A 72,089-nucleotide genomic window follows, 5' to 3' on the forward strand; every position below is an offset into this window, starting at 1 on the left:
TTTAGAAATGCTGGCATTCAGGGCCAGGGATCGAGGGTGGCTAGGTGGGAATTTACGCTTTCTATCAAATGTTTGTGAGATGGAGAGCTGAACGCTGGCGTGTGACATGGTTGAGACGCTTGGTGACGGAGGTGGTGGTGGTGGTGTTGGTGGTACATCCCCTGTTTGCTGGGCGGCAGGTGCCAACGTTCCTCCAGAGGCGGAGGAAGAGGCCGAGGCGGCAGCAGCAGAATAGGCCGAGGCGGCAGCAGCAGAAGAGGTAGCAGGGGGAGCCTGAGTGACTTCCTTGGTTTTAAGGTGTTTACTCCACTGCAGTTCATGCTTTGCATGCAGGTGCCTGGTCATGCAGGTTGTGCTCAGGTTCAGAACGTTAATGCCTCGCTTCAGGCTCTGATGGCACAGCGTGCAAACCACTCGGGTCTTGTCGTCAGCACATTGTTTGAAGAAGTGCCATGCCAGGGAACTCCTTGAAGCTGCCTTTGGGGTGCTCGGTCCCAGATGGCGGCGGTCAGTAGCAGGCGGAGTCTCTTGGCGGCGGGTGTTCTGCTTTTGCCCACTGCTCCCTCTTTTGCTACGCTGTTGGCTCGGTCTCACCACTGCCTCTTCCTCCGAACTGTGAAAGTCAGTGGCACGACCTTCATTCCATGTGGGGTCTAGGACCTCATCGTCCCCTGCATCGTCTTCCACCCAGTCTTGATCCCTGACCTCCTGTTCAGTCTGCACACTGCAGAAAGACGCAGCAGTTGGCACCTGTGTTTCGTCATCATCAGAGACATGCTGAGGTGGTATTCCCATGTCCTCATCATCAGGAAACATAAGTGGTTGTGCGTCAGTGCATTCTATGTCTTTCACCGCTGGGGAAGGGCTAGGTGGATGCCCTTGGGAAACCCTGCCAGCGGAGTCTTCAAACAGCATAAGAGACTGCTGCATAACTTGAGGCTGAGACAGTTTCCCTGGTATGCATGGGGGTGATGTGACAGACTGATGGGGTTGGTTTTCAGGCGCCATCTGTGCGCTTTCTGCAGAAGACTGGGTGGGAGATAATGTGAACGTGCTGGATCCACTGTCGGCCACCCAATTGACTAATGCCTGTACCTGCTCAGGCCTTACCATCCTTAGAACGGCATTGGGCCCCACCATATATCGCTGTAAATTCTGGCGGCTACTGGGACCTGAGGTAGTTGGTACACTAGGACGTGTGGATGTGGCAGAACGGCCACGTCCTCTCCCAGCACCAGAGGGTCCACTAACACCACCACGACCATGTCCACGTCCGCGTCCCTTACTAGATGTTTTTCTCATTGTTATGGTTCACCACAACAACAAATATATTATTTGGCCCAATGTATTGTATTCAAATTCAGCGGGATATAAATTTGAGGCCTAGTATTTAGGCGCTGGGTGACCGGTATGGATTTAGTGACAGAATTAGACTTGGAAATGCACAGAAGCGTGTGTGTGAAGTTATTCTGAATGACCCTATGTGCACCTTCAATATGATCTACCCTTTTAGGGATAGATTTCAAATAGCTCTGATATAGCAGAAACGACTAAATTATGAAATTGCTAAATTGGGAATTGTATTTCAACCCAGAACAAAAAATGTGCTTTGACGGACACTAAATAACTTTCCCAGCCACAACAGGACAGCGGTAACGAGAGATTTAGCGGGATATAAATTTGAGGCCTAGTATTTAGGCGCTGGGTGACAGGTATGGGTTTAGTGACAGAATTAGATTTGGAAATGCACAGTAGCGGGTGTGTGAAGTTATTCTGAATGACCCTATGTGCACCTTGAATATTATATACCCTTTTAGGGATAGATTTCAAATAGCTCTGATATAGCAGAAACCACTAAATTATGAAATTGCTAAATTGGGAATTGTATTTCAACCCAGAACAAGAAATGTGCTTGAACGGACACTAAATAACTCGCCCAGCTACAGCACTAAGGACAGATTTAGCGGGATATAAATTTGAGGCCTAGTATTTAGGCGCTGGGTGACAGGTATGGGTTTAGTGACAGAATTAGACTTGAAAATACACAGTAGCGGGTGTGTGTGAAGTTATTCTGAATGACCCAATGTGCACCTTGAATATTATATACCCTTTTAGGGATAGATTTCAAATAGCTCTGATATAGCAGAAACCACTAAATTATGAAATTGCTAAATTGGGAATTGTACTTCAACCCAGAACAAAAAATGTGCTTTGACGGACACTAAATATCTTTCCAAGCAACAACAGTACAGCGGTAACGAGAGATTTAGCAGGATATAAATTTGAGGCCTAGTATTTAGGCGCTGGGTGACAGGTATGGGTTTAGTGACAGAATTAGACTTGGAAATACACAGTAGCGGGTGTGTGTGAAGTTATTCTGAATGACCCAATGTGCACCTTGAATATTATATACCCTTTTAGGGATAGATTTCAAATAGCTCTGATATAGCAGAAACCACTAAATTATGAAATTGCTAAATTGGGAATTGTACTTCAACCCAGAACAAAAAATGTGCTTTGACGGACACTAAATAACTTTCCCAGCTACAACAGGACAGCGGTAACGAGAGATTTAGCGGGATATAAATTTGAGGCCTAGTATTTAGGCGCTGGGTGACAGGTATGGGTTTAGTGACAGAATTAGACTTGGAAATACACAGTAGCGGGTGTGTGTGAAGTTATTCTGAATGACCCTATGTGCACCTTCAATATGATCTACCCTTTTAGGGATAGATTTCAAATAGCTCTGATATAGCAGAAACCACTAAATTATGAAATTGCTAAATTGGGAATTGTATTTCAACCCAGAACAAAAAATGTGCTTTGACGGACACTAAATAACTTTCCCAGCTACAACAGGACAGCGGTAACGAGAGATTTAGCAGGATATAAATTTGAGGCCTAGTATTTAGGCGCTGGGTGACAGGTATGGGTTTAGTGACAGAATTAGACTTGGAAAAACACAGTAGCGGGTGTGTGTGAAGTTATTCTGAATGACCCAATGTGCACCTTGAATATTATATACCCTTTTAGGGATAGATTTCAAATAGCTCTGATATAGCAGAAACCACTAAATTATGAAATTGCTAAATTGGGAATTGTACTTCAACCCAGAACAAAAAATGTGCTTTGACGGACACTAAATAACTTTCCCAGCTACAACAGGACAGCGGTAACGAGAGATTTAGCGGGATATAAATTTGAGGCCTAGTATTTAGGCGCTGGGTGACAGGTATGGGTTTAGTGACAGAATTAGACTTGGAAATACACAGTAGCGGGTGTGTGTGAAGTTATTCTGAATGACCCTATGTGCACCTTCAATATGATCTACCCTTTTAGGGATAGATTTCAAATAGCTCTGATATAGCAGAAACCACTAAATTATGAAATTGCTAAATTGGGAATTGTATTTCAACCCAGAAGAAAAAATGTGCTTTGACGGACACTAAATAACTTTCCCAGCTACAACAGGACAGCGGTAACGAGAGATTTAGCAGGATATAAATTTGAGGCCTAGTATTTAGGCGCTGGGTGACAGGTATGGGTTTAGTGACAGAATTAGACTTGAAAATACACAGTAGCGGGTGTGTGTGAAGTTATTCTGAATGACCCAATGTGCACCTTGAATATTATATACCCTTTTAGGGATAGATTTCAAATAGCTCTGATATAGCAGAAACCACTAAATTATGAAATTGCTAAATTGGGAATTGTACTTCAACCCAGAACAAAAAATGTGCTTTGACGGACACTAAATAACTTTCCCAGCTACAACAGGACAGCGGTAACGAGAGATTTAGCGGGATATAAATTTGAGGCCTAGTATTTAGGCGCTGGGTGACAGGTATGGGTTTAGTGACAGAATTAGACTTGGAAATACACAGTAGCGGGTGTGTGTGAAGTTATTCTGAATGACCCTATGTGCACCTTCAATATGATCTACCCTTTTAGGGATAGATTTCAAATAGCTCTGATATAGCAGAAACCACTAAATTATGAAATTGCTAAATTGGGAATTGTATTTCAACCCAGAACAAAAAATGTGCTTTGACGGACACTAAATAACTTTCCCAGCTACAACAGGACAGCGGTAACGAGAGATTTAGCAGGATATAAATTTGAGGCCTAGTATTTAGGCGCTGGGTGACAGGTATGGGTTTAGTGACAGAATTAGACTTGAAATACACAGTAGCGGGTGTGTGTGAAGTTATTCTGAATGACCCAATGTGCACCTTGAATATTATATACCCTTTTAGGGATAGATTTCAAATAGCTCTGATATAGCAGAAACCACTAAATTATGAAATTGCTAAATTGGGAATTGTACTTCAACCCAGAATAAAAAATGTGCTTTGACGGACACTAAATATCTTTCCAAGCAACAACAGTACAGCGGTAACGAGAGATTTAGCAGGATATAAATTTGAGGCCTAGTATTTAGGCGCTGGGTGACAGGTATGGGTTTAGTGACAGAATTAGACTTGGAAATACACAGTAGCGGGTGTGTGTGAAGTTATTCTGAATGACCCAATGTGCACCTTGAATATTATATACCCTTTTAGGGATAGATTTCAAATAGCTCTGATATAGCAGAAACCACTAAATTATGAAATTGCTAAATTGGGAATTGTACTTCAACCCAGAACAAAAAATGTGCTTTGACGGACACTAAATAACTTTCCCAGCTACAACAGGACAGCGGTAACGAGAGATTTAGCGGGATATAAATTTGAGGCCTAGTATTTAGGCGCTGGGTGACAGGTATGGGTTTAGTGACAGAATTAGACTTGGAAATACACAGTAGCGGGTGTGTGTGAAGTTATTCTGAATGACCCTATGTGCACCTTCAATATGATCTACCCTTTTAGGGATAGATTTCAAATAGCTCTGATATAGCAGAAACCACTAAATTATGAAATTGCTAAATTGGGAATTGTATTTCAACCCAGAACAAAAAATGTGCTTTGACGGACACTAAATAACTTTCCCAGCTACAACAGGACAGCGGTAACGAGAGATTTAGCAGGATATAAATTTGAGGCCTAGTATTTAGGCGCTGGGTGACAGGTATGGGTTTAGTGACAGAATTAGACTTGAAAATACACAGTAGCGGGTGTGTGTGAAGTTATTCTGAATGACCCAATGTGCACCTTGAATATTATATACCCTTTTAGGGATAGATTTCAAATAGCTCTGATATAGCAGAAACCACTAAATTATGAAATTGCTAAATTGGGAATTGTACTTCAACCCAGAACAAAAAATGTGCTTTGACGGACACTAAATAACTTTCCCAGCTACAACAGGACAGCGGTAACGAGAGATTTAGCGGGATATAAATTTGAGGCCTAGTATTTAGGCGCTGGGTGACAGGTATGGGTTTAGTGACAGAATTAGACTTGGAAATACACAGTAGCGGGTGTGTGTGAAGTTATTCTGAATGACCCTATGTGCACCTTCAATATGATCTACCCTTTTAGGGATAGATTTCAAATAGCTCTGATATAGCAGAAACCACTAAATTATGAAATTGCTAAATTGGGAATTGTATTTCAACCCAGAAGAAAAAATGTGCTTTGACGGACACTAAATAACTTTCCCAGCTACAACAGGACAGCGGTAACGAGAGATTTAGCAGGATATAAATTTGAGGCCTAGTATTTAGGCGCTGGGTGACAGGTATGGGTTTAGTGACAGAATTAGACTTGAAAATACACAGTAGCGGGTGTGTGTGAAGTTATTCTGAATGACCCAATGTGCACCTTGAATATTATATACCCTTTTAGGGATAGATTTCAAATAGCTCTGATATAGCAGAAACCACTAAATTATGAAATTGCTAAATTGGGAATTGTACTTCAACCCAGAACAAAAAATGTGCTTTGACGGACACTAAATATCTTTCCAAGCAACAACAGTACAGCGGTAACGAGAGATTTAGCAGGATATAAATTTGAGGCCTAGTATTTAGGCGCTGGGTGACAGGTATGGGTTTAGTGACAGAATTAGACTTGGAAATACACAGTAGCGGGTGTGTGTGAAGTTATTCTGAATGACCCAATGTGCACCTTGAATATTATATACCCTTTTAGGGATAGATTTCAAATAGCTCTGATATAGCAGAAACCACTAAATTATGAAATTGCTAAATTGGGAATTGTACTTCAACCCAGAACAAAAAATGTGCTTTGACGGACACTAAATAACTTTCCCAGCTACAACAGGACAGCGGTAACGAGAGATTTAGCGGGATATAAATTTGAGGCCTAGTATTTAGGCGCTGGGTGACAGGTATGGGTTTAGTGACAGAATTAGACTTGGAAATACACAGTAGCGGGTGTGTGTGAAGTTATTCTGAATGACCCTATGTGCACCTTCAATATGATCTACCCTTTTAGGGATAGATTTCAAATAGCTCTGATATAGCAGAAACCACTAAATTATGAAATTGCTAAATTGGGAATTGTATTTCAACCCAGAACAAAAAATGTGCTTTGACGGACACTAAATAACTTTCCCAGCTACAACAGGACAGCGGTAACGAGAGATTTAGCAGGATATAAATTTGAGGCCTAGTATTTAGGCGCTGGGTGACAGGTATGGGTTTAGTGACAGAATTAGACTTGAAAATACACAGTAGCGGGTGTGTGTGAAGTTATTCTGAATGACCCAATGTGCACCTTGAATATTATATACCCTTTTAGGGATAGATTTCAAATAGCTCTGATATAGCAGAAACCACTAAATTATGAAATTGCTAAATTGGGAATTGTACTTCAACCCAGAACAAAAAATGTGCTTTGACGGACACTAAATAACTTTCCCAGCTACAACAGGACAGCGGTAACGAGAGATTTAGCAGGATATAAATTTGAGGCCTAGTATTTAGGCGCTGGGTGACAGGTATGGGTTTAGTGACAGAATTATACTTGAAAATACACAGTAGCGGGTGTGTGTGAAGTTATTCTGAATGACCCAATGTGCACCTTGAATATTATATACCCTTTTAGGGATAGATTTCAAATAGCTCTGATATAGCAGAAACCACTAAATTATGAAATTGCTAAATTGGGAATTGTACTTCAACCCAGAACAAAAAATGTGCTTTGACGGACACTAAATAACTTTCCCAGCTACAACAGGACAGCGGTAACGAGAGATTTAGCGGGATATAAATTTGAGGCCTAGTATTTAGGCGCTGGGTGACCGGTATGGATTTAGTGACAGAATTAGACTGGGATATGGCCAAAAAATAACCACACTATTGCTGGTTAAATGCACTTGGTGACGGGCGCAGCTTGCCCCTGATGTAGTATATGGCCAAAAAATGAACAGACTATTGCTGGTTAAATGCACTTGGTGTCACAGCTTGACCAACCACACTACTGAGGGTTAAATGCACTTGGTGACGGGCGCAGCTTGCCCCTGATGTAGTATATGGCCAAAAAATAAACAGACTATTGCTGGTTAAATGCACTTGGTGTGACAGCTTCACCCTGATGTAGGCTTTAGCCAGAAAACAACCACACCATTGAGGGTTAAATGCACTTGGTGACAGGCGCAGCTTGCCCCTGATTTTGTATATGGCCAAAAAATGAACAGACTATTGCTGGTTAAATGCACTTGGTGTGACAGCTTCACCCTGATGTAGGCTTTAGCCAAAAAACAACCACACCATTGAGGGTTAAATGCACTTGGTGACAGGCGCAGCTTGCCCCTGATTTTGTATATGGCCAAAAAATGAACAGACTATTGCTGGTTAAATGCACTTGGTGTGACAGCTTCACCCTGATGTAGGCTTTAGCCAAAAAACAACCACACCATTGAGGGTTAAATGCACTTGGTGACAGGCGCAGCTTGCCCCTGATTTTGTATATGGCCAAAAAATGAACAGACTATTGCTGGTTAAATGCACTTGGTGTGACAGCTTCACCCTGATGTAGGCTTTAGCCAAAAAACAACCACACCATTGAGGGTTAAATGCACTTGGTGACAGGCGCAGCTTGCCCCTGATTTTGTATATGGCCAAAAAATGAACAGACTATTGCTGGTTAAATGCACTTGGTGTGACAGCTTCACCCTGATGTAGGCTTTAGCCAAAAAACAACCACACCATTGAGGGTTAAATGCACTTGGTCGCAGCTTGTGCTGGCGCACCACAAGACACAAAATGGCCGCCGATCACCCCAGAAAAATGTGACTGACAAACGGTCTGGGCAGCCTAAAAACAGTGAGCAATTGAGGATCAGCAGCTCAATGATCCACAGCTGCAGATCGATCAGTTAATCAAGTCCTTTGGAGGAGTTAATCTGCCTAATCTCGCCCTACTGTCGCAGCCGCAACCTCTCCCTACGCTAATCAGAGCAGAGTGACGGGCGGCGCTATGTGACTCCAGCTTAAATAGAGGCTGGGTCACATGGTGCTCTGGCCAATCACAGCCATGCCAATAGTAGGCATGGCTGTGATGGCCTCTTGGGGCAAGTAGTATGACGCTTGTTGATTGGCTGCTTTGCAGCCTTTCAAAAAGCGCCAAGAAAGCGTCACAAAAGCGCCAAGAAAGCGACGAACACCGAACCCGAACCCGGACTTTTACGAAAATGTCCGGGTTCGGGTCCGTGTCACGGACACCCCAAAATTCGGTACGAACCCGAACTATACAGTTCGAGTTCGCTCATCCCTAATAATGACCGGTCCTGGTGTTAAACGCGGTCTTCCACTCATCGCCCGCCTTGATCCTTACCAGGTTATATGCCGCCCTCAGGTCGAGTTTGGTAAAGACCGTGGCCCCTTTGAGGCGATCGAACAGCTCGGAAATCAAGGGTATCGGGTAAGCGTTCTTGATCGTGATGCGATTGAGACCCCTGTAATCGATGCAAGGCCTCAACTCACCGCCCTTCTTTTTCACAAAGAAAAATCCAGCCCCTGCCGGGGACGAGGATTTGCGGATGTGTCCGCTTGAAAGCGCCTCCCTCACGTACTCCTCCATGGCCTCATTCTCCGCTACCGACAGTGGATAGACCTTGCCACGAGGAGGAACGGCACCAGATTGTAACTCTATGGCACAATCGTATGGGCGGTGCGGAGGTAGGGCAACCGCGCGCACCTTATCGAATACATCCCGGTACTCTTCGTATTCAGGAGGCAACAGAGAGTCCGAGGAAGTACACAGCAACTTGACAGGCCCATGGATGCAACTAGCCCCACACTGCGGTGACCACGAGAGGATCTCGGCCGATCTCCAATCGAAAGTCGAATTATGCTTCTGGAGCCAGGGGTACCCCAAGACCACCGAGTAGTGTGGAGACGAAATAACCTGGAGACAGACCGACTCTCTGTGAACGGCACCAATGGCTATCCCCACTGGAAGGGTCTCATGAGTCACGTGTGGCGGCAGAAGGGGTCTGCCGTCTATCGCCTCAAGAGCCAGTGGGGAACCTCGAGGCTGCAGAGGAATGGAATTGGCGGCAGCGAACACACTATCAATGAACAAACCACCAGCACCAGAGTCCACCAACGCCTGGGACGTCACCGAGCCCCCGACCCAGGAGAGGACAACAGTGATCAGTGGTTTGTCAACACGGGAAACCGGGGACGAGGAGACTCCACCCAAGATCTGCCCCCGACAGGATCTCAGGTGCGAGCGTTTCCCGGACGGTTCGGACATACCAACCGAAAATGCCCACCGAGACCACAGTACATGCATCGGCCCTCGCGTCTCCGGAGTACCCTCTCCCCCTCGGACAGGCGAGCAAACCCCAGCTGCATGGGTTCACCCCCAGACAAGTCATCCCCAGGAGGCGTGGGAGGAGAGGGAGGCACGGGTGGGACAGCAAACGTAGGCGCCAATCTGTTAGAAGACCTCCGCAGGCTCTCCTTAAAGGAAGGTCTCTCCCTGAGTCTGGTGTCAATCAAAATCAGGAAAGAAATAAGAGACTCGAGCTCCACTGGTAGGTCCTTAGCTGCAACCTCATCCTTCAAGGCATCCGAGAGACCATGAGAGAAAGCAGCGACCAGAGCCTCATTATTCCAGCCCACCTCTGCTGCCAGGGTACGAAACTCAATGGCGTATTCAACTACGGATCGTGAACCCTGTCTGATGGACATAAGGAGCTTCGCAGCAGAGGCAGCACGAGCCGGCACATCGAATACCTTCCGAAGAGAAGCAACAAAACCGGAAAACTCGGCAACCACCGGATTGTTGTTCTCCCATAAAGGGCTGGCCCAGGCCAAGGCCTTGTCCGAGAGCAGCGAGATCAAGAAGCCCACCTTTGATCTCTCAGTAGGAAAGGCATGTGGCAGCAACCTCGGCACTGAGTTGGCTCTCCCCCAAAGCGCTGTGGAAGGGGGGCAGAACCGATCATACCCCGAGACACCGCAGGCGCAGCAACAGGTGTCGGGGTAGACTCTGGCGCAACAACCGGAGCGGCAGTAGGAGCGGGCCCAGGAGCAACAACCGACCCATCGGCAACGGAAGCGAAATGAGCCGTGCGTTCAAGCAGGGTTTGCAACGCCACAGCGAACCGACCCAACAGGTGATCCTGCTGATCAAGTCTGGCAACCAGCGTAGGTAGCGAGGATGGCCCTGTACCGTCAGAATTCATGGCTTGGTCCTAATGTCAAGGAACCATGAACCAGACGTACAACAAGAGATACGTGGAAATAAGAAGGCTTTATTGCAAATCAAGCTGTAAGCAAAAGTCCAAACGGATGGCTAAACCGGAGCAGGGTCTTGCGAAGCCAGAGGTCAGGAACCAGAAGGGTAGTCAGACGAAGCCAGGATCAGGAACCAGAAGGGTAGTCAGACGAAGCCAGGATCAGGAACCAGAAGGGTAGTCAGACGAAGCCAGGATCAGGAACCAGCGGGGTAGTCAGACGAGGCCAGGATCAGGAACCAAAAGCAGCAGCAGTCTTAGAAGCATGTGCACACAGGAGGACCAAGCAAGGAACTGAAGCCACAGACCTCCTATATATATGAGCTAGGCATCCAGCTCCTCCCAGTGGGAAGGAGAAGCCGCAGGGTGGGAGGCTACAAGAAACCCAGAAACCAAGATGGCCGCCAGCACATGTCAAACGAAGGAGAACAGCAAGAAGGTAAGACCATGACAGTTCTTTTGTTTTGCTTTTGTTTTGTCTCCTCGTTAGCCTCTCTCAGCTGTCATGTAGTTGCACTGATTGCATCCCTTTAAATCCCTTCCCATACTGCATCACTTTGTGGTTTATATAACTTCCTGGAGTGTGTACATGCTGGATGCTACAACTGATCCTTCTACAGATAAGTATTTTCATTGATTTGTGTTTTCCTGCTTGCTTGATCCTAGGTGACGCTGACTCCCTCCGTATTAAGTGTAGGGAGCCGGTGGTCGTGTAGCCTCACTATTATAGGGTGTTCAGGTGTCATACAGTCGAGGCACGAGAGCATGCAATTTTCTATCATAGAGATCTTTGCATGGGCTGAGAAGACAGGGAGAGTTTCAGGGCTTAAATAGGGGTCACCCTTTGTTCCTTAGTTTCGGATCAAGCCAGTCAGATCCTTATTTGTAACTTCTTGTTTTCTGTTACACCATCTGTGACATTATAAACCGCCAAAACCGTCTCAAGCATGGATCCGGTTTCACTTTTGACTGAACACATGCAGGGTCTTTCATTGGAGGTAGCAGATCTCTGTAAAACTGTATCTCAGTTTCAGGTGACCGGTTCAGCTTGCGTTCATGGAGTTTGCTCTGAGCCTAAGATCTCGCTCCCGGATACGTTCTCCAGGGGTAGTGAGAATTTAGTTAGTTTTAGAGATGCTTGCAAACTCAATTTTAAAACATGACAGGAGGCTTCCTATTTTGCATTAACTCTCTTTACTAACTCCACAGCAGTAAAGAAAAATGTAAAGAGTAACAAGTAGATCACTGCGCCACATAGTATATAAGGGTCATGCTGCCTGTGCACTTCCTCTTTCTTTACTGCTCCATCACAGACAGGTCAGACTTTTTGCTCCCCTGGAACTATATTACTTCTTGTACATTTATTCTTACTATATTGTATTATTATCATTTACCTCGGGTTCCTCAGGTCCCCCTCTAGCCTGGAGTGCCTCCTGGCTTCCTCCTTTTAGCGCTATTTCGCGGCCGTTTTTCCCGCCATTTTCGCGGCCGTTTTCCTGCCATTTTCGCGGCCGTTTTCCCGCCATTTTCGCGGCCGTTTTTCGTGCCAGCCCACTTCCAAATCACGGCTGGCCTCAAAAAATTTAGTCTCCGGCTTACGGCCATCTTAATTTTACCTCATACCATCTCACTGGGGATTCAGTGTGACTGTACTAATTAGCTGTTACTCCCTCATTACTGGTTTTCACCCCTGGGCCTATCTCAGACTACTATTCAGTTCTCTCTGTGCCTCATGTGGCTGGGTCAGTCAGGTCAGTGCTGCTGCCTGTTTATTATTGTGACCTGCATTTAAGGGTTTCAACCCTGTGCGAACCGGGGTGAGCCCCCACTATTAATACGCTGCTTATTGGGAGACTAGCTGTTGCAGTTCTCTCTAACTGGGTGAGCCCCAGTTTTTAAGGTCACTACTTTACCCTGCTGGGGTTTATACTGGGCTTTGTTCCCATACTATTAAAACTGACCATACGCCTGTTCTCAAGACCTGGGTGCCCGTTTATTACTGTACCTTTCAGTGACATACCAGCCGACCCTTATTATGGAGAATTCCCAGAATGTCCCTGTAGACTTCCAGGCTATGATTAACGCAGCTGTCGCTGCCTCTGTGGAGAAGGCACTCTCCAAGGCCCGAGCTTCGGCTCCTGACGTACCTAAAACTCGCAGGCGTCCACGGCACGAGTCGGAAGCCGACCTGTCCGACTATCAGACAGGGGATGAATGCCGCCCTACGAAACGCCATGACAAAGGCGAGGACTATACACCCAAACCACCCAAGGGTAAGACACCTGCCAAGCGTAAACCTGCCAAACTTCACACTCCGGCCCCGCGTCAGGAGTACTCTTCAGAAGAAGAACAGGACCCTACCCACTCCATGTCAGTGCTAGATGAGTGGCAAGCTGACGCTTCAGAGTCGGATTACGACGCATGGGGCTCGGACGAGAAGTCTGTTTCTGCTTTCATGCAGGAGACCCTCCTGGGTGCGGTCCAGGCAAGAGGTATCGAAGACACTGCTGACGCAGAACCTCCTCTTGACTCAGACACCATTATGGACCCCTCAGGTCAGGCGATGTTCGATCCTCGCAACATACGACACCCCAGATCGGGTGAATGGTCGCCTCCAGAACACCTTTCCAGGTTCATGCACCTGTGGCTCCGCAAACCTCTGGAGAAAGAGGTCCGCAACCGACTCAGGTCTGAATGCCCACGCCCTTCCCTGCCGGATAAGGTCGCTCAGACCCCAGAATTTGACAAAGTTATGACAAACTTTATGATGCGCAGTGGCAGAGACCCTCGACGGGGCTTAGAGAAAGGCCTATGGGGCGCCCAAGATAACCTACTGGATTCCGTAGGCCCCCTGGCTCGCATTATGTATCTGGCGGATGATGCCTACGCCAAAGCCGATTCCTTCTCCACCGAGGACTTCAGGGAATGGGCACATGACATTCGTGAGTGGGCACAACGTTGTTTTTGTTTCATCGGAAACGCCAATGTTACGCTCTCTTCGGAGAGACGAAAAGCAGCGTTATTCCGTATTAACGGTAAATTAGCAGACCTTGGCACAAAAGAGATTGGGCCCCAGGCGCAAGGAAAACTTTTCGGTGAACCATTCCTCAAGGAATTAAACAAACATGTCAACGTGTTCACCTCCCTTAATAAGGCGCAATCCTCAATGCGCAGTGTCTTCAGGAGCAACCCTACCAGAGGGGCCCCCGTACTCAACCAACACCATTTTATCCGACAAGGGACTATCAACAACGACCCTTTTCCAGAGGCTCGGATAGAGGCCGTGGAATCCGCGGACGCGGACGTTCCCGCTTTACTGCAGGTAAGGACCCATATTCCTCCGTTGTTACCATGTACCCGCATTGCGGGCCGTATTTCCCTTTCTTTCCACAATTGGGCATCCCTTTGCTCAGACGCATGGATTCTACAAACAGTGCAGGGATATATCATAGACCTAGTGGGAACCCCCTTTCAGGTTCAGCCCCCTCACCCCATCCACATGTCGTCTTTCGACCACAACCTCGTCAACGCGGAGCTACGCGAGCTTCGGGACAAAGGGGCTATTCAACCAGTCCACGAACAGGGAGGTTACTTCAGCAACATCTTCCTCGTGCGGAAGAAGTCGGGAGAATACCGCCCAGTTATCAATCTTCGCGCCCTCAACGCGTACGTGGTCTACCGCCACTTCAAGATGGAGGGCATCCACCTCCTGCGGGACCTTCTTCGGAGCAACGACTGGTTCGCCAGGCTCGATCTAAAAGATGCATACCTGTCAGTCCCGGTGCACCCGGACTGTCGAGCACTCCTACGTTTCCTCTGGCATGGTCGCCCTTGGCAATTCACTTGCCTCCCTTTCGGGCTCAGCTCAGCCCCATGGTGTTTCACCAAACTCCTAAAACCGGTGGTGGCCCACCTGAGGTCCAGCGGCATTCGATGCATCATCTACTTGGACGACCTCCTCCTGTTCTGCTCCGACAAACGCAGACTACGCCAACACACTCACCTGGCAGTATCCCTACTGGAATCTCTGGGCTTCGTGGTGAACCAACAGAAATCGGAGCTGACCCCTACCCAGACGATACAATTCCTCGGTTTCGAGATCGACTCGACGACGTGCACTCTGAGGCTACCAACCTCAAAGATCGCAACCATTCGCAAGGAGATTCGCAGAGTTCTCCGACTCGATTCCATCCCTCTACGCAACCTGGCCAGGATTCTAGGTCTCCTCTCAGCTTCCATTCAAGCCATATTTCCGGGTCCTCTCCACTACAGGGCCATGCAACGACTCAAGGCAAAATACCTTCGCCACAGACCTACCTACGATCAACCCATCCCGGTGACGACAGAAGTTCGCGAAGAGCTGTCATGGTGGCTGGACAGCATGCAAGCCTGGAACGGCAAGGCCATTTTCGGAGACACTCCAGATTTCGTTTTAGAGTCAGACGCCAGCTTGTGGGGATGGGGTGCCACCAATGGAACCATCTCCACGGGAGGAGCATGGATGACGCAGGAGCTCTCCATGCACATCAATTGCCTCGAACTCCTAGCAGGATCCTTTGCGATTCGCAGCCTGGCTCGGGAGAGCTCCAATTGTTGCATCCTCCTTCGCATGGACAACATCTCTGCAGTCCAGTACATCAACCGCCTAGGAGGCGCTCGCTCACGCCTACTGTCGGATATCACGAGGGACATCTTCGACTACTGCCTCCCTCGCAACATCACGTTACAAGCGGAATACTTGCCGGGAGAAATCAACCTCACAACCGACTGGTTCTCTCGCCACTGGAGAGACGTCAGCGACTGGAAGCTGAACACGAGAATCTTCAGGGCCCTGGCAGCCCGGAGGGGTCCCTTTCACCTGGATCTGTTCGCCTCTCGCAACAATCACCAGACCCCGGAGTTCTTCAGCTGGCTCCCGGACCCGGAGAGCAAGGCGACAGACGCATTTCTCCAACAATGGCCGGCGACAGGAGCCTACGCTTTTCCCCCATTCTCCATGATTGCGAGAACACTACACCAGATGCGGACGCAGCAAATCAAACTGGTTCTCATAACGCCCTTGTGGCAGAGTCAACCATGGTTCCCGGACCTCCTGGCCTCCTCCTACATGGATCCTCTCCTCCTTCCATCCTTCCAGGACCTGCTCACGGATCCCAAAGGATGTCTCCACCCGCTCATCCTGGAAGATCGACTACCCCTGGTGGCTTGGTCTCTTTCCGGGGTTCCTGGCGAGTCAGCGGACTATCGCAGACTGCTAGGGACCTCCTATGGGACTCATGGGCCCCGGGAACTAGACGCTGCTACCTTTCAGCTTGGGCCTCCTGGTCTACTTGGTGCATGGAACGGGACTCCGATCCATTTACGGCACCTGTTCCCATGATTCTCAATTTTCTTTCCTCCTTGTTTTCTTCTGGCCGCTCTTATCGCTCTATCAACGTCGTTCGCTCCGCGATTTCGGCAGCCCATACTCCCGTCGGGGACCTCCCGGTCGGCAAAGATCCTCTGGTCTGTCGCCTACTCCGCGGCATGCGGCTCCGCCGCCCCCCAGCCCCCAAATACCATCACCTATGGGACGTGGGACTGGTTCTCCGTTTTTTCAGGGATTGGCCTCCGAATGACCGCCTCTCCCTTCGCCAACTATCCGCTAAGTGCGCTTTTCTCCTTTGTCTTGTGTCTTTCCGACGGGTGTCGGACGTTCGGGCCTTCGATGTCGATGCCTTTGAGGTGACCCCTGAAGGGGTCACATTCCATATCTCTCGTCGCACTAAATCAGGTTCGACGTCGGTCTCTTATCCCTTTTTTCCAGACGACCCGCAGCTCTGTGTTGTTTCCACCCTTCGCAGTTATGTTTCGGTTACCTCCTCACTCCGTTCCTCTACGTCGGGTCAACTCCTAGTTTCCTACGTGCGCCCTTACGCCCCAGTCTCTGTCACCACGCTGGCCCGTTGGATCCGCTGGACCCTTTCCCTCACAGGTATAGACCCCGCTTTCGGCGCCCACTCCGTTCGCGGAGCGGCGGCTTCATCAGCCCTAATGGCAGGGGCGTCCCTTCCGGATATTCTCCGAACGGCGGACTGGTCTAGGGAATCTACTTTCCGTACCTTTTATTTTCGCGCTCCCCCTTCTGCTGGGACATCTCTTCTTCAGCGTTAAAATTGCAAAATAGGAAGCCTCCTGTCATGTTTTAAAATTGAAGATTATGCTAGCTTTAGTGTACTAATAATCTTAATTTTAATAAAGACAGGAGGCGAGTATTTTCCCTCCCTTCTATTCCCTACCCTGACTCTTTGGGGGAGTGAATCTCAAGGTGTCGGATATGGGGCTTGATTTTAATAATTTCTCTGTTTTGGGACATATTTGGAATTTCTCACCCTAAGTATTGCCACCTTGACGGACAGTTCTTAGTTGTATTACATACTTACACCTACCATACATTTAGCCACTAGATAATTTGCACCCTATTTGTAATGATTTAACTTTACACTATTCCGTTAAAGCCCATAAGCGTGAATAGTTAAGATTCTATACCTAACCTATTTTATACTCTCCTTTCAGCGTAACCCTCTTCAGGTCCTCCACTGGCCGCTGGTTTGTTAATCTTACGACCCGATAGGATGAGATGAGAACTTTGTTCGGTCTTACCTCCAACCTCGTTTACCAGAAGTCTCCTCCAGTTCTACTCGCCAGAAACCGCTGTTACAGTTTTCGTTGAATTTCTGGATGTTCGAGCTCAACCTGGACTTTGATGTCGCTTTTAGAAAGAGGAAGTGCACAGGCAGCATGACCCTTATATACTATGTGGCGCAGTGATCTACTTGTTACTCTTTACATTTTTCTTTACTGCTGTGGAGTTAGTAAAGAGAGTTAATGCAAAATACTCGCCTCCTGTCTTTATTAAAATTAAGATTATTAGTACACTAAAGCTAGCATAATCTTCAATTTTCACCTATTTCCCCATTCCTCTCGTGATGAGGAGCAGAGGGTGGGGATCATCATCTCGCTGCTCAGGAATAACGCTCAGTCTTGGGCCTTTTTCGCTGCCGGTGGGGGCACGTTCTCTCCGTTCAGTGGATTAACTTTTTTTTAGCCCTGGGTCAGATATATGATGATCCGTATCGTATTGCTCTGGCTGAGTTTAGACTACGTCTTTTATGCCAGGGTAAACAGTCCGCAGAGATATACTGTTCAGAATTTCGGAGATGGGCAGCTGATACTGGTTGGAATGATGCTGCACGCCAAAGTCAATTTTGCCATGGTCTTTCAGAGGGATTGAAAGATGCATTTGCCTTTCACAAGAGACCTACCTCCTTGGATACTGCCATGTCTCGGGCCGTTTGTATTGACAGGCGTCTTAGAGAGAGAGGAGAGATCACTCCTTCCTGTCATACTCAGTCCAAGGACAGTGCGGCGGTCTCATTCAGAGCGCAGGGGTCTCAGTCTCTCTCAATCCCCTCTGAGCAGGAGCCCATGCAGCTGGGTTTGCTTGCCTCTGACAATAGAAGATTCAGCTCTCAGAGGAGGGTTTGTTTCTGTTATGGAGGTATAAATCATTTGGCAAATGTTTGTCCATCTAGGAGACTCAGGAAGTTTTTTGAGAGTAATAAAGAAACAAAAAGAAAAAAAATCCTCTAAAAACGTTCTGTGACTATTGGCAAGGTTGATGCGGAAATTAAAGGTTTTCCGTTTGCTTGCAGTTCCCGTCTTGTCCTACCTGCCAGGGTGGCGCAAGAGAGCAAGAACATTTTTTATGAGATTTTTGTAGATAGTGGAGCAGCTGTCAATCTCATTGCTAATCAATTTGCTATAACACACGGTTTCCAGGTATGCACTTTGTTTTTGCTATTGATTCCATTCCACTTTCTCAGAAATCCTTAAAGGCCATAGTTCACAATATCCGTTTGAGGATGTGTCATGTTTCGTCTTAAGCGGGTTGCCTACTCCTCTAGTGTTGGGGGTACAATGGCTCACTAAACATAACCCCATCATTGATTCGCAAATAAATGGTTGGAGTGACTTTTGCAGAGAGAATTGCCTCACAACATCTGTTTCAGAGGTTTCTACTAAGACTGTACCATCTTTTCTCTCTGAATTTTCGGATGTGTTTTCTAAGAGTGGTGTTCAGGAGTTGCCCCCTCACAGGGAGTACGATTGCCCTATTAATCTCATCCCAGGCACCAAGCTGCTTAAATCTTGTTTATACAATCTCTCCCAACCTGAAAGGGTCGCTATGCATGCTTATATCTCTGAGAGCCTGAGAAAGGGACACATACGACCCTCGAAGTCACCTGTTGCCGCTGGTTTTTTCTTTGTTAAGAAAAAAGATGGTTCTTTAAGACCATGTTTGGATTTCAGGGAGCTAAACAGCATCACAATTCGTGACCCTTATCCGCTTCCTCTAATCCCGGACCTGTTTAACCAAATTGTTGGGGCTAAAGTTTTTTCTAAGTTGGATCTAAGAAGGGCATACAACCTGGTCAGGGTCAGAGAAGGAGACGAATGGAAGACGGCCTTCAATACCCCTGAGGGCCATTTTGAGAACTTGGTTATGCCTTTTGGTTTGATGAATGCTCCAGCCGTCTTTCAGCATTTTGTGAACAGCATTTTTTATCATTTAATGGGGAAATTTGTATTAGTGTGTCTAGATGACATTTTGATTTTTTTCTCCTGATTTCAAAACTCATAAGGACCACCTACGTCAGGTCTTGCTCATCCTGCGGGAGAATAAATTGTACGCTAAACTGGAAAAATGTGTTTGCGGTTCCAGAAATTCAATTTCAGGGGTTTCTTCTCTCCACTTCTGGTTTTTGCATGGACCCCGAGAAGGTCCGCGCTGTGCTTGAGTGGGAGCTTCCTGAGAATTAGAAGGCGCTGATTCGTTTTTTGGGATTTGCCAATTATTACAGGAAGCTTATTTTGAATTATTCCTCTGTTGTTAAACCACTCACTGATATGACTAGAAAGGGGGTAGATTTTTCCTCCTGGTCAGTAGAGGCGCGTAAGGCCTTTTCTAGTATCAAGGAGAGTTTTGCTTCCGCTCCCATCTTGGTACAACCTGATATCTCTCTGCCCTTCATAGTTGAGGTGGACGCTTCTGAGGTGGGTGTGGGTGCGGTCTTGTCTCCTGCCAAATGGCGACCGTGTGCCTTTTTCTCGAAGAAACTCTCCTCAGCAGAGAGAAATTACGATGTGGGAGATAGGGAGTTGTTGGCCATCAAGTTTGCTTTTGAGGAAGGGCGCCATTGGCTAGAGGGAGCCAGACACCCTATTACTTTGTTTACCGACCATAAGAATCTGGCCTACTTGGAGTCAGCCAAGTGTCTGAACCCGAGACAGGCCAGATGGTCTTTGTTCTTTTCAAGGTTTAATTTTGTTGTCACGTTCCGCCCTGGGGTTAAGAATGTGAAGGCGGATGCCCTGTCACGTTGTTTTCCGGGAGGTGGGAATTTTGAAGACCCGGGTCCCATTTTGGCTGAAGGTGTGGTGGTCTCTGCTCTTTATCCTGAATTGGAGGCAGAGGTTCAGGCAGCCCAGGCAGAGGCTCCTGATCTTTGTCCTCCTGGAAGGTTGTTTGTGCCTCTCGCTTTAAGACACAAGGTTTTTAAGTAGCACCACAATACTGTCCTTGCTGGGCACCCGGGGGGTAGAGCCACAGTGGATCTCATCGTTCGGAGATTCTGGTGGCCGGCGCTTCGTAAGTCGGTTGAGGGTTTTGTGGTAGCCCGCGAGACCTGCGCTCGTGCCAAAGTCCCTCATTCACGGCCATCAGGTCCTCTCCTTCCCTTACCTATTCCTTCCCGTCCTTGGACACATCTGTCCATGGACTTCATTACGGACCTGCCTCGTTCCTCGGGGAAGACTGTGATTCTGGTGGTGGTGGACCGTTTTAGCAAAATCGTGCATTTCATTCCTTTTCCTGGCTTGCCCAATGCTAAGACGCTTGCGCAGGCGTTTATTGATCACATTGTCAAATTGCATGGTATTCCTTCAGACATAGTCTCTGATAGGGGCACGCAGTTTGTTTCCAGATTCTGGAAGGCTTTCTGTTCTTGCTTGGGGGTTCGGTTGTCATTCTCTTCTGCTTTCCACCCGCAGTCGAATGGCCAGACCAAGCGCGTCAATCATAATCTGGAGACATATCTGCGCTTTTTTGTGGCGGAGAATCAGGAGGATTGGTGCTCTTTTTTGTCCCTTGCTGAGTTTGCTTTAAGTAACCGTCGTCGGGAGTCCTCTGATAAGTCACAATTTTTTGGTGCATATTGGTTTCATCCGCAGTTTGGGACATTTTCTGGAGAGGGGTCTTCTGGTTTAACTGATGAGGACAGATTCTCCTCGTCTTTGTCATCTATTTGGCAAAAGATTCAGAATAATCTAAAGAGCTTGAGTGAGAGATATAAGCGTGTGGCAGATAAGAGACGTGGTGTGGTTGTCCACTAAGAATATCAAATTGAAGGTTTCCTCCTGGAAGTTGGGTCCTAAGTTTATTGGGCCTTACAAAATCTTGTCCATCATCAATCCTGTTGCCTACCGTCTTGATCTTCATCAGACTTGGAAGATCCATAATGTTTTTCATAAGTCCTTATTAAAACCTTATGTCCAACCCATTGTACCCTCGTCTTTGCCTCCTCCTCCGATTGTGGTTGATGGTAATCTTGAATTTCAGGTCTCTAGGATTGTGGATTCTCGTGTTGTCCGCGGTTCTCTCCAGTACCTCGTTCATTGGGAGGGTTATGGTCCTGAGGAGAGGATGTGGGTCCCAGTGATGGACATTAAGGCCACTCGTCTCATCAGGGCTTTCCATAGATCCCATCCTGAGAAGGTGGGCTCTGAGTGTCCGGAGTCCACTCGTAGAAGGAGAGGTACTGTCACCGCCAGACATCTGAGAAGCTCTGACAGACGTTATTAAGAACCTCCTACTTGAGGTTCTTTTGTTTTGCTTTCATTTTGTCATCTCGTTAGCCTCTCTCAGCTGTCATGTAGTTGCCTTTGAATCCCTTCCCATACTGCATCACTTTGCGGTTTATACAACTTCCTGGAGTGTGTACATGCTGGATGCTACAACTGAACCTTCTACAGATAAGTCTTTTCATTGATTAGTGTTTTCCTGTTTGCTTACATGTAGGGAGCCGGTGGTCGTGTCCCCTCACTATTATAGGGTGTTCAGGTGTCATACAGTCGAAGCACAAGGGCATGCAATTTTCTATCATAGAGATCTTTGCATGGGGTGAGAAGACAGGGAGCGTTTCAGGGCTTAAATAGGGGTCACCCTTTTGTTCCTTAGTTTCGGATGAAGCCAGTCGGATCCTTATTTGTAACTTCTTGTTTTCTGTTACACCATCCGTGACAATCAGACCCTGGAGCCGGTCGGTTGCCCTGACTACCTGGGGAGCAGTGGGAAGACAGTCTGTGACTTGGTGTCACCCTTATTTGGCAAGGGGTACCATCTTTATGTGGACAATTTCTACACAAGTGTGCCCCTCTTCAGGCATTTGTTCTTAGAACAGATTGGCTGCTGTGGCACCCCGCGACCTAGTCGCCGGGGCTTCCCCCAACGGCTCGTTACCACCCTCCTTGCAAGGGGGGAGAGGGCTGCCTTGTGTAACCAAGAACTGCTCGCAGTAAAATGGAGAGACAAGCGTGACGTTTACATGCTCTCCTCCATTCACGCAGACAAGTCAATACAAATAGAACGAGCAACCAGTGTCATTGAAAAGCCCCTCTGTGTCCACGACTATAATTCGCTCATGGGACGGGTGGACTTCAATGACCAGATGTTGGCTCCTTATTTAGTTTCCCGACACACCAGACGCTGGTATAAGAAGTTGTCTGTATATTTGATTCAATTGGCTGTATATAATAGTTTTGTTCTCTACAGTAAGGCTGGGAGAACAGGATCCGTCCTCAAATTTCAGGAAGAGATCATCGAGAACCTCCTGTATCCAGGAGGTTCCGTGGCCCCAGCCACCAGTGTAGTGAGCCGTCTACACGAGCGACATTTCCCCAATGTCGTTGCTGGTACCTCAACCCAACCGTCACCCCGAAAAATATGTTGTGTCTGTAGCAGGAGTGGAATAAGGCGTAACACCCGCTATTTCTGTCCTGACTGCCCTGACCACCCTGCCCTATGCTTAGGGGAGTGTTTCCGGAAGTACCACACACAGGTACACTTAGCAATTGCATCTCACAGGACAGGCACACAGGGCTATTAGGGCCAATTCACACAGAGCTGCTGCAAACCTCTCCTTTCAACTGGGACAAAGTGCATAATGTACCTCGCCACATCTCTGGGCGATTTGCGCTTTGCACATTGTCCCATGGGGAAGGAGAGGTTTGTCCTATAAAGGTAAAAAAAAAAAAGAAATCACTGGTAAGCAAAAAAGGTAACGTTCTGTTCAAAAAGTTAAATAAAGTTTATATGTTCCGTTCAAATGTTATTATAAAGTTAATAAATTTATTGCGTTGCGGCCTGGTTTTTTCTTTTTTTTTTTTTTTTTTTTTTACCTTCCAGGCGGACCAACCGATCGACTAGCTGCAGCAATGATGTGCATTCTGACAGAAGAATTGCGCTGCTGTCAGATTACACAAAAGTTGGTGTATGCGGCGCTGCAAGACAAGATTTCTCCTCTGCAGTAAAAGATACGTTTGCCGAGGCATATGAGCTGATGAGGCGGTGGTGTTCATATGCTTTGGCAAACACTTTGTATATAAAAAAAAATAAAAAATCCCGGCAATGATTTATTCATCCACATCGATTGATGTCAATGGAGAAATTGGGTTTGCCAGGGCATACGAGCTAAGTGGGTATGAATGAATTTTTCGATGCGAATGAAGAAATCTGTGCCTTTCATTTTTTCTTACAGCCCAGAGGCTGAACGGAAAAAAGAAAACTCATTACCTGTATGCTCAATATAAGGAGAATAGCAGAAACTCCTTATGCTGGCCATACATGTAATGATTGCGGAGACCCTCAAATGCCAGGACAGTACAAACACCCCATAAATGACCCCATTTTGGAAAGAAGACACCCTAAGGTATTCTCTGAGGGGCATATTGAGTCCATGAAATATTGAAATTTTTGTCCCAAGTTAGCGGAAAGGGAGACTTTGTGAGAAAAAACTTTTAAAAAATCAATTTCCGCTAACTTGTGACAAAATAAATAAATAATGAACTCACCATGCCCCTCATTGAATACCTTTGTCTTCTTTCCAAAATGGGGTCACATGTGGGGTATTTATACTGCCCTGGCATTTTAGGGGCCCGAAAGCGTGAGAAGTCTGGGATCCAAATGTCTAAAAATGCCTTTCTAAAAGGAATTTGGGCCCCTCTGCAAAAAAGTGTCACACATGTGGTATCGCCGTACTCAGGAGAAGTTGGGCAATGTGTTTTGCGGTGTCATTTTACATATACCCATGCTGGGTGAGATAAATATCTTAGTCAAATGCCAACTTTGTATAAAAAAATGGGAAAAGTTGTCTTTTGCCGAGATATTTCTCTCATCTAGCATGGGTCTATGTAAAAAGACACCCCAAAACACATTGTGACACTTTTTTGCAGCCTAGGTGGGCAAAGGGGCCCACATTCCAAAGAGCACCTTTAGGATTTCACAGGGCATTTTTTACACATTTTGATTTCAAACTACTTCTCAAGCATTAGGGCCCCTAAATTGCCAGGGCAGTATAACTACCCCACAAGGGACCCCATTTTGGAAAGAAGACACCCCAAGGTATTCCGTGAGGGGCATGCCGAGTTTCTCAAATTTTTTATTTTTTGTCACAAGTTAGCGGAAAATGATGATTTTTTTTTTCTTACAAAGTCTTATTTTCCACTAACTTGTGACAAAAAATAAAAACTTCCATGAACTCACTATGCCCATAACAAAATACCTTGGGGTGTCTTCTTTCCAAAATGGGGTCACTTGTGGGTTAGTTATACTGCCCTGGCATTTTAGGGGCCCTAAAGCGTGAGAAGTAGTTTGAAATAAGAATGTGTACAAAATGCCCTGTGAAATGCTAAAGGTGCTCTTTGGAATGTGGGCCCCTTTGCCCACCTAGGCTGCAAAAAAGTGTCACACATGTGGTATCGCCGTACTCAGGAGAAGTTGGGCAATGTGTTTTGGGGTGTCATTTTACATATACCCATGCTGGGTGCGATAAATATCTTGGTCAAATGCCAACTTTGCATAAAAAAATGGGAAAAGTTGTCTTTTGCCGAGATATTTCTCTCACCTAGCATGGGTCTATGTAAAAAGACACCCCAAAACACATTGCCCTACTTCTTCTGAGTGCGGCGATACTACATTGTGACACTTTTTAATAGCCTAGGTGGGCAAAGGGGCCCACATTCCAAAGAGCACCTTTAGGATTTCACAGGGCATTTTTTATACATTTTAATTTCAAACTACTTCTCACGCATTAGGGCCCCTAAAATTCCAGAGCAGTATAACTACCCCACAAGTGACCCCATTTTGGAAAGAAGACACCCCAAGGTATTCCGTGAGGGGCATTGCGAGTTCCTAGAGTTTTTTTTTTTTTTGCCCCCATCACCAGACGTCACAGTTGTGATGAGGTTTTGATGTTGGTATGCTGTGCCTCTTTTTCTCCACATAGTGTTGTGTGTTTCTTCCAAACAACTCAACTTTGGTTTCATCTGTCCACAGAATATTTTGCCAGTACTGTTGTGGAACATCCAGGTGCTCTTATGCAAACTGTAAACGTGCATCAATGGTTTTTTTTGGACAGCATTGGCTTCCTCTATGGTATCCTCCCATGAAATTCATTCTTGTTTAGCGTTTTACGTAAAGTAGATTCGCTAACAGGGATGTTAGCATATGCCAGAGATTTTTGTAAGTCTTTAGCTGACACTCTAGGATTCAGCGCTGTGCTCTTGCAGTCATCTTTACAGGACGGCCACTCCTATGGAGAGTAGCAGCAGTGCTGAACTTTCTCCATTTATAGACAATTTTTCTTTCCATGGACTGATGAACAGCAAGGCTTTTGGAGATACTTGTATAACCCTTTCCAGCTTTATGCAAGTCAACAATTCTTAATCGTAGGTCTTCTGAGAGCTCTTTTGTGCGAGGCATTATTCACATCAGGCAATGCTTCTTGTGAAAAGTAAACCCAGAACTGGTGTGTGTTTTTTATAGGGCAGGGCAGCGGTAACCAACACTTCCAATCTCATCTCATTGATTGGACTCCAGTTGGCTGACACCTCACTCCTATTAGCTCTTGGAGATGTAATTAGTCTAGGGGTTCACATACTTTTTCCACCTACACTGTGAATGTTTACATGGTGTGTTCAATAAAAACATGGTAGCATAATTTTTTTTGCGTGTTATTAGTTTAAGCAGACTGTGATTGTCTATTGTTGTGACTTAGATGAAGCTCTACAGTGGTGGCCAAAAGTTTTGAGTATGACACAAATATTCGTTTTCACAACGTTTGCTGCTAAACTTCTTTTAGATCTTTGTTTCAGTTGTTTCTGTGATGTAGTGAAATATAATTACACGCACTTCATATGTTTCCAAGGCTTATATCGACAATTACATGACATTTATGCAAAGAGTCAGTATTTGGAGTGTTGGCCCTTTTTTTTCAGGACCTCTGCAATTCGACTGGGCTTGCTCTTAATCAACTTCTGGGCCAATTCCTGACTGATAGCAACCCATTCTTTCATAATCACTTCTTGGAGTTTGTCATAAATAGTGGGTTTTTGTTTGTCCATCCACCACAAGTTCTCAATGGAATCAAGATCTGGGGAGTTTCCAGACCATGGACCCAAAATGTCAACGTTTTGGTCCCTGAGCCACATGGCACGGTGCTCCATCGTGCTGGAAAATGCATTGTTCTTCACCAAACTGTTGTTGGATTGTTGGAAGAAGTTGCTGTTGGAGGGTTTTGGTACCATTCTTTATTCATGGCTGTGTTTTTGGGCAAAATTGTGAGTGAGCCCACTCCCTTGGATGAGAAGCAACCCCACATATGAAACATAGAAACATAGAAACATAGAATGTGTCGGCAGATAAGAACCATTTGGCCCATCTAGTCTGCCCAATATATCTGAATCCTATGAATAGCCCCGGCCCTATCTTATATGAAGGATGGCCTTATGCCTATCCCATGCATGCTTAAACTCCTTCACTGTATTTGCAGCTACCACTTCTGCAGGAAGGCTATTCCATGCATCCACTACCCTCTCAGTAAAGTAATACTTCCTTATATTACTTTTAAACCTTTGCCCCTCTAATTTAAAACTGTGTCCTCTTGTGGTAGTTGCAAATACATGAATGGTCTCAGGATGCTTTACTGTTGGCATGACACAGGACTGATGGTAGCGCTCACCTTTTCTTCTCCAGAAAAGCCTTTTTCCTGATGCCCCAATCAATCAGAAAGAGGCTTCATCGGAGAATATGACTTTGCCCCAGTCCTCAGCAGTCCATTCACCATATTTTCTGCAGAAGATCAATCTGTCCCTGATGATTTTTTTGGAGAGAAGTGGCTTTTTTGCTGCCCTTCTTGACACCAGGCCATCTTCCAAAAGTCTTCGCCTCACTGTGCGTGCAGATGCGCTCACACCTGCCTGCTGCCATTCCTGAGCAAGCTCTACACTGGTGGCACTCCGATCCCGTAGCTGAATCCTCTTTAGGAGACGATCCTGGCGCTTGCTGGACTTTCTTGGACGCCCTGAAGCCTTCTTAACAAGAATTGAACCTCTTTCCTTGAAGTTTTTGAGGATCCTATAAATTGTTGATTGAGGTGCAATCTTATTAGTCACAAAATATCCTTGCCTGTGAAGCCTTTTTTGTGCAACACAATGATGGCTGCACGCGTTTCTTTGCAGGTCACCATGGTTAACAATGGAAGAACAATGATTTCAAGCATCACCCTCCTTTTAACAGGTCAAGTCTGCCATTTTAACCGAATCAGCCTGACATAATGATCTCCAGCCTTGTGCTCGTCAACATTCTCGCCTGAGTTAACAAGACAATTACTGAAATGATCTCAGCAGGTCCTTTAATGACAGCAATTAAATGCAGTGGAAAGTTTTTTTGGGGATTAAGTAAATTTTCATGGCAAAGAAGCACTATGCAATTCATCTGATCACTCCTCATAACATTCTGGAGTATATGCAAATTGCTATTATAAAAACGTAAGCAGCAACTTTTCCAATTTCCAATATTTATGTAATTCTCAAAACTTTTGGCCACGACTGTATATAGCTGCATAGCCAGTCAGTTAAAAAAAATATAAAAAAATATATATGATACTTCTGCTATAGGTCTCAGTAGAAGTACATTACAGTAGAAGTCTCATATTATTGTTTTTTTAACCCCTTAGGGACCGGGCTCATTTGCACCTTAAGGACCAGGTAATTTATTGCAAATCTCACCAGTGTCATTTTATGTGGTGATAACTTTAAAACGTTTTGACTTATCCAAGCCATTCTGAGATAGTTTTTTTTCGTCACATATTGTACTTCATGACACTGGTAAAATGAAGGGAAAAAAAAAAAATTATTTATAAAAAATTTACAAAAAATTTGAAAAATAAGAAAATTTCCAAGTTTCGATTTCTCTACTTTTATAATACATAGTTATACCTAAAAAATCGTTTTTGCTTTATATTCCCCATATGTCTACTTCATGTTTGGATCACTTTGGGAATGACACTTTATTTTTTTGGGACGTTACAAGGCTTAGAAGTTTGCTTAGAAGCAAATTTCGAAATTTTCAAAAACCCACTTTTTAAGGACCAGTTCAGGTCTGAAGTCACTTTGTGAGGCTTACATAATAGAAACCACCCAAAAGTGACCCCATTCTAGAAATGAAACCCCTCAAGGTATTCAAAACTGATTTCACAAACATATTTAACCCTTTAGCAGAACCTCTAGCAGAGGGGGAAGAACACAAAAAGTAGATTTTTATAAATTAGCCCATGAATTTAACTGGATTGACGTTTGGCGTCTCCAGAACCCGAATGAAAATAGGTATTCCTGCTACTCCAAAACACACCAAACCTGGTCTAGAATAGATATGGCCCTGGGAAATAAAAATTTGATGTTCTATGATAGGATCAAAATAAAGTATCTCCCCATGGCTTTATCAGATCATAATGCCGTAGTAATGGAACTAGATTTGAATAAAAAGAAGGCCTTATTACCGTTTAAGTTTAACTCCCATTGGTTACCAATGATCCCAGACAAAGAAAGTATAATGGAAGAATTAAAAAAATTTTTTAGGGAGAATAATTATTCTGCAAGTAAGTTAATTGTTTGGGATACGGCTAAAGCATATCTAAGAGGATTGCTTAGTAAAAAAGTGAATTACTTAAAAAAAATTACCATGGAAAAGGGGATTGCTCTGGAAAAAAAAGTTCAGGAATTAGCAACAACATGTATGAGAGATCCTACTGATGATAATAAGAAAATATGGGAGGAAGAACAGGAAAAGTTAAAGGCATATTATATGGAGAGAAGTAGGAAAGAATTAAGGTTTCAAGGGATCCGGCTGGCCACAGAGGGAGAAAAAGTTGGTAAAATTTTGGCAAATATAGCACAAAATCAAAGAGAGAAAGCCTGGATAGGGGCGATTAAAGATAAAAGGGGTGAGACAATTAACACACCAGAAGGAGTTAAAGAAGTGTTTGTAAAATATTTCCAGGAGGTATACAAGTCTAGGGTACAATACTCAAAACAAGAATTAGACTTGTACTTAGATCAGATCCCTCTTAGGGAGATATCCCAGGCCCAAAAAATATTTCTAGAAAAAGAAATATCAATTGTAGAAATAAATAAAGCCCTGGGGCAAGTAAAATCTGAAAAGGCACCAGGAAGTGACGGGCTCCCTTTTGAAATTTATAAAACCTTCTCCCAGGTGTTAGTACCAGAACTAAAAACAACATTGGATGAGGCTAAAAAAATTGGGGACTTACCAGACTCTATGAAAGAGGCAATTATAACACTAATTCCAAAAAAGGGCAAAGAACAACTAGACCCGGGATCATATAGGCCAATATCTCTTTTAAATACCGATGTTAAAATTTTGGCAAAAGTCTTGGCCGATAGACTTTCAAGGGTGATTAAGGGTATAATAAACATAGATCAAACAGGTTTTATACCGGGCAGAACGATATACTCAAATATGAGAAGGTTGTATTTAAATATCGAAGCTAACAGAATAGAAGCGGGGGAGAAAGCCGTATTATCACTGGATGCCCAAAAGGCATTTGACTGTATTGAATGGGAATATTTATGGGCAGTATTAAAAAGGGTCGGTATAGGGGAAGGATTTATAAGATGGATACAGTTAATATATCAGGATCCGCGGGCCAGAGTGATGGTGGATGGGAGCTTGTCCCTGCCCCTTGCCCTATATCGGGGCACTAGGCAGGGATGCCCTCTCTCTCCACTATTATTCGCCATTGCGATTGAACCTATGGCAAGTATAATAAGAAACGATAGGGAAATTAAAGGCTTTCACTATGATGGAGGGGAAGAAAAATTGTTAATGTATGCGGATGATATTCTGTTATTTATGCACAATACTGGAGACCAGTTTGATAGAGTTATAGATATAATAGACAAGTTTGGTTGTTTTTCTGGTTTGAATATTAATTGGGGGAAATCATATATGTTGATGTTGGGAGATGCACAACCACAGGGGTTCTTAAAGGTGCAGGTGTTGGGAAAACAAGAAAACTTTAAATATTTGGGGATACAAATTTCCGGAAACATAGGAGAATATGAAAAATTAAATGTACTTCCCCTAATAAAAGAACTTAGGGCCAAAATACATGTCTGGCGTAGATTACCAATTTCAATACAGGGTCGGGTAAACCTAATAAAAATGGTTTTTCTCCCCAAAATACTATATGTCCTTCAAAATGCCCCAGTCAGGTTGTCGCAGGATACCTTTAGACTGCTCGATAGGTTAATGGGAGATTTTCTTTGGAAAGGTAAGATTCCCAGAATAAAGAGAGATATACTTCAACTCCCAGTGAGAGAAGGTGGACTCGCAGTTCCGAATTGGTTTTTCTATTATATAATTACACAATATGGTCAAATAAAGAGTAGCTTGGATGGGTTGGTGGGTAGTCAGGTAGTAAATAGACTGGGATGGAAAGAAGAATGGAACTTTTTAGAGGTGTTGGAATCGGGTACACTGGCAGGAAAAAATACAGGAAATAGAGTTCTAAATTTAATGGAATATATATGAGTAGAGATTAAAAAAACACTGGAGATTAAAGGGTTTTTGCAATACACACCTATATGGAAAAATATTAACCTTAAGGAACTGCAGGGGATTAAAATGTATATTGACTGGGAGAAAAATGGGATGAAATACTTAAACCAGATATTCGAGGAGGGTAAATTGAAAGACTTTAATACAATGGTTAGAGAGTTTGGTATACCGCATAAGGACATATACAAATACTTTCAGCTTAGGAATGCATTGAGGTCAGTTATGCAAGAGGATAAATATAAGATGGAAAGATCTGAGATATTACACAAATTTACTAATCTGGGTGAAAGAAGAGGAATAACGGCAAAAAGATATAAGATATTGATGGGCGGAAAAAAGAAACGGGTTACAATACTAGCTAGGAAAAAATGGGAGAATGAACTGGAATTTTTTTCGGAAAAAAAATGGAATGATGTATTAAAGAACTATTCTCGAGTCTCAAACAGGGGATCACATAAGATTTCACAATTTTTTGTGGTTCATAGGTTGCATAGATCCCCATGGATATTGAAAAGAATGGGCGTTAGACCCTCGGATGATTGTGTAAAATGTGGGCGAGAGAGAGCTGACTTAATGCATTGCTTCTGGAGATGTCCCAGATTGTTTAGATATTGGACAGAAATAACAGATACTATATATCAAATTTTGAAGGTTCAAATATCAGAGGACCCGATGACGTGTATTTTGGGGGCAACCGAACATCTGGGTTTAAATAGAGATATGAGTATGGTTCTTAGTAAGGTTTTATTTCAAGCTAGACTCTTAATACTCAAGAAATGGGTAGGGGTTGACCCTCCAACAGTTCGGCAGTGGAGGAAAGCAGTAGAGGATATGATTAAAGAAGAACGGGTGATGGAGGGCCATAGTAGAAAAGGAAAAACTACGGATGAAATATGGAAGAGTTGGCTACTTTAGGGCTGGATAGATAGGTTGCTTTTTTTTTTTTTTTTTTTTTTGTGTATCGCACGTCTCCCCCTCCCCCCCCTCCCCCCTAGGGGAGGCGGGAGGGTGGGAAACTGGGGAATAAAAATACTCGGGTATGTATAGATTAAGAATGGAATATTGTTATTATATATAGTACCTTATACTGTTATTATAAATAGTGGTGAGCTTGGGTTGGGGGGGCGGTAGGGCTAAAAAGTTAATTTGAATGATTATTGTAATGACCCGTTGGACGGTCTGATACTGTATATTTAATGTGTTTTGTATAACAATAAAGAAATATTTAAATTAAAAAAAACCTTTAGGTGTTCCACAAGAGTTATTGGCAAATGGAGATAACATTTCTGAATTTAGATTTTTTGGCAAATTTTCCATTTTAATCAATTTTTTCCAGGAACAAAGCAAGGGTCAACAGCCAAACAAAACTCAATATTTATGACCCTGATTCTGTAGTTTACAGAAACACCCCATATGTGGTCGTAAACTGCTGTATGACCAAACGACAGGGCACACAAGGAAAGGAACACCATATATTTTCTGGAAGGCAGATTTTTGATGGCCTTTTTTACACCATGTCCCATTTGAAGAACCCCTGATGCACCTCTAGAGTAGAAATTTCATAAAAGTATCCACATCTAAGAAACTACACCCCTCAATGTATATAAAACTGATTTTACAAGCTTTATTAACCCTTTAGGCGTTCCATAAGAGTTAATGGAAAATGGAGATAACATTTCAGAATTTTACTTTAATTTTAATAATTTTTTTCCAGTAACAAAGCAAGGGTTAACAGCCAAACAAAACTCAATATTTATTATTCTGATTCTGCAGTTTACAGAAACACCCAATATGTGGTTGTAAACTGCTGTACAGGAACACAGCAGAGCGCAGAAGGAAAGAAACACCATTTGGATTTTGGAAGACAGATTTTGCTGGATTGGTTTTTAGACACCATGTCCTATTTGAAGCCCCCTGATGCACCCCTAGAGTAGAAACTCCAAAAACGTTACCACATTTTGGAAACTAAGGGATAAGGTGGCAGTTCTGTTGGTACTATTTTATGGTACATTTGATTTTTGGTTGCTCTATATTACACTTTTTTTGAAGCAAAGTAACAAAAAATTGAAATGTTATCTCCATTTGCCATTAACACTTGTTACACTTAAAGGGTTAGCAAAGTTTGCAAAATCTGTTTTGAATACCTTGAGGGGTATAGTTTGTTAAATGGGGGTCACGTTTCAAAAAACCAGTCTAGCAAAAACTGCCTCCCAAAAACCATATAGCATTCCTTTCCTTCTGTGCCTTGCCGTGTGGCCATACAGCAGTTTACGACCACATATGGGGCATTTCTGTAAACTACAGAATCAGGGCAAAAAATATTGAGTTTTATTAAAATCAAAAATTTGCCCAAAAATTGCTGTTTTGGCACAGTTTTTATTTTGTATTATTTACAACGTTAATCTGACAGGTTATATCATGTGCTATTTTTATAGAGCAGGTTCTCACAGATGCAGCGATACCTAATATGTATACCTTTTTTTATTTATTTAGGTTTTACACAATAATATCATTTTTGAAAAAAAATAAAAAATCATGTTTTAGTGTTATCATAGTCTGAGAGCCATAGTTTTTTTTCAGTTTTTAGGCGATTGTCTCAGGTTGGGTATAATTTTTGAAAGATGAGATGATGGTTAGATTGGCACTATTTTGGGGTGCATATGACTTTTTGATCGCTTGCTATTACACTTTTTGTGATCTAAGGTAACAAAAAAAGGACACCGTTTTTATAAAAAAAAATGTTTACAGTGTTCACCTGAGGGGTTAGGTCATGTGGCATTTGTATAGAGAATGTTCTTATGGACGTGGCAATACCTAATATGTATACTTTTTTATTTATTTAGGTTTTACACAATAATATCATTTTTTAAACAAAAAAAAAAACATGTTTTAGTGTTTCCATAGTCTGAGAGCGATAGTTGTTTTATTTTTGAGGCGATTGTCTTATGTAGGGTATCATTTTTTGCGGGATGAGGTGACGGTTAGATTGGCACCATTGTGGGGGGCATACGCCTTTTTGATCGCTTGTTGTTGCACTTTTAGTGACGTAAGGTGACAAAAGAAATGTTTTTTTTAGCTCCGTTTTTATTTAATTTTTTTGACAGTGTTCACCTGAGGGGTTATGTCATATGATATATTTATACAGCTGATTGTTACGGACATTGAAATATCTAATAAGTATACTTTCTTTTATTTTTTTTAGTTTTGCACAATATTATCATTTTTGAAACAAAAAAATAATATGTCTCCATAGTCTGAGAGTCAAAGTTTTTTCAGTTTTTGGGCGTTTGGTATCATTTTTGTGGGATAATTTGACGGTTAGATTGGCACTATTTTGGGGGACATACAACTTTTTTTTTTGTAAATTCTTTATTATGAAGAATTTTTGTTATAAAGAGAAAGTAACATGACAGGTACTTACAAGCAGTGACAATTAAGGCACACAAATAACCTGCCACATCACTTAAGTGGAAATCCCCTCCCCACAAAAGCAGACAAAAGCACATTACAGAAGTTAAAAGGCATTACAAGTGATACAGGCATGGACACGGGATATAACATCATATCAGTATAGAAGTAAACGCAATTAAGCCGCTGTCTAAGCACTGGGGTTGATATAGTTCCAAAGAATCAGTAGTACTGTCCAAACAGTTAATATCAAAAGTAACCAACAACACAATAGACGGGTGGGTCCGAACCAAGGCCTTATAAACTGGGGGCCTAATTATAGTGCAGCTTTCCGAGTGAGTGATAAGTGCTAACAACCTCGATCTAGGTAAGGTAAAACTTGTATGAGCAAACACACTCTAGTAAACGGGCATTAAACATGTGGTATTTGGAGGTGTAGTAGGTATTCCAATCCAATTTGACCTGTAGAGGACAGACCAGGAGAATGGATGAGTGAAGATAAGAAGCAGTACATTTTGGAGGGAGTGCAAAGGACTTAATTTCCCAGATAGGATCTATGGAATTCTAACCATGGTTGCCAAATTTTTGCAAAGGCAGTCCTATTACTCCTATTCCAGCTCACCATTTCTTCCATCATACATGTCATGATGAATTTTCTCCACCCATTCTTTAAAAGTAGGGGGATCTGAACTTCACCATTTGGTGGGGATAATATATTTAGCTGCAGCTACCATATGTGTGGCCAAGCTAGTAAGGGAGGGCCTAAAATCGCTCTGGGGCAGCCATAATAAGACAAGAGTTGGAGTCAGTGAATTATTGGAGCTACAAACTCTGTTGATGGTTTGTTCTACTTCACTCCATAAGGCCTCATGCACACGACAGTTTTTTTTCACGGTCCGCAAAAACGGGGTCCGTGGGTCCGTGATCCGTGACCGTTTTTTCGTCCGTGGGTCTTCCTTGATTTTTGGAGGATCCACGGACATGAAAAAAAAGTCGTTTTGGCGTCCGCCTGGCCGTGCGGAGCCAAACGGATCCATCCTGAATTACAATGCAAGTCAATGGGGACGGATCCGTTTGATGTTGACACAATATGGTGCCATTTCAAACGGATCCGTCCCCATTGACTTTCAATGTAAAGTCTGGAGTTCTTTTATACCATCGGATTGGAGTTTTCTCCAATCCGATGGTATATTTTAACTTGAAGCGTCCCCATCACCATGGGAACGCCTCTATGTTAGAATATACTGTCGGATATGAGCTACTTCGTGAACCTCAGATCCGACAGTATATTCTAACACAGAGGCGTTCCCATGGTGATGGGGACGCTTCAGGTTAGAATACACTACAAACTTTGTACAAGACTGCCCCCTGCTGCCTGGCAGCACCCGATCTCTTACTGGGGGATATGATAGCACAATTAACCCCTTTAGGTGCGGCACCTAAAGGGGTTAATTGTACTATCATATTCCCCTGTAAGAGATCAGGGCTGCCAGGCAGCAGGGGGCAGACCCCCCCCCCCTCCCTAGTTTGAATATCGTTGGTGGCACAGTGTGCCCCCACCATCGCCCCCCCTCCCTCCCTCTATTGTATTAAATCGTTGGTGGCACAGTGTGCCAACCACCATCGGCCCCCCTCCCTCCCTCTATTGTATTAAATCGTTGGTGGCACAGTGTGCCAACCACCATCGCCCCCCCCTCCCTCTATAGCAGTAACATTGGTGGCAGTGTGCGGTCTCAACAGTAGAAGATTCATACTTACCTGCTTGCTGCTGCGATGTCTGTGTCCGGCCGGGAGCTCCTCCTACTGGTAAGTGAAAGGTCTGTGCGGCGCATTGCTAAAGAACTGTCACTTACCAGTAGGAGGAGCTCCCGGCCGTTCACAGACATCGCAGCAGCAAGCAGGTGAGTATGAATCTTCTACTGTTGAGACCGCACACTGCCACCAATGTTACTGCTATAGAGGGAGGGGGGGGAGGGGCGATGGTGGTTGGCACACTGTGCCACCAACGATTTAATACAATAGAGGGAGGGAGGGGGGCCGATGGTGGTTGGCACACTGTGCCACCAACGATTTAATACAATAGAGGGAGGGAGGGGGGCTGATGGTGGTTGGCACACTGTGCCACCAACGATTTAATACAATAGAGGGAGGGAGGGGGGGCGATGGTGGAGGCACACTGTGCCACCAACGATATTCAAACTGGGGAGGGGGGGGGTCTGCCCCCTGCTGTCTGGCAGCCCTGATCTCTTACAGGGGAATATGATAGTACAATTAACCCCTTTAGGTGCCGCACCTGAAGGGGTTAATTGTGCTATCATATCCCCCTGTAAGAGATCGGGTGCTGCCAGGCAGCAGGGGGCAGTCTTGTACAAAGTTTGCAGTGTATTCTAACTAGAAGCGTCCCCATCACCATGGGAACGCTTTTGTGTTAGAATATACTGTCGGAAATGAGTTTTCGCGAAGTGAAAACTTAGATCAGAAAAAGCTTTTATGCAGACGGATCTTCGGATCCGTCTGTATGAAAGCAACCTACGGCCACGGATCACGGACACGGATGCCAATCTTGTGTGCATCCGTGTTCTTTCACGGACCCATTGACTTGAATGGGTCCGTGAACCGTTGTCCGTCAAAAAAATAGGACAGGTCATATTTTTTTGACGGACAGGATACACGGATCACGGCCTCGGCTGCAAAACGGTGCATTTTCCGATTTTTCCACGGACCCATTGAAAGTCAATGGGTCCGCGAAAAAAAACGGAAGACGGCACCACGGCCACGGATGCACACAACGGTCGTGTGCATGAGGCCTAAGTCAGAGATTTTCCTACAAGACCACCAAATGTGGGAAATGGAACCACTTTCATCTCCAGCACCTGTCTGAGGGAGAGAGGTGAGCTCTAAAGAGGAAGTCAGGGATTTTGTACCATCTTGATAATATTTTGAAAGAGTTTTCCTGAATGGGTATGCATCTCGAGAATCCATGGGAGTGTTTTAATATTACTTTAACCTCTTCATCTGAGAAGAACGTCTGTAGTTCTCTTTCCCACGCTCTTAACTAAATGGGTATCCCAGATGAGGAGTCAAGGATTAGTTGAGAATAAAATCTTGAGAGGGCTTTAGGGGGAGAGAGCGGCAATAACGTGTAGTTTTCAAGCCAAGTGGGATCATTATGGGGTTTGACGCATAACTTCTTATAATGTTTGTAGCATAATTCAAGATCTAGCTCCACTAGTCTGGACCATAAATATCTGGGTACATGGGATTGGGCCATTTTTAGGAAATCCGAAAGGTCCGTGGCTCTGATCAGGTCAGAGATCTTAAGTACTGCTAGGTACATCCAAGCTCTATGAAAGTCACCTCTGCCTTTATTGAGGTAGAAATGGAGAACAGACAGGGGGGCTATAGGGGAGAGTTTATTAGTGGACATTGATAGAGCCTCGGTCCTTCTGCAAACCTGGAACATACATCTTGTAAGGGCACTAAGGGAGGTTTTTTCTCTTTTGGTGGGAGCGTGGACCCAGAAATGGTGGAGGGCGTTGTCCCCTAACAGAGCTCTCTCCAGGTCAACGTGTAGGGTTTTGTTATGGGGTCTAGCCAACTCAATCCACCTCTACAATTGTATAGCGTGGATGTATGCTTTTAAGTCGGGAAGGGATAATCCTCCTTTGCTATGTTTCCTAATGAGGAGAGAGGAAGCCAGACGTGTTTTTTTGTTGGCCCAGAGAAATCTACTAAATAGAACACGGAAATCAGAAAAGTATTTGTTAGACAGCGGTATGGGTAGACACCTCAGAGTGTAGAGGACCTGTGGTAAGACATATGTGGACAATAAATTCTTCTTACCCAACCATGAAAGGAAGGGGAGTTTAAGGGAGGCTAGTTAGGATTTAATTTTGCTAATTAAAGGGACATAATTAAGTCTAAACAGGTGTGAGGGGTTTGCTGGGACCATGATCCCCAGGTGTTTAATAGCCTCTCTCGGCCACTGGAAGGAAGTACTTGTTTTGATCTCCGAAGCTGTGATGTTGAGTATTTCGGATTTGTCATAATTGACCTTGAAATTGGAGATTTCTGCAAAGTCCGAGAAGATTTTGATAACCTCAGGGATTGCAACTGCTGGATTTGTTATAAAGAGGAGCAGGTCATCTGCAAAGGCTGCGAGTGAGTACGTTTTTTCATTCACCTGCAGTCCTTTAATAGCCTTAGATGCTCTTAATTTGCACAATAGCAACTCTAGGGACAGGATGAATAATGCTGGGGAGAGAGGGCAGCCCTGCCTCGTCCCATTGGAAATGTGGAACAGAGGGGATAGTGAGCCATTAACAAGAACTCTGGCTGAGAGGCTAGTATAGAGAGACAAAATGGCTGACATGAACAAGGGTGGAAAGCCAAAATGGCATAGCGCTCTTTCTATGAAAATCCAATTGACCCTATCAAATTCTTTCTCAGCATCTGTACCCAGGAGTGTTAGTGGGATTTTGTGTTGTTTTGCGTAATATATGGCATGTAAGACCCTGCTAACGTTGTGCTTACCTTTGCGGCCTTTCACAAAGCCTACCTGCTCTTCACCTATGAGCTTAGACAGTAACTTTGCTATCCTATGACTCAGGAGCTTGGCCCACAGTTTAACATCAACATTAAGCAGGGAGATTGGTCTGTAACTACTGCATTTGGTGGGGTCTTTTCCTTCTTTAGGAATAACTGTTATGTGAGCGATTAGCGATTGTGGCGGGAGGGGGTTTCCATTTAGCAGGGAGTTGCATAGGTCTGCTAGTTGTGGGGCAAGAACGTTCTTTATTTTTTATAGTATACTATGGGGAGCCCATCAGGCCCTGGGCATTTCCCTGAAGGAATACTTGCCAATACATCTAATATTTCTTCTTCAGTCACTGGGGAAAGCAACATGTCTTTTTCATCATGTTCTAAGGTCGGGACTTTAACTGCTTCTAAGAAGGTGTTAATTTTGGTGAGAATGTGATTCGGGTCATCGGATTTTAGATTGTAGAGAGCTGAATAAAATCCAGCAAATTCTTCTGCTATGGCGGGGGTATTAGTAAGTTGGAGTCCTTTATCAGATTTAATGCTGGCGATGAAAGCTTTCTCTCTTTGGCCCTTAACATTCTGCGAGAGGAGTCTGGATCCTCTATCACCGTGGATGTAGAGCTTGTATTTAGCTGACCTAAGGGCTTTGGAGATTTAATGTTTAACATGTCCTTTAATTGGCTTCTTAGCTTAAGAATGTCATTGTAGTGAGATTCTAAGGGGTTACCTTGATGTTTTCTATGGCAGATATTTGAGCTAAAATGGAGTCTATCTTAAGTGACCTTTGCTTACGCACCCAGGATCCCAGGTATATGAGCTCCCCTCTAATAAATGCCTTGTGGGCTTCCCAAATCATGGCCTTGCTTATATTGGGGGTATTATTTAGTTAAAAAAAGGCTTCAAGCTTCCCTTCCAATTTACTTCTGTCTTTTTCATTTTCTAAAAGGGTTTCATTTAGTCTCCAAGACCACTCCTTAGGGGGGGGACCTTTCAGCTGAATAACCAGAGAGACAGGAGCATGATCAGAAACAGTAATCTGTCCAATAGTAGAGGACACAAGCCTATCCAATACGTGATTGGAGATAAACAAATAGTCTAAACGCTGGTAGGATCTGTGAACAGCCGAGAAAAATTTATAGTCCCTGTCACTAGGGTGAGACAGCCTCCAGGTGTCCGTTATTTGGTGGACAGCTAATGCTTTGCGTAGCTTACGGAGTTGTGCAGCGGAATATTTGGGGACACTAGAAGTAGAGTCCATGGGATGGTCAAGAATTACATTCATATCTCCACCTAGAATCAATAATCCCTCTCCAAAGTCTTGTAACATCTTAATTAGCCAAGGTATTTGTCCAGAGTTAGGGACATACACGTTAACTAAGGTCAATTTACTACCATAAAGCGTACCTTTTAGGAACAAGTACCTACTCTCGGGGTCTATGTATTGTGCCTGTAATTGAAAGGGGACATTGGCCCTTATCCCAATAGATACACCCCTAGAGGCAGAAGAGTGAGTGCTGTGGAACCATTTTGTATACTGTTTAGTGAAGAGGACCGGGACATGGTTATGCCTGAAGTGCGTTTCCTGCAGGAACAACAGGTCTGCCCTCTCTCTCCATAGCATGTGGAAGACCTGACTCCTCTTTTGGGGAATATTAAGCCCATTTACGTTTAGAGATGTTACCTTTAGAGGATCCATAAGTTATGGATGGTTGCATAGCAGAATAGGAAGTTGCATCCCAGTAAGGCAAATGTTTTCGGACACAGGACCCATCCTGACGAACTATATACAGAACAGATAAGAACAAATATGAGCATGTTAATACTCAGTTCACTTGCAACAGAGTAGGAGCCTCCTGCCGGGCAGGGCAAACAGAGAAAGTGAGAGGATGGGAGAGAAGGAGAGGAAGTAAAGAGGGGGGGAAATGGGGGGAGTAGAGTGTATAGAGGAAGGGGGGATAATAGAAATGAGAATGAGAGTGGGAGGAGAAACTGTGAGGCACACAAAGCCAATATGAGACCCCACAGCACAGCTTTATAAGACAAACCAGGAAGGGGGGGGGGGGAGAACAAGACGAGTTTATATCTCAGGATATTGCTCCCCCCCACCTCCCAGCGTCAAGAAAACTGTGGGTTCCCACGTAAATGACAGTCAGGGTGTCCCATTACTCCCATGGGACTCCCAGCTGAATCGATGCAGCAGGGAAAAAGATCCAAGGAATCAACTATTGAAAACGTAGTGACCTAGTACATAATAGTAAATATGTAAACCTCTATTCCGAGAGAGAATAAGCGGGAACTGCATCTCATCACTGCCTCCTTGGCCAGAGCAAAACAGCCTCTGAGAGTAATGCTAACGATTATGGGTTAACAAGGCAATGACAGTGGTGAGGTGAACATATAATAGCAGGGTATGCAGTCAGGTTACACATAACGGAATGAAAGTAAACACAGTAGAACTGGTATAGTGCCGCAGTTGAAAAGTAATAAAGCAGAGCAGATGTATAGGCTATCTTCAAGAGTCCCGGAGTTCTGCCTGATGCTTCTTCGCCTGAGGTGATTTGAACTTCTTGGCGACTCGCCAATCCTCAAAAGCTGGCAAAGGAGGCATCTTCATGTCACCAGACATCGGCAACCACGAGGGAATGTCCAGGGGTTCAACTTGTAAGGCATCCCACATTTTGGTGAGGTCGTCGGGGTGGCAAATAATTATCTGCTTTCCGTTAATAGTAGCGCAAAGTCCAAATGGAAAAAGCCAGCGTAAGGGGTGTCTTCTCTCCCTTAAAAGGTCAGTTAGTGGCTTGAATTGTCTCCGCTTAGCTAGGGTGCTTGATGCCAGGTCCTGGAACAGCTGAATTTTGCAGCCTTCAAGCAGGATATCTCCTTTGTGCCTGGCGGCACTTAAAATGGCGGTCGTATCCACATAGCTAAGTAAGCCACAAATAATGTCTTGCGGCGGGGCGTCTGTCGGCGGTTTGGGCCTAACGACCCTGTGGGCTCTTTCTATAATTACTGTCTTTGCCTGCTCTTGGCCAAGGAGGGAGGAAAAGATTTGACTAACCGTGTCAAGGATGTCATCTCTCTGTACGCTTTCAGGTACTCCTCTGATGCAAATGTTTTTTCTTCGGCTCCTGTTCTCCTCGTCTTCCAGGTACAGGAAAGCTGTGTTCAGTTGTTCGCGGACCTCCTCCACTTTGGATTGTAGCGCCTGGCTATGTTTGGTCTGAGAGGTTTGAGAATCCTCTAGGGCTGCCACTCTGTGCCCCGTTTGCTTGATCTCTGTTTTAATAGCAGAGAGTTCTTTCATAATGGGCTCAAAAGCGAGGGCGAGGGGGGCGGAGCTAGCGCCAGACCTGAATGGACGTGTGCGTCTGAGCTCCGCTGCTGGATCCCGGCCTTTTCGTAGCAAACGATAGCTGCTGAGCAAAGAATATGGGCAAAATCGGCCAACAAAAGACGGGGGACTCGTCCCTCTCCCACAAACAACCATCGAATTGCGGGGACATGGACAAATTCATCAAGAAAGCCGCGGCAATATGTGCAGCCCGGGAATCTAAGATGGCGCCGGAACAGAACAAAGAGACTGAAGACAGTGATCCAGGTCTCCAAGCAGACAGCAGCGATGTTGAAGACCTTAGACATCGCAAACACCTTCCGATATCAAGGAAATACCTAGACTCGGCATTACAGAGGGCAATGGAGCCGCTTGTGAGCGAAATGTCGTCCCTCAGACAAGACATACAACACGTGGGAGGCAGAGTCGAGACCCTGGAGAACAACCAGGCAGTGATCCTGGACTTCCAAGAAGCGACAGCCGTTAGCCTACAAAGGTGCCAAGTGCGGCTTAATGAAGCATTCAACGCCCTGGAAGACCAGGAAAACCGGGGGAGAAGAAATAACCTGCGTTTCAGAGGGGTTCCAGAAATTGATTCCCCCCAAGAACCCTCAGAAGTGATAAAAGAGATCTGCGAGGGGCTTCTAGGCCCAGAACGATCGGCCTTGATTATAATAGAAAGAGCACATCGAGCTCTACGCCCGAGACCCAAAGGTAACGAGCCTCCTAGAGACATTATATGTCGTTTTCTTTACTTTCAAGACAAGGAGGAGGTAATGGCGAAAGCAAGACTTCCGCATGGTGCAAAGTACAAGGGTGTCTCGATCAACATCTACCAAGATTTGGCCCCTATAACCCTCCAAAAAAGAAGGAGCCTTAAACCACTCACGGACTGGCTCAGAAGTCATAAGATTCTCTACCGATGGCAGTTTCCATTTGGGCTATCCTTCTCTTACCAAGGCATGCGGATCAACATCAAGACTTACCTGGATCTAGGCCCTGTTTTTGAATTTCTGGATATTTCACCCTTGCCAATAGCTGATTGGGACGCTGTGCAAGATATCTCCTCGCTGCCGGATCTACCCAGGATGGTGCCATTTGAAATAAAGAACACTCCTAAGGCACAGAGACAAAGAGACAAGAAGAAGACCCAAGCTCTCACACCAAGGCGTATTCCTACGGACATATTTTAAAAGTAGAAGCGACATCTTTCTTTACCTACTTGGATAAGTGATGAGTATAGCTCTCCCATCTAGGCATTATAACATCCTCTTGCTTCTCCTATATCTACGTGTATAAACCTCTCTTGTGACCATACCCCTAGTCCCATATCCTAACATTCATTTGTTGAGACCGTGTCTACTGGCGAACATATCGCTTTTGTTCGCAAGGTTTCGGTACCTGTCTAACGCCAAAATATCCGTTAGCCTGGAAATACTATAGTCAGAAGTAGTGTAGAAACTATCCGGAGGTTGTTGTTAGCGAATCTTGCATATGCCGTAGAGACACACTTCCAGACAAAACGAAGTCCGGTTAGTGATTTACTTATTCCCACATTATATAGGATACAACCAAAGGTAAAAAAATAAAAGAAAAAAAAAGAAAAAAAATTTGAGTTCTTCCGAGAGTATTTGGCACTTAGCTAGGTTTAGTCTATATACTTCGCGTGTTGTCGCGACAATTATCCTCCACATTCTACTATAAATATTCGCATGATCTAGTGTGTAACATTCGCAGCGCAAAATAAAAATCGCATTGCTTTTAAAACTGAAATGCGATTAAATTAATAAACCTCTAACACTATATCTTATTGGACTTACGACTCTTCTAGTCCTTGGAGACAACCATTCAGAATCACGTATAGTTCTCCTAGTCCGTATTTATACTTTTCAAAATAGGGCCTCATGAGTCTCAAAGTTGCTCATTATAAGATACTCCTATGGATACGTATAATTCTATCCCTGCAATTCTTAACAGAAGTTACAAGTTCATAGATTCTGTACGATCTATAAGGCAATTTAGATTCACTCTAGACTATAAAACTTATATATTTTGCCATGTAAGTAACTTCCCTATGTTTAAGCTCAACGATATAAGCTGATATACAATGTCTAGGAGCTTCAACTTTCCCTTGAAATCCTTGAGTCCCAGATCACTCATCTAAGCAGGAAACCCTATCAGGACTCCTGCCCAACTTCCTTATATCCTATTTAACCGGTTCAGATCATACATGCCCTGTATCCTACGTTTATCTACCCTACAGCGCCTATGACACCTATAACTAAGAGCCGGATCCATAACAGGCAAATGCCTTTACCCCCAATAGACCGAGCCCCACAGGCCCTTTTTGTTAAGGTTATATATGTTTTTTCGTTGTTCAAAATTTTTTTGTATTTTGATTTCTTTTCCAGGTCCTTGCATATTCAAGAGGGGGCTCATCCGAGACAGGTCGCTTTTACGCCAGGAACAGGATGGATTCATATTACAATTTGTCCAGACGATAAGTCCTATAATATATTCTTTACTGCAACACACTCCTATGACATTTTAAGGCAACACTTTGTTTCTCCTCTACATCTCCAAGATGGCTATTAGTATTGCCTCCTATAATGTCAAGGGGTGTAATTCACCTTCTAAACGTAGTCAGATTTTTGGAGTGTTGAGGAAAAGCAAAGCAAATATTATCTTCCTACAGGAAACACATTTTAAAATACGGCATTTCCCAAATCTCTCTTTTTCTTTTTACCCTACTTGGTTTCATTGTGGCTCCCCTTCATCAAATTCTAGGGGTGTTAGTATAGGGTTCCAGAATAAAATCCCCTTTACCCTTGATGATCAACTATGTGACCCAGAGGGAAGGTTCTTGATGATTAAGGGTAAAATTGGTCAACACCTATACACCTTTGCGAATTTCTACGTCCATAATGATCACCAAATCTCCTGGTTAAAGTCTACCCTTCTGAAACTGGAAGCTTTCAGAGGTGGTATTACGGTAGTAGGAGGTGATTGGAATTTAGTCTTAAATCCCCTTATTGACTCTTCTTCCCAAAAGTCGGCCCAATCACAAAAAGGTATCCGATCTTTACTACATATCTTTTCCAAAGCCCATTTGGTTGACGTTTGGCGTACTATGAACCCGGACTCCAAAGACTACACCTTTTATTCCCATGTGCACAAATCTTACCAGCGATTGGACTATTTATTTGTTTCAAAAGAGCATCTCCAGCTGTGTTCCGAAACCGAAATAGGGTCCATAATCCTATCTGATCATGCCCCAATATTCCTCCATATGAAATCGCCTTCTAACCATAAACATAATAGCCAGTGGAGGTTTAACGAACTACTTATCAATTCATCTGATAATATTGATAAACTGAAACATATGTTAAGAGAATACTTTGACATAAACTGCACCTCCGATGTTTCCCCACAAACAGTCTGGGACGCTCATAAAGCTTACATATGGGGATACTGTATTAGGGTCCATTCACACGTCCGTTTTTTCTTTCCTGATCTGTTCCGTTTTTTCAGGAACAGATCAGGACCAGATCTGGACCCATTCATTTTCAATGGGTCCTGGAAAAAATGTGTGCTGTCCGTTTCCGTTGTTCCGTTCCGCATGTCCGTTTAAATATAAAACATGTCCTATTCTTGTCCTGAAAAATCGGATCCTGGTACAATACAAAGTCAATGGATCCGCAAAAAACGGATGACATTCGGATGTCATTCCGTATGTCATCCGTTTTTTTGCGGATTCCGTTCCTGGAAACACATAACAACTTCTAGAAAGAGCTCACAAAATCTCCTTGCTGGAGACCCATTTGCAGGAGCTTTCAGTATGCAGAACCTCTCTCAAAAATCTCTTAAACACTAATTCCGCCAAGTATTATCTACATTCCCAATTTAAAATATTTGCACATGGAAACAAAGCATCACGCTTTATGATGTCCAGACTTAAAAGTAGAAAAATGCAAAACTTCATACATAAACTAAAAACTCCTGATGGAGCCTTAACCTTTGAAACTAGTAAAATAGCCTCCTTATTTAGGGACTATTATGATTCTCTATATAATCTAAACCCACAACATCCTACTCCAGATAATACTACGCTGTTAGCAACCATATCTACATACCTAGATAAATTAGCCCTCCCCTCACTCTCGGAACAAGACAGAACCCAACTAGCATCGCCATTCTCCTCTGAGGAATTGTTAGTAGCTATTAAAAATTCACCCAAAGGGAAAAGCCCAGGTCCTGATGGGCTACCTATCCCTTACTATTCGACGTTCCAGGAAATCTTAATCCCACACCTCTTACCAGTGTACAATGCCACTTTACTGGGCACACCCCTATCATCCGATATGACTAGGGCCCACATCACTCTGATCCCTAAAGAAGGTAAAGACCACACTCTATGCCCCAATTTTAGACCTATCTCCCTTCTCAACTTAGATTTAAAACTTCTAGCCAAAATGCTCGCAAATAGACTGTCGGGACTCCTCCCATCTTTGATTCACAGAGATGAAGTGGGGTTTGTAAAGCAAAGAGAGGGGAAAGACAATACAGCCCGGATCCTCAATATCATCCATTATGTTAAAAAAAAAAACCTCCCTCTAGCCCTTCTCAGCACAGATGCTGAGAAGGCTTTCGATAGGGTCAATTGGGCCTTTATGTATTCAGCGTTGCGGTCCCGTAATTTCCCCCCCCCCCCCCGTTTATTCTGGCTATAGAAGCTATGTATCTTCATGCCTCAGCTTCAATTAGAGTAAACGACACCCTTTCTGAACCCTTCAAAATTAGCAACGGCACCCGCCAAGGTTGCCCCCTCTCCCCACTCTTATTTGTCCTCGCCTTAGAACCTCTCTTGCAGACCATTAGGCTAGATGGTGACATCCAGGGAAAATCTTTAGGGGATCAAGAACACAAAATTGCCGCCTTTGCGGATGATTTGTTATTAATAGTCAACAATCCTGAAACAGCTCTTCCTAAGATATATGGACATTTGGAAACCTATGGATTGTTCTCCAATTTTAAGGTCAATCATAACAAATCTCTTATCATCTCCACGGGACTTAAAAAATCGGTAAAAGATCGCCTGGAAGCAAATTCTCCTTTTATCTGGTCTGCACCCTTCTTAACGTTTCTGGGGGTTAAAATGTCCATGGATCCAAACCAATTTTTCAACTTGAATTATGCCCCTCTTCAAAACAAACTGGTCGAAAACTTAAATTCCCTGGATGTCCCCATACTCTCATGGTTTGGGAGGAAGAACATTTTACTTTCTTTTATTATCCCTAAACTCACATACCTCCAACAGACTTTACCAATTCCAGTCCCCTCATCATACTATTCTAAACTTAGGACCATGTTCCGTGCTTTTATCTGGAACAAGAAAAAAGCTAGGTTATCATATAATCTACTATCATACCCGAGGGAGAGAGGGGGCATTTCCTTACCTGACCCAGAATTGTATGGCAGAGCGGTTTTACTCACTAGGGTAACAGACTGGATAATTGCTCCCAAACAGAAATCGTGGGTTTCCAATGGAAGAAGCCCTGCTTGGGTGTCCCTTTAGAACAGTGCTTCTTGGACGAGCGTCACCGTCACTCACCCATCCAAATATATCTCCAGTAATGAAAGCTACACTACAAGCGTGGAACGCCCTTCAGTCTTCCCCCCTTCAGTCACCTTTCCCATCCCCTACTCTCGATACGAGAGATATATTACATCTAAAAATTTAACAAAAATGGAGTGGCTCTACTACTCCGTAGGATGGAGAGGTGCTCAATATCTAGGTGTGAACTCCAAACACCAGAAAGTAAAGAATTTCAAATAATATTGGAGATATGGCACTCAATATCTGGGAATTTTGCTCAAAACAAGTCGCTTTATTGATGCAATAAAATACTTAAAATGTCATACAAAGTACGTAATTTGTACAGAAATTAAATAACATAATGATAAAAAGTCACAATTGACAATATAAAAAATCACTTATAGTGTATATATAAACACGCATCAGACAGCAAATGGGTACTTGTCTGTAATCTGATTGAATGGGTCCAGAAAGTTAAATTCTCAACACTAGAGCACTGAATGTGAAAACTATTGAGCAATAACACATTCAGTGCTCTAGTGTTGAGAATTTAACTTTCTGGACCCATTCAATCAGATTACAGACAAGTACCCATTTGCTGTCTGATGCGTGTTTATATATACACTATAAGTGATTTTTTATATTGTCAATTGTGACTTTTTATCATTATGTTATTTAATTTCTGTACAAATTACGTACTTTGTATGACATTTTAAGTATTTTATTGCATCAATAAAGCGACTTGTTTTGAGCAAAATTCCCAGATATTGAGTGCCATATCTCCAATATTATTTGAAATATATTACATCTAGCTCCTCAGGCCCTACGAAATAGTTTACCTACTGAAATTATTCAGACTAAGACGAAGCTAATAGATTTATACACAGATGGAAAACTGATTTCTGTTAAGGCAATGAGTGATCTCTTCAACATCCCTTGGTCCAGCTTTAATGGCTTCCACTTTCTAAGGGCATATATGTTGCAACTTATTCAACTACAAGACTTACTGCGCCCTATAACGTGGTTTGAACACCTAATCTCTCTGACCTCTCCTCCACACAAATTGATTTCCCAATGGTACAATAGATTGAGGACTCCCCCTGTCGCGCTAACACCGGCCTTCATTAGACTATGGGAAAAAGATCTTGACAAACGCTTCTCTCCTGATGACATCAACATTATATATAACTCCCCACGCAAAGCCTCAAGATGTGTCAAAATCCAAGAAAATAACTACAAGATTATCACACGCTGGTATAGAACCCCAGACAAGGTATGTTTATACTCAAACTCGGCTTCCGACATATGCTGGAGATGCTCAAAGAATAGAGGTACATATATTCACATCTGGTGGTCTTGTCCGATTTTAGCCGCCTGGTGGATTAAAATTTTCAATATCTGCAATACAATCTGTAAATCAAATATCGACCTGTCACCAGAGGTTGCTCTTTTAAACCTATTTCCTAAAGAATCATCCTCACCCAATATAGTACTTTTTAAATATCTAATGTGCGCTGCCAAATTACTGATCCCCATTATGTGGTTATCAGTGGAGGTTCCATCTATGGAACAATGGCACTCAAAAATTGACCAAATATATCGTTTGGAAGAATTATCCTCCTGGGAAATGAGAGCTCACCCCAAATTTCTGAAAACCTGGGAGAGGTGGATCTCCTATAGAGGTTATTAGATGGTCCATTTCGTTTGACCGATTCTCTTATAACCTAAAGTTTTGTGGACAAAGGGAGGGTCCACTTCATGCCGGGGAATCCATCTCTTGACCTGTCTCGGATGAACTTCTCGGAGGAGTACCTTTGATCTGGAACCAATCTGTACCTCCAAATCTTACTTCTTCGAAGGTGATCCAGTATGGGGATTAACAGATTCTTCTCCCTGACTATCTTCCTTGCAGATTCTTCTTATATTAAAGAACTCACGTCATATATATATGATAAAGTATTTGGACCTACACCTATGCTCGATATTACAAACCTTCCTGTTGAATTGTATATTTGAAAGAATGTGACCTGAAATATGTATTGTATAGACCTGGATACTGTTCATAAATGTATTGGAAGGGTGGAGACATGTCACCTCTCTGCCACTTTAGTTTCTATGTATGATTACGATTTATTCAATAAATCTTTAAAAACTAAAAAAAAACTAAAAAAAAAAAAAAAAAGCGAGGGCGAGGGACTCCTTGAGGAAGGCTCTAGTGATGGGAATCGAGCCTAATTCGCTGTGTGTCTCAGACATGGCATAGGAACCCCCATCATCGGAATCCTCTGTGTAGGTCAGAGCAGCAGCAGCTTCCTGCGCCATCTTGAATCTTGCAGCCGGTGAGGAAAGTTTCTTTTTTAAGTATTTATCCAGGTCAGATTGTCCCTTGGCATGTCTAGGAGTCATTTGGGTCTCCTTAGACTTGTCCTTGTTGAGTTTCCCCATAATAGAGCGGGGTGGGAACCCATAAAATTGCTATTTGCTAGTGCTGCTGTGAGGAGCTCTCGAGTCAAGCGGCCATTTCCTGACGCGGCTAGCTCCGCCCCCGGGCATACGACTTTTTGATCGCTTGCTATTTTTTGTGATGTAAGGTCACTTTTGGTAACAGGAGATTTTAATAATGTAATGGATGGTAATATAGATAGATGTAGAATAGGTAAAACACAGGGAAAGTGCACGGGCACTAAACTAAAAACTATCACAGAAGAGTTGGGTTGGACTGATATTTGGAGGGCAATGCACCTGAAGCTAAAGAAATATTCATGTTTTTCTAAAACAATAAAGGTACACTGCATATCGAACGAGTAGGGCATACAGTTGAGCGGACACCTGGATGTTCGGGTTCAACGGGTTCGGCCGAACTTGAGAAAAAAGTTTGAGTTCGGGACCCGAACTTGACCCGAACTTGACCCAGCATCCGAACCCCATTGAAGTCAATGGGGACCCGAACTTTTGAGCATTAAAATGGCTGTAAAAATGTAATGGAAAGGGCTGGAGGGCTGAAAATGGCATCAAAATGTGGTTAAGAGCATGGCAAGTGTAAATGTAGATAGGGAAATTACTTTAAATAACATAAAATAGGTACAAATAAAAAATAATAATAATCTTGATCTAGGAGGATGAGGTCCATATGGAGTAGGAGGTTGAGGAGATGGTGGATGTGGCGGTGTAGGTGGAAACGGTGGTGGAGGAGGAGGAGGTAGCCTACACTGCTTTTTGGGTTAAAATTTTATTTTTAAAATTAGGGTACACTTCAAAACATTGGGAAATATAACCTGTGATAACCCCCTCCAGTCATGCTAAACACATGGTCAGACAATACACTGGCTGCAGGGTAGGCCAGCACCTCCAAGGGTTAAAGGGCAAGTTCAGGCCATGTGCCCAATTTGGAGACCCAGAAGTTGCAGGGGCTGACCCCTGTTATTCAGTTTGTGTAGGCATGTGCACACTTAGTGCCCCACCATGTTGCACGTCCCTGTGATGTTTACAATTCAATTTGATATCTGCTCTATCAACTTTTGATGTTCTTTTATGTACCTACAATGGTGATCATGGGTGGCGGGGAATCAGGGTTCCAGGCCAGAGAGGGAGCGTGAGAAAGAGAGACCACATCCAAGGTAGGATTCATTTTTTCAAATTTAAAATTATAGAGTTGAAATATGGGAGAAATTATTAAAGTGTAAAAATGTGACAACTTTTCAAAGTTTAAGTATTGAATGAAAGGATGTGGCGCGCATTAATTACTGAATAATATATTAAATTTTATTCCCTGTCACCTATGCATAGCAGGTGTTTATTCACGTCTAAAATTGTATAATGTCAACTCAAGAATGTAACAGAAAAATTATTGAAATTTATTAAGCTGTCAACTAGATAGAGGAGGGGTATATTACATCCAAAATTTATTTTTTCCTGGTCTACTAGGTCTACTAGGTATAGGAGTGGTACATCACACCCAAAAATTGGTTAATTTCACCAGAATAAATAACTGACAATTTTTTTTGTTTTGTTTAACCTGTCTACTAGGTATAGCAGTGGTACTATACACCCAAAAATTTGTTTCTTTCACCAGAAAATGTAAGTGACAATTTTTACAGGGAGTGCAGAATTATTAGGCAAGTTGTATTTTTGAGGATTAATTTTATTATTGAACAACAACCATGTTCTCAATGAACCCAAAAAACTCATTAATATCAAAGCTGAATATTTTTGGAAGTAGTTTTTAGTTTGTTTTTAGTTTTAGCTATTTTAGGGGGATATCTGTGTGTGCAGGTGACTATTACTGTGCATAATTATTAGGCAACTTAACAAAAAACAAATATATACCCATTTTAATTATTTATTTTTACCAGTGAAACCAATATAACATCTCAACATTCACAAATATACATTTCTGACATTCAAAAACAAAACAAAAACAAATCAGTGACTAATATAGCCACCTTTCTTTGCAAGGACACTCAAAAGCCTGCCATCCATGGATTCTGTCAGTGTTTTGATCTGTTCACCATCAACATTGCGTGCAGCAGCAACCACAGCCTCCCAGACACTGTTCAGAGAGGTGTACTGTTTTCCCTCCTTGTAAATCTCACATTTGATGATGGACCACAGGTTCTCAATGGGGTTCAGATCAGGTGAACAAGGAGGCCATGTCATTAGATTTTCTTCTTTTATACCCTTTCTTGCCAGCCACGCTGTGGAGTACTTGGACGCGTGTGATGGAGCATTGTCCTGCATGAAAATCATGTTTTTCTTGAAGGATGCAGACTTCTTCCTGTACCACTGCTTGAAGAAGGTGTCTTCCAGAAACTGGCAGTAGGACTGGGAGTTGAGCTTGACTCCATCCTCAACCCGAAAAGGCCCCACAAGCTCATCTTTGATGATATCAGCCCAAACCAGTACTCCACCTCCCCTTGCTGGTGTCTGAGTCGGACTGGAGCTCTCTGCAGACTGGAGCTCTCTAATAATTATGCACACCTGATATAGGGTGTTGATGTCATTAGACCACACCCCTTCTCATTACAGAGATGCACATCACCTAATATGCTTAATTGGTAGTAGGCTTTCGAGCCTATACAGCTTGGAGTAAGACAACATGCATAAAGAGGATGATGTGGTCAAAATACTCATTTGCCTAATAATTCTGCACTCCCTGTATATATTTTTTTACCGGTCTACTAGGTATATCAGTGGTACTATACACCCAAAAATTTGTTAATTTCACCAGAAAATGTAACTGACTTTTTTTTTAACCGGTCTACTAGGTATAGCAGTGGTACTATACACCCAAAAATAGGTGAATTTCACCCGAAAATGTAAATGACAAAGTAGTTAAATGATATAAAATAAAATAGGTACAAAAAAATAAAAAATATTGATTTATGAGGTGGAGTTCCATATGGAGTAGGAGTTTGAGGAGGCGGTGGACGTAGCGGTATAGGTGGAAGCGGCAGTGGAGGAGGATGAGGTAGCCAACACAGGTTTTTGGTTTAAATTTTTTTTTTTTTTAAATTAGGGTACTCTCTAAAAGAGTGTGAAATATCCAAAATACAAGAATGAGCAATTGCGCTGCAGTATAACAATGTCTGGTTAGTGCCGGTATAAATGTCTATTCTGCACAAGGTACGGACAAGCCCTGAGGGATCCATGCCTGGTTCATTTTAATGAATGTGAGCTTGTCCACATTGGCTGTGGACAGGCGGCTGTGCTTGTCTGTGATGACGCCCCCTGCCGTGCTAAACACACATTCAGATAATACACTGTCTGCAGGGCAGGGCAGCACCCCCAAGACGTAAAGGGCAAGCTCAGGCCATGTGCCCAATTTGGAGACCCAGAAGTTGAAGGGGGCAGACCCATCATTCAGTACGTGTAGGTGTGTGCACACATACTGCTCCACCATGTTGGTGAAATGCTGCTTCCTGCTAAGACGTTCCATATCAGCTGGTGGTGCTGGTTGTTGTGGCGTGCTGACAAAGCTTTTCCACAATTCAACCATGCTAACCCTGCCTTCTGAGGTGCTGGCGGTGCTCCAGCTGCGTTGGTGACCTCTACTTAATCCTCTGCCTTTGCCTTGTGCTTCCACTGTGCCCCTGCTGTCAGGTGGGAATGCCACCAGCAGTGCGTCTACCAGAGTGCGCTTGTACTCGCACATCTTGCGATCACGCTCCAGTGAAGGAATTAAGGACGGTACGTTGTCCTTGTAACAGGGATCCAGCAGCGTGGCCCCCTAGTAATCAGCACAAGTTAGAATGTGGGGAACTTGGCGGTCGTTGCAGAGACACTGCAGCATGTAATCGCTCATGTGTGCCAGGCTGCCCAGAGGCAACAAAAAGCTGTCCTCTGTGGGAAATGTATCGTCTGTGTCCTCTGTATCCCCCCATCCATGCACCAGCAATGGCCATGAGCTGGTCTGGGTGCCACTCTGCTGTGAACATGGTTCCTCCTCCTCTATCTCCTCCTCCTCATACTCCACCTTGTCATCCTCCAGAACTGTGCCCTGGCTAGACAATTGTGTACCTTGGGTTTGTGGGTGCAGGAACCCACCCTCTGAGCCACTTGGGAATGACTGGCCGGAAACCCTACAAAATGATCTCTCTTCTTCCTCCTCCTCCTGTGTCACATCCTATTCCATCATCGCCAGGAGCGTTTTTTCAAGAAGGCATAGAAGTGGGATAGTAACGCTGAGAACGGTGTTATCGGCACTGGCCATGTTGAAACAGCGCAACAAGGAACACAGGTCTTGCATGGAGGCCCAGTCATTAGATGTGAAGTGGTGCTGTTCCGCCGAGCGACTCACCTGTGCATGCTGCAGCTGAAACTCCACTATCGCCTGCTGCTACTCGCACAGTCTGGCCAGCATGTGCAAGGTGGAGTTCCACCTTGTGGGCACGTTGCATATGAGGCAGTGAGCGGGAAGGCCGAAGTTACGCTGCAGAGCTTACAGGTGAGCAGCAGCAGTGTGAGAACGCCAAAAGCGTGCAAAGTTGGCCCGCACTTTATGCAGCAGCTCTGACATATTGGGTAATTTTTAAGGAATCTCTGCACCACCAAATTCAGTGCCAGGCATGGGATGTGCGTCAAACCAGCTAGTCCCAGATCTGCTATGAGATTTCACCCATTATTGCACATAACCAGGCTGGGCTTGAGGCTGACTGGCACAAAACACTCATCGGTCTGTTGTTCAAGGCCCGTCCACAGCTCCTGCGCCGCGTGGAGTTTGTCCCCCAAACAGATAAGTTTTAAAACAGCCTGCTGTTGTTGACCCCTGGCGGTGCTGAAGTTGGTGGTAAAGGTGTTATGCTGACCAGATGAGGAGCCGGTAAAGGATGAGGAAGCGGAGTAGGAGGAGGAAGCAACAGGAGGCAAACTAAAGTGCCCTGCAATCCTCGGTGGATGAAAGGACATGCGCAAAACTGCTATCCGCCTCGAGCTCAGCCGCCACTGCATTTACCCAGTGTGCTGTTATGGAGATATAACGGCCCTGACCGTGCTTAATGGTCCACATATCCGTAGTGAGGTGCACCTTGCCACAGATGGCGTTGTGCAGTGCACACCTGATTTTGTGCAGGGAAGGGATGGCTCGCCTGGAAAAGTAGTGGCGGCTATGCACGGCGTACTGTGGCTTTTAAAACTATCCATCTCCACCAGACGGAATGACAGCATTTCAAAGGCAGTAATTTAGAAATGCTGGCATTCAGGGCTAGGGATCACGAGTGGGTAGGGGGGTACTTCCTCTTCCTCTCCAGTGTCTGGGAGATGGAGACCTGAATGCTTACGTGGGAAATTGTGGTGATGCTTGGTGACCCAGGTGGTGGTGTTGCTGGAAGATCCTCTGTTTGTGGAGTGGCAGGTGGCACTGTCACTCCAGAGGTGGATGAAGAGCCCGAGACTGCAGCAAAAGAGAAAGCAAGAGGAGCCAGAGACCTTTCTTGGTTTTTGAGTCTATTTTGTGTCTACTCCACTGTAGCTTGTGCTTAGCACTTAAATGCCTGGTCATGCAGGTTGTGCTCAGGTTGAGAACTTGTGGGTGCAGGGCACAATTTTTTTTATCCTGTCCTGAGCCCAGTGACCGAAAAAAAAATTACTTTTATAAGTCAGTTAGGTGGGCGGAGGTGGCGGACATTTTATGCAAGCTCAGTGGGACATTGAAAATCAAAATTTTTGGGCAATTTCCAACATCTGGTGCATTTGCAGGCTTAGTCCGTGTGCAATTTAAGCTAGAAATACAGCCATAATTTTCTGGGTTCTTAAAAACACACTTTTTTTTTGCCAAAAAACACTATTTTCCAGATCTGCAAGTGTTAAATTCAAGTTTAATATATACAGCCTTCATATTATGTTACCAAAACAACACTTTTTTGGCAATATACAACATCTGGATTAGTCACTGTGCAATTTAAGCTAGAAATACAGCCATAAATTTCTGGGTTTTTAAAAACACACTTTTTTGCCCAAAAACACTATTTTCCTGATCTGCAAGTGTTAAATTCATGTTTAATATATACAGCTTTCATATTCTGTTGCAAAAAAAAAAAAAAAAAAAAAAAAACTTTTTGGGCAATATACAACATCTGGATTAGTCAGTGTGCAATTTAAGCTAGAAATAAAGCAATTTTTTTCTGGGTTTTTAAAAACACACTTTTTTGCCAGATTCCACTATTTTTCTGGCTTTGCAGCATCAGCACATGTGAAATTCCAGGGTTATATACTGCTACCCACACAACACAATGTATGTAGATCGCTGAGTTAGATTCACGTTTTGAGCAAAGATTCTCTCCTATTCTCTCCCTGAAATCACCAGCAGCATCCTCTCCCTTCACTAAGCACAGCAGAGTGACGTGCAGCGCTACGTGACTCCAGCTTATATAGAGGCTGGGTCACATGCTACACTGGCCAATCACAGCCATGCCAATAGTTGGCATGGCTGTGATGTCTTCTTAGTGCACAGAGTTAAACGCTTATTGATTGGCTGCTTAGCAGCTTTTCAAAAAGCGCCAAGAAATCACTGAACGCCGAACCCAAACTTTTACTGAAATGTTCGGGTCCCGGTTCCAAAAATCCTAAAGTTCGGTACGAACCTGAACTTTACAGTTCGGGTTCGCTCAACCCTATTTTTTACCTCTGTTTTGGCCAAAGTAAACAAGTGATTTAGTTCCCATAACTTGCATCTCGTCTCTCGTATCACACATAGTGAAAAACTTGTTCACATCCTCTTTCCCCGCTGGCAGGGCTGTAGATCATGTGTTGGGAGCTGTTAAACTAACCAAGATTGGCCAGATCACAGTTTCAGATCATGCCCCTATCTCTTTAACAGTACAGCCAAAAGACATTCCCCCGAGGACCTGGACATGGCAGCTAAATGAAACCCTCTCGGAGAGTGAACTAGACAGAGGCAGACTGGAGAAGAAGCTGGAGTTGTTGTTTTTATAACTTTTTTATTGACATATATAAATCAACAACAAATACATGCACTTCTGGTACATTACAAGATATCAATAATAAACAATTCTCCTTGCTATTAATTCCTTCAATCAATCAGAATCAGATAAGAAATTTGTCACCTCCAGAATGTGAGTATTGTGCTGCATCTCCACATCATGTGCCAAAAGTCCACCTCCAGTTCCCCGCACCTTGAACATGCTGTGGATGATGCCCTTCCCATTTTATATAGTCTAGTTGGTGTAAGATATGTCTGATGTATAATATACAGTTTAATTATTTTATTATTAATTGCTGGTGATACTTGTAAGTGTGATTCCAATAAAATCGTATCAGATTCTTCTGTAAGTGTGGGTATCAATCTTTTCCATTTGTCTAATACTGGGAGGGGATTTACACTGACCTTTGCTTTTACTAAATGTGAGCAAATTACTGATACTAGTGTCACGGCTGGCAGAGGGGGAAACCCCCAGCCGTGCGGTGCCAGGAGATGGTAGGGTTACCACTTGGCCAAACAACACAGAATTAGGGAGCAGGTCACCTCCTGTTGCGTCCCTAACTCTGACCCTGTCTCCTACCTGTATGGGCCGACCTTGATGGTAGGAGGGCCCATACTCAGGAACCTCGGATCCCTGCTGACCCTCCGCAGATCCCTGACCTAGGAGCTGGGTGAGACGACCTACTCCTCCTTGGCACGGAGGAGCAGGAGTCTCAATGGCCAAGCAACAAGGGGAAACAGAAAACACCTTATGGCAGTGACAGGCAAACGCAATCAACACAACACTCACCTGCCACAGAACAACACAACCAGGAACCCATGTGCAGGTGCTGTTTGTTCAGGACACCAACAATGACAGCACACACAGACATCACACAGGGACCCGGACCATAAGCTGCAATGATACAGAAACCCCCACACACACCTAGATAACACCGAATAACAAAGTTTTATGACCAGAAGGGAGGCCCCTACTGGTAGATGGTAATGTACAGGAGGTTGCTCCAGCTATGCCTGGCTGAAAGCAACCTACTGAGCCAAGCCAGAGAACGAGGCTATATAGGCCTAGGTGGCCACACCCACCGGTCAGAACACACCCAGTGACATCACACACACTGAGAAGAGAATTACCCCTTCCAGCACCACAGGAAAGGGAAAACACCAACTAAAAGGGGAAGTACACACAATCCATAAAACACACCAACACACTCACCTGTTACCGCCAGCGACGGCATGCGTGCAACCATGTTCCGGGGAACAGCCAGCAGGCCGAGACCCTGCCACCACATGCATACAACAACAGACGTTGCCGCGGACAACCGCAGGTGAAGGAAGGTGTCTACGTGCATACAACACATAACCTCGTGCACCACAAAACGACAAAGGGAGTGCACATAAAACACGTTGCCAAAGGCAACCGCTCGCATGCCTGTTGTCCGCGGCAACCGCACCTGAGGCAAACCACAAAGTGCCCCCAGCTGCGGTTGACACAACACCAAACCGCGGGTAACTGCATGCGGCTCCCAAGGAGTCACGACCATGACCAAGGGTCGTGACACTCCCTCCCCTCAAAGCCCCCCCAACCGAAAAGGGAAGCTGGTGGGACCAAACAACAGGGAGGGGGGGAGGGGCAATGCCTGATAACCACCAGTGTCTCCCTCCAGAGCTGCCGCCAACAAACCTGGACCGTACACAACAGTCCCAGGTCGCCAGCCAGCAAAGCAGACTGGAAGAGAGAACACTGGAGGCACTGCCAGACAGATGCCCGTATCTCCCCCCAGAACTGCCGCCAACAGACCTGGACCGTACACAACAGTCCCAGGTCGCCAGCCAACAAAGCAGTCTGGAGGAGGAACACTGGACACCGCGTCCAACTCAGGAGGACGTTCCCACTGCAGGTCGCTGCCGGCAGACACTCCCCAACCAGCACACCTGCCGGAACACCAAAGGAATGCTGCCAGCAGACGACCAGAGATAGGAACCCTGAGAGGGACGAGGGGTCACCAACACAGGACACGGTTAGCAAGGTGGCGGGGAAAAAAGCCACCAACCGCGCCGTTAACGGTGAACCCCATAACGCTCTCCCTCCGGAGAACGCGCATGCACCCCATCAGCCTATGGCGATGCATGCTTCACCCTCTTTCGAGGGAGACCAGGTGAGGAGCCATTCTGGTCATACTGTCACGGCTGGCGGAGGGGGAAACCCCCAGCCGTGCGGTGCCAGGAGATGGTAGGGTTACCACTTGGCCAAACAACACAGAATTAGGGAGCAGGTCACCTCCTGTTGCGTCCCTAACTCTGACCCTGTCTCCTACCTGTATGGGCCGACCTTGATGGTAGGAGGGCCCATACTCAGGAACCTCGGATCCCTGCTGACCCTCCGCAGATCCCTGACCTAGGAGCTGGGTGAGACGACCTACTCCTCCTTGGCACGGAGGAGCAGGAGTCTCAATGGCCAAGCAACAAGGGGAAACAGAAAACACCTTATGGCAGTGACAGGCAAACGCAATCAACACAACACTCACCTGCCACAGAACAACACAACCAGGAACCCATGTGCAGGTGCTGTTTGTTCAGGACACCAATAATGACAGCACACACAGACATCACACAGGGACCCGGACCATAAGCTGCAATGATACAGAAACCCCCACACACACCTAGATAATACCGAATAACAAAGTTTTATGACCAGAAGGGAGGCCCCTACTGGTAGATGGTAATGTACAGGAGGCTGCTCCAGCTATGCCTGGCTGAAAGCAACCTACTGAGCCAAGCCAGAGAACGAGGCTATATAGGCCTAGGTGGCCACACCCACCGGTCAGAACACACCCAGTGACATCACACACACTGAGAAGAGAATTAACCCTTCCAGCACCACAGGAAAGGGAAAACACCAACTAAAAGGGGAAGTACACACAATCCATAAAACACACCAACACACTCACCTGTTACCGCCAGCGTCGGCATGCGTGGCAACCATGTTCCGGGGAACAGCCAGCAGGCCGAGACCCTGCCACCACATGCATACAACAACAGACGTTGCCGCGGACAACCGCAGGTGAAGGAAGGTGTCTACGTGCATACAACACATAACCTCGTGCACCACAAAACGACAAAGGGAGTGCACATAAAACACGTTGCCAAAGGCAACCGCTCGCATGCCTGTTGTCCGCGGCAACCGCACCTGAGGCAAACCACAAAGTGCCCCCAGCTGCGGTTGACACAACACCAAACCGCGGGTAACTGCATGCGGCTCCCAAGGAGTCACGACCATGACCAAGGGTCGTGACAACTAGTACTTCTGGGTCCCTGGGTTTTGACTACTCCTATGAGGGGGTACTTAGAGATTGTAGAGGTAATATTTGGGAATGTTTAGTCGATCTGAGCTGTAAGTATGAGAAGAAATGAGTTTGGGGATGTTGAATTTCAGTGAGATTGCCTCAAACGACATCAGACCCCCCGATCATACGTATCTCCAAGGGTTCTGACCCCTTCCGCTTGCCACCTGTCCACCCCCATAACCCCCTGCACCTGCGGTAGCGATATGTTGTCCCATAGAGGGATGTCCGAGATAACGTCTTTAAAATGTGACAGACAGTGTCTTTGCCACTTTCCATACCATTTGAGATAATTTGTGCAGTGGTAGAAAGGGTTTCTGGAACTTGGGGGGTAACTTCAGAACTGACCAAAGAGTGTAGCATCCCAGGTAACACTTTAAGAAGTATTCCGAAGTGGGTAGTTCCTCTGCTATATACCAGGATTTTATGAGTCTTAGCTGGCCTGCCAGGTAATATAAATAATAGTCCGGCAGGGCCATACCTCCCTCTGTTTTAGGCCGCTTTAGAGTGTCTAAGCTAAGTTTGGCTCGGGATCTACCCTAAATAAAAGCCCTTGACCAGGAGTCGATTTCTTTAAACACCGATTTGGGTATATGTACCTCTGAATGTTAAAAAGCATAAAGGGCCTTGGGAAGTATAATCATTTTAATTAAGTTGATACGCCCTGCTACCAAAATAGGCAGAGTATTCCAGCTTTGAAACTTGTTCCTTATATAAATTGTTAGGGGTGAGATATTATGTGACATGGCCTGAGTATGTCTTTTAGTAATATTTACTCTGAGGTATTTAAATGTGTCTACCACTTTTAGCTGTTCTATATGGGAAGGACCCGTCCAATCTGCCCTACCCAGAGGCATGCATATTGATTTCTCCCAGTTTATTCTTAGGCCCGAGAACTGCCCAAACTCATCCGTCAAAGCCACCGCGTTGCGAAAAGATGTGTCAGGTGAGGACATATATAGAACCATATCATCAGCATATAATCCTTTACGGGTCTCTCTCTCTCCCAAGATCACTCCTGTTATGTTGTTACTTCTCCTCACTCTGATTGCCAGTGTCTTGACTGCCAAAGCAAACAAAAGTGGTGACAATGGGCAGCCCTGTCTTGTGCCTCTATGAAGGGTGAAGCTGTCAGATAATTCCCCATTTATCAGCAGTCTGCTTAACGGTCTACTATATAACACGTTGATCCATCTGAGGAACTGTGGGCTGAACCCAAACCCCCACAAGCAGCCAATTAGATAGGCCCATTTGATGGAATCAAATGCCTTGGCGGCATCTAGTGAGGCTAGGGCCAAATCTGCATTCAGGGAATAGCCCACTTGTGAAACCACTTGAACCCGTTTAATATTCTCTATAGTAAACTTCCCGGGCATAAAACAAGTCTGGTGCTGGTGGATCAGAGATAGGATTACTCGATTAAGACGAGTGGCCAAGATTCTGGTTAGGATTTTGTAGTCTACATTTAACAGGGCAATAGACCTATAAGAGCTACAATCTAGGGGGTCTTTATCGGGTTTGATTAAAAGTATTATAGTGGCTTCCATAAATGAGTCTGGCAGATGCTCCTTCTCCAAGGCCGAGTGAAGGGTGGCTAGCAGTTGAGAAGCCAACACCTCTACGTATTTGGCATATTCTTCTTTGGCAAGCCCATCAGGGCCACAAGGCTTTCCATTATTAAGGTCTGATATGGCCTGTGTTATTTCCTCCAGGGAGATTGGCTTTTTCAGAAACTGTTATGCTGGATCTATATAGATCCTGATAGAAATGTGTAAAAGTGCTGAATGGATTCCTGTGTGCGAAGTTCCTGTCCTGCAGAGTTTCTAATTGCTAAAACTGCTGAAGTGGGCAAGTCATGGCGAATTAGTTGAGCCAGTAGTTTGGTTGACTGGTTTCCTAACTCAAACACTATCTGTTTCATTAATAACAGTTTCCTATCCGTTTTATCTTTCAGGATAGCTAGGTAATGTCTACCCGTCTGGAGCCAAGCAATCCTGTTGGATTCAGTCGGGTGTCGGATATATTGCTGATCCAGAGTGGTACACTGCATTTCAAGCTCAAGCTCCGAGCATTTGGTATCTTTTTTTAATATAGCGGATGCTGGAATGTAGGGACCCGTGGAGGAACGCTTTCAAGGTGTCCCACATTTCCAGAAACTCAGTTAATTGATAGGGAGTCCCATCTGCCAAGCCCAGAAGATTCAGCCAGAATGGGTGTATATTCATTCTATAAATCACAGAGGGGGAGCTACGAATCAAAGTGCCAAGTAACGGCGAGTGATCCGATATTCCCCTAGGAAGATGTATTATGGATCACAGGTTTAACCCTACTAATCCATTGCCCAATAAGTAGTCAATCCGGGTTAGAGAATTGTGGCTACTACTATGTCTCTGGGATGATTGATTCTCCAGAGGTCCGCCCATCAAAATTATGTCAGGAATCTACTAAGTCGTGAGGGGCCCTCAATACTCCTCCGGTCAGCTGCATCTGAAAATTGGTCTCAAAAAGGATCTAGCATCATTTTAAAATCTCCCATGCAAAGTACCCTAGCATGTGGATACATAGCTCCAAAGGAGGATGCCAGGTGTAAAACCTGCATAGAGCTAGGGGGAGGATTATAAATGCCTAATAATGTGTATTGTACGTTGTCAATAATAGAGTGTACAAAGACATATCTGCCTTCTGAATCAATGACTAGGTCTTTTACTTCCCAGCTTAGTTGTTTGTGTACTAATAGGGACACCCTTCTAGAAGATAAGGTGTGATGGGAATGTGCAGCCCATTGAACCCGAGGCTTTTTTAGAACCTTATAAGTGTTGGCTATAAGATGCGTCTCTTGGAGGCACAAAATTTGCAGACTATGATTCCTAATAAAAGCTTGTACCATGGATCTTTTTTGTGGAGTACCTAATCCCCTGACACTCCATGATAAAAATTTTTGTTTAGCCATGTATCCAGGGTGGAAATGTAGAATCAGGAGTGAAGCCTAATGCAGTCGGTGTAGAAGTGTACAGTAACACAACAGGAAAAACTGTAACTAACTGAGTTAACATTCAAACATTCAAACTTGAAAATTTACAGAACTGTCTTAACTTTGCATTTTGGCAAATGTGAAAATAAGTCTGGACCAGTGTCTTAATCCAGACTGAAGGCCAGTTGAACCAGGATGCCTCTGCCTTTGGTGATGATTGGCAGAAGCATGCAGGCCGCAACTACAGTTGTGATGTAGCCATTTTAGTACATACATGCCATTGTTAAAGCCCTATACCAACATCTGAATTGAATCTATGTATTATCAAGAAGCTGCTATTGAATGCTTCTAACATATTTCAACTAATCCAAACCAGACTGATGACGCTGTCAGATGAGCAGTCCCTGGAAGTTGTCAATGCTCTCAGCGTCTTGGAGATCTGCATCGCAGGGCCAGTCATTCAGAGACTTCTCGAGGTGAGGTAAAGAAGACCGTTCTGTCGCCATCCACCACTCTGAGTCTTGCAGGATAGACAATGGAGTAATGGATATTAGCCTCTCTCAGTCATCTCTTGACTTCCATAAAAGTGGCACGATGTTTCTGTAGTTCCATGGAGAAATCTGAAAAGATGGAGACTCTAGTATTGTCAAATTTCTTGCCGTCTTCTAGCTAGGGTCAATATCTTGTCACTGTCTGTGGAGTTGAGGAATCTTGAAAGCATGGGCCGAGGTGGGTCCCCAGGTGGGGGCAGTTTTGCTGGGACCCTCTGAGCCCTTTCCACCGCATATGCCTGAGAAAAATTTGCATCAAGGAAAAGTTCTTTCATCCATTTTTCTATAAATTCGTCTGGTGAGCATCCCTCTGCTCTTTCAGTGGAGCCGATAATTCTGATGTTGTTCCTACGGAGTCTGTTTTCTAGGTCATCTGCTTTCTGCCTCCAGGTGTCCGCTTTGGCATTAAGATCTGAAATAGATCTAGGGACAGTGGCCGTGGTGTCCTCTATGCATGATATACGTTCTTCAGAGTGTTGAACTCTCTCTCGCAGTTTATGCAGGTCTTGGCGCAGTAGTCCCAGATCAATCTTGACCTCATCTAATTTCTCTGTGAGGGATGTCTTGCATGTGATGATGGCTTATAGGACTTGGGTGGATATTTGTTTAAGATTGAGCTCTTCATTATTTTCCTCAGACGGTATTATAGGGGCTATTACATCTGATGCAGTGCTTGCTTTAGTATGAACATTACGCTGCGGCAAAGGTGAAAGCGTACCTTCCTCTGGTTGCCTGGCAAACAGTCTCAATTTTGTGTTTTTTGTGGCCCCATATATATATATATATATATATATATATCAATCAGTATGCAGGATGTCAATCGGTATGCTGTATGTAGAGTTGAATCCAAGGATCTGGAAAACACAATATGATGTCTCTTATAGTGAGACTGCTGCTAATGTGCAAGTATACAGTTCCAGGTGCGTCTTGGTCATTCATATATGCCCCAACAGTCTGTATATATGTTAGGACAGTGTTCAATTGTAACTCTGGTGGCTTAATCCAGGATCTTATAGCTGTGTTGTGTGAGGTAGGGAGGTTTAGATAGTGGTGCAGACACAGGCAACGTCCGCTAGCGGAGCTCCCTCCCTCCTCCTCTCACTGCAGGGGAGCAGCTAAAATGCTACAGGTGCCAGTGAGAGTGTATCTCACCCTTCACTACCCGTTTCTCCCCTGTGCCTCACCAGTTGTAATGCGAGTGGGCGCGCTGTCTGGCTGCCGTTCGCGCTTCTCTTGTTAGCGCACGACGTCCTCTCCCGTCCCGGCTCTCAGCTCGGCTCTCTTAGTGCTCCCTGCAACTTGCGATCTGTGAGTGCAGGCTTCTTATGTGCAGCAGGACTAAACCATGGGTCTTTTAGGCATCCAGTGGCTGTGTGAGATCAGGATTTATCCTGTAACTTCGGCAGATCCACCGTTTAGGGTTTTATTAAGACTGGTGTCTAAAACGCTGAATAAATGTGCCCCATAGTGACATACGTCATCTGCAAGTGTATTACAGCAAATAAGTCTTATACTTAGGATATTTGTTGTGAGTTGGGAGAGCATATTCTAGCTAGAGTTACCCTAGTGCCATATAGAATGACTGTCACGCTTTGGTGTTGGAGGGAAACACCACACCGAGCATAATAGGGAAGGGGGGACGACGACGACAGGGAATCAGGCCTGAGAACTATGGAAGAAAGATGGTCATCTTCTATTAGGACCCTAACCAAAATCCTGACTGACTACTAGTATGAACAGACCCCAAACGCAGGAATACCTAGAGTCCTATCTAGCCCTATAGGACCCAGGTACTAATGGCAGGAATGAGACTACCTGTTCCTTCAAAAGGAAGGACGAACAGGAGTCTCCTTCAGACCTAATACAAACAATAGGGAAATGCAACAGACAGAACCCAAACAAAATACAAAAGGGAAAGGAAAGACTTAACTTCAAAGAGGCTATAGAAGCACCAGGAACTCCGCAGAGATCCAGACACCAACAATTCACAACTGAAAATGAAGCTGCAAACTGCACAGAACTGTTGGAGAAACAACTATAAATAAGGAAGGTTAAATGACCACATTAGCAACACCTGAGGCAAGAGGTATGTCCATTACCAGAAACAACACAGACGCCTATTGATCCACAAGGTAAACCTGTCATATCAAACCATGTGTTGCCAGTCTCACCGATCTCCTTCCACCTGTCGTGGGAACGTCCGTAACAATGCCTTTTAGAAAGACATATCTGCCTTCTGGGTCTGTGGATTGTGCTTAGAGCTGAAAGGGGGTGTTAGCACTAATTCCTATAGAGATGCCTCGAGAGGCTGAGGAGTGGGAGCCATGAAACCATTTTGGGTAATGCTTGGTATAAAGGGCGGGTATGTGGTTGTGGCGAAAATGTGTTTATTGCAGAAACAGCAGATCGGCCCTCTCTCTCTGGAGTATGTGGAACACCTGACTTTTCTTTTATGGAGAATTTAGGCCATTGACCAACTAAGAGACTATTCAAAGGGGAGCCACGCTATCCTGAGTAACTATTTTGAGCTAGTAAAGGTAAGTCAAAGGAAGACATGTTATCTGCAGCTACAGCCCCAATAGGGTAACTATATACAAACCAGTCATAACTGTTACTGGTCATAAGAGTATTCAAAAGGTGAAAGAAATACAACATAATCATAAATTGCATTGATGAATCAGGTCAGATGGCGTAGATCTGTGGTGTGCACACAGCTTGAGTGAACTATCAAAGCCCTCCCTTGTAATGTACGGTCCCACTGTGTAAAATTTAAGGTCCCATGAGTATACAGCTTATCACATGTAAGAGGCATAAACGGGAACCATGAGAAATTTCCCAATATGCCCCCTTAGCTATCCATTTCATGGCACAATGGGAACCGTGCTTAGGGTACCATATAAATAATTGCATGAACACATTCATATACAGGTATACAAAAATACAGAACTTAAAGGGAGTCTGTCACAACATTATGACATCAGAGACCCCTTACATAGCGCTGTAGCATAACTGTAGATGATTCAAATGGTATCTTTGTTGTGTTCTTGTACAGTTCACCCTAGGCAAAAAATTACTTTTATTCGTATGTAAATGAGGGCTCACAAGTGCCCAGGGACTGCTCTGCCTCTTTTGCTCATATCCCCGCCCCAGCCTCTGCCTCTGCCCACCCTTCTCTTCTCTTGTGTCCTCCTTCTCTCCCAGCGAGATCCCGCACCTGCACTCTCCCTCGCTGGGCCGGGGCATGTGCACTGCGAAGCCCGTTGTGGGCACGGCATCACTGTAGCTACTACGCCTCTGGTCCGCCTCCTTGCCGCTGGTTTTGCGCCGTTGAAAGGCAGATTTCACTGGGATAAATTTAAGTTGTCATGTCACATTTGAAGACCCCTTGATGCACCCCTAGAGTAGAAACGCCCAAAAAGTGAACCCATTTTCGAAAATATGGGACAAGGTGGCAGTTTTGTTGGTACTATTTTGGGGTACATATGATTTTTTATTGTCCTATATTATGCTTTTTGTGAGGTAAGGTAACAAACAATTGGCAGTTCTGGCACTGTTTTTATTTTTTGTTTTTTACAATGTTCATCTGACATGTTAGATCATGTGCTATTTTTATAGATCAGATTGTTACGAATGCAACAATATCAAATATGTCAACTTTTTTGGTTTGTTTCAGTTTTACATAATTTTTTTGTGTCTCTGTATTCTGAGAGCCATAGCTTTTTTTGTTTTTTTGGAGCCATTGTCTTGTGTAGGGGCAATTTTCTTGCAGGATGAGGTGACAATTTGATACAATTTGGTACAATTTTGGGTTGCATATGACTTTTTGATTGCTTGTTATTACACTTGCTGTGATGTAAGGTGACAAAAAGTGGCTTTTTTGGCACAGTTTTTATTTTATTAGTTTTACAGTGTTCACCTGAGGGGTTAGATCATGTGATATTTTTATAGCGCAGGTAATTACTGATGTGGCAATACCCAATATGTCAACTTTTTTTTATTTATTTCAGTTTTACACAATACATTTTTGAAGCAAAAAAAAATAATGTTTTAGTGTTTTCATATTCTGAGAGTCATAGTTTATTTTTATTTTTTGGCCAATTGTCTTATGTAGTGGCTCATTTTTTGCAGGATGAGGTGATGGTTTGATTGGTACTATTTTAAGGTGCATATTACTTTTTGGTCGCTTGGTATTACATTTTTTGTGATGTAAGGTGAAAAAATTGTTTTAACAGTTTTTTTTCTTTTTTTACTGCGTTCAGGTGACAGAATGGATCATGTGATATTTTTATAGAGCCAGTGTCACAGTGGGGAGTGGGGGAAACCCCCTATAGCATCCCTAAATCTGGCCCTGTTCTCCTAACTGTATGAGCCAACCCTTAATGTAGGAGGGCCCATACACTGGAAACCTCAAAACCCTAAAATCCCTGAATATCCCTGAGGTTAGGAGACAGGGACAAGGGTCAACCAGATTCATCTAAGACACAGATAAACCTGAGTTTTCATAGGCCTAGCTGCAGGGAAAAATGGATGACTGAATACAGCAACAGAGTCGGCAGCTAAGAACACCAGAAACACACTTACCTGCCGCAGCCACCACGAATAGTACCCGTTCATAAGTGCAGGTGCCCACACACCAATTAGGACACCGTACAAACAACACCACACACTGAAATCCAGCACAACTGATACTGCCTGGGCCCCACACAGTAAGGTGCACAGTAGCCCCAGGCAGCATTGCTTCCAGACTTATAGTTCACCCCTTTCGGGAAACCAGCCCCCTTCCAGAGGTATCAACATACCGGGTGACGAATAGCATACATGCAGGGACCAACACCAACAACAGCACAGACATGTAACAACCAACAAAACGCTTCACACACCCAGAGCATAAACCCAGAAGACGCATACAAGAGGTGAGAGTAAAGGTACATGGAGGGTACGTAAGGAGGACAATCTATGTTCCATAAGGTGGCCGTCAAGGACTGGGCAGAAACACCCAGACAAGGAGCAAAGCTTTAACACCAAGCAAGGCTGTAGTACAAGTGCACCCAGCCAGAAAGCCACATATCGTATATATCAAGCCCGCAGCCACACCCAGGAAGCACCTTAATCCCCACTAGCAAGAAAATTAACCCCTTGCTCAACAAACAGTAGGGAGGCAAACCTTAAAGGGGAAGTGCATGTGCAAACAGCAAACTACACGTTGCCACAAGCAACGAGTCTGCACAGCAACCGTGTCATGGTCAAACACCAATAAGACCGTGACAGCCAGTCATTACGGATGCGGAATTACTCAATATGTCTGATTTTCTTTATTTTTCTATTTTTTACAATTTTATGTGTTTTATTATGAGAAAGGGGCTTTTTTTTTTTACTTGAAACTTAATAGTTTTTTTGGATGTATTGTAATGCTTTGCAAAGGGGATCAGACCCCAATAAGTTGAAGTAGAAGAGTGGGAGAAAAATAAAAAGTAAAAACAAAAAGTAAAAAAAGTGTTTTTCATAGTAAAAAATAAATAAGTTTCAAGTTAAAAAAAGCCCCTTTCTCATAATAAAACACATAAAATTGTAAAAAATAGAAAAATCTGACATATTGAGTATTTCCGCATCTGTAATGACTGGCTGTCACATCCTGTATTGTAATGCATTAGTGTTGATCGCAAATATTCTAATTGCAAATTTTTATTGCGAATTTCGGCACTTCGAGAATTCACGAAGTTCAAGAATATAGCACTTTATCTTCCTAATCGTGAATATTCTAGAATTTTTTTTCATCAGTACCCTCACTGCTTCTTGCTTGCGGGCCAATGAGAAGGCTGCAATATCTTTGTCTGAGCTTAGCAACATCCCTAGTAATCAATAGGAAAGTTGCCTACCCTTTACTATACACTCCCCAGCAGCCATTTTCTGCAGTTTTTTTGCAGTCCTGATAGAGAGCAGTGTCATTGCTGTGCTCTGTGCTTTGCTGAGACATCTGGATCCTTATTCAATTACATTAGATAGTTAGCTCATACAGTCCTGATCAAAAGTTTAAGACCACTTGAAAAATGGCAAAAAATCTTATTTTACATTGTTGGATCTTAACAAGGTTCCAAGTAGAGCTTCAACATGCAACAAGAAGAAATGAGAGTGAGACAAAACATTTTTTGAGCATTCAATTAATTGAAAATAACGATTAAACTGAAACAGGCTGTTTTTCAGCTGATCCAAATTTTAGGACCACATGCCTTTAAAAGGCCAAATCTGTGCAAAGATGTGGATTCATTGCCATTTTCTGTCAGGTAGTCACACGTTGTGATGGTAAAGGCAAAAAAACTCTCCCTTTTTGAACGTGGTCAGGTTGTTGAACTGCATAAGCAGGGTCTCTCACAGCGCACCATCGTTGCTGAGGTGGGACGCAGAAGACAGTCATTTGGAATTTCTTAAATGATCCTGAGGGTTATGGAACAAAAAAGTGAAGTGGACGACCCCAAAATAATTTCATCATCAGCACTGAGCCGGAGGTTCCAATTGGCTGTCTGTCAAGACACTGGACGATCCTCGACCCAAATTAAGGCCCTTACTGGTGCTGGCTGCAGCCCAATAACAACCATCAGATGGCATCTGAGACTGAAGGGCTTCAAAAACAAAAAACGTGTTCAAGGACCTCGTCTCCTTGAATGCCACAGAACTGCTCGTTTGGACTTTGCAAGAGAGCACCAAACATGGGACATTCAAAGGTGGAAGAAAGTTTTATTCTCTGATGAGAAAAAAATTAACCTTGAGGGTCCTGATGGTTTCCAACGTTGCTGGCATGACAAGCAGATCCCACCTGAGATGTTTTCTACCTGCCACAGTGGAGGGGGCGCCATAATAGTCTGGGGTGCTTTTTCCTTCAGGAAGTGCAGGGGTGTCAAACGGCCGCTGGCTATGCCCAGATGTTGCAGAGAGCATTCCTCATGACTGAGGGCCCTCGTCTGTGTGGTAACGACTGGGTTTTTCAACACGACAATGCTACAGTACACAATGCCCGCAGGACAAGGGACTTCTTCCAGGAGAATAACATCACTCTTTTGACCCATCCTGCATGTTCCCCTGATCTAAATCTAATTGAGAACCTTTGGGGATGGATGGCAAGGGAAGTTTACAAAAATGGACAACAGTTCCAGACAGTAGATGGCCTTCGTGCGGCCACCTTCACCACTCGGAGAAATGTTCCCACTCACCTCATGGAAACGCTTGCATCAAGCATGCCGAAAACAAATTTTTGAAGTGATAAACAATAACGGTGGAGCTACTTATTACTGAGTCCATGTTTGGAAGTTGGATTTCTGTTTTGGGGGGGTTTCATTTTTTTTTTTGGGAGGTGTGGTCCTAAACTTTTGATCAGCTGAAAAACCGCCTGTTTCAGTTTATTCGTTGTTTTCATTAAATTGAATGCTCAAAAAATGTTTTGTCTCACTCCCATTTCTTCTTGTTGCATGTTGAAGCTCTACTTGGAACCTTGTTAAGATCCAGCCATGCTAAATATCATTTTTTTGCCATTTTTCAAGTGGTCTTAAACTTTTGATAAGGATATATAATACAGATAATACATATATATAATACAGATATAATACAGATATTTAGTGGGGGATAGTCAGTGTAGGTTAGATAGTGATATAGCGTATTTCCAGTACAGGGTGTTAGGTATTGTGATAGGATTACTGTGCTGTGATAGAAATTAGAGTCTTTGTCTTCGTCTTTGAAAAAAGAAAATGTGCATGTGAAAGGATGTGCAATGTGCATGTAAGAGATATTTCTCTGCTGTCCATACATACAGTAAATGCTACAGACATAGTGCTGTGATGTGACAACACTACTTAGTGCACCAATCAGTAATATCTACTCAGACCTGATAAAATGTGAAGTTGCATGTACTGAGCCAAAACATATGCACATTGTTAGTGCTGATTTGCACAATAAAGCTATTGTTCTGCCATGCATGCAAAATGTAATAAAAAGCAGTGCTGTAATTTAAAATTACTTACAGTGATCAGGAGTTCT

This window comes from Bufo gargarizans, chromosome 1 (assembly GCF_014858855.1).
Source record: "Bufo gargarizans isolate SCDJY-AF-19 chromosome 1, ASM1485885v1, whole genome shotgun sequence".
Taxonomy (NCBI): domain Eukaryota; kingdom Metazoa; phylum Chordata; class Amphibia; order Anura; family Bufonidae; genus Bufo; species Bufo gargarizans.